Here is a 72,089-nt window from a genome sequence, read left to right as displayed (position 1 = left end):
CTGAACCGGGATCTTGGGTTCATGTCACGCTACATGTAACCGCACCTGACGTAGGGTCATCCAGACTCAAGTCGTCGTTGGCTTGTTCTCTCCACACAGATGCGGCCGGACCTGCTGTGATTTCCAGCAAAAAAAATGTTTTTTGTCTGTTTTTTTGTTTTTCATACAGACCCCAGCATCTGCAACATTTGACCCCTTGTGACCCCACCTCATTGCTCCTTGATGTAATGTTTTCTGGACTGACCTGTTTGGACACCATTTACGCCTTTGATTGCTGTGATTATCTCTCTGCCAAGGTGTGATAAATGGCAGTTAGAAAGATTACCTGTAAACATCTGACATTATTCTCTGACTATATAAGCTGTGTTTTTATGCATCTCTCCACTTCACCTGATGAAGGAGCAGGGCTCCGAAAGCTTGTGATTTCAAATAAAGCTGTTGGACTATAACCTGGTGTTGAGTGATTTCTTACATTTGTCCACCCCAGTCCAACACCGGCATCTCCACACCAAGGCTGTTGCTTGACTAGTCTGTGGGACAGCTTTCCCAATTTTGGCATAAGTCCCCAGATGTTAGTGAGGCAGACATTGCAGAGTCGACTGGGCTGAATGTGCCGTTGTCATGCTGGAAGCCGGTGCCGAGGTCGATGCCGGGTGGCCCGTCCGGTTTCATTCTTATTACTTTTTGTACTGGTTTGTTACAACTTGGTGGCTTGCTGGGCCATTTCAGAGGACAGTCAAGAGTCAACGGCTGGAATTTTCCCCTAAAAAAACGGTGGGTTTGGAGTGTGGGGGCAGTTAAAGTGTTTCAAATGGGATTCCCGACCTGTGAATCTGAAACCCAGCAGTTAAACCGAGGCGGGGATGCTGGATCATGGAGGTAAGTGACGTTATACTTACTTCCTGAATCCAGGGTCCTGCCTAACGCCACCCCACCCCCCCGCGATTGGAGACCCCCTCACCAGGCCTCCCCTCCCACCCCCCAACGATGATGATGAGACTGGCCACAATCCTATACTGGCCGGCCTCGATCCTCTCTCCCCCCCTGCCGATCCCCGGCACCCCCCGCGATTCCTGGCTGACACCCCCCACCCCCAGCCAATCCTCCTGGCCGATTGCCGACCACCTCCCCCCCCCGCCCCCGCAATCCCGCAATCCTGCAATCCCTCCCTCGGACCGATCCCTTCGCTTCTGAGGCAATCTGGCTGGCTGCGGGTCAGAAACCCAACCTCCCGCTCGGAGGCCCCCTGCCCCCAACCCGCCTCCCTTGAGAAAATTCCAGTCAACCACATAGCTGTGGGTCTGGAGTCACATATAGGCCAGACCAGGTAAGGACGGCAGATTCCCTTCTCTAAAGGACATTAGTGACCCAGATAGTTTTTACGACAATCCGATAGTTTCATGGTCACCATTACTGATCCTAGCTTTTTAATCCAGATTTATTTAATTATCATACCTAGTACAAAGGAAGATGGTTGTGGTTGTTGGAGGCCAATCATCTCAGCCCCAGGACATCGCTGCAGGAGTTCCTCAGGGCAGTGTCCTAGGCCCAACCATCTTCAGCTGCTTCATCAATGACCTTCCCTCCATCATAAGGTCAGAAGTGGGGATGTTCGCTGATGATTGCACAGTGTTCAGTTCCATTCGTAATTCCTCAGATAATGAAACAGTCCATGCCCGCATGCAGCAAGACCTGGACAACATTCAGGCTTGGGCTGATATGTGGCAAGTAACATTCGTGCCACACAAATACCAGGCAATGACCATCTCCAACAAGAGAGAGTCTAGCCACCTCCCCATGACATTCAACAGCATTACCATCACCGAATCTCCCACCATCATCATCTTGGGGGTCACCATTGACCAGATACTTAACTTAACTGGACCAGCCACATAAATACTGTTCGGGGCAAGTAAAAGAAGCTTTACTGAGCTTCTGGGAGTTGGAGTGCTTCATGCTGACATTGGGTGGGAAAAAGGAAGTCCTATTGTTTAGCATTGACATATTTCACCCTGAGCAGCACAATATTCAGCCCTCTGTAATGTATGTAATGTATATATACCTTAAGGGAGAGAACTACTTTTTACAGCTCCTGTATACTGTAGTACCGGCAGTGACCACACCTGTATATAAACCCTGAGTAGTGATCTGTACAATTAGTTCTAAAGTAACCCTCATTCAGTAAACACCTGTTGAATCATTCCCTGCAGTCTGTTGTCTGATTATTGAAGGACACAACATTAAGATACACGGACATAACATTGGCGACGACGCAGATTCGAACCTACCTGCAACTCTGCACCACCTCCCAGGGATTCGCTCCTGGAGAACAGTGGAAGAAGGTCGAGTCCAGAAGCACGGGCGTCGACCACGGGCAACCGCCCAGTCATCCAGCGGAGATTTGAGCATTGCAGGGGAGGCTGTCGAGAGCCAGGCTTGGCTTTCCAGTCACGGTGGTCCAGCGAAACGGGCTGGCAACAGGCACTGCGCAGACCCTTCCCGGACAGCAGCGGGCTAGAACCTGACCGAGCGGCACAGAAAAAGGCCGAGCAGCATCGACGGGGGAGAGAGAGAGGGCAGAGCGCACAGGGCGCAGCCGGTGTTCAGGGCCGAGTGGCGTCAACGGGGGAGAGAGACGAGAGAGAGCAGAGCGCAGCCGGTGTTCAAGGGCCGAGCAGCGTCAACGGGGAGAGAGGCGCGCAGGAAAACGCGAGGCACTGCCATTGCCACGAGGACCGCAGAGAGCGGCGTTGGCAGCAGCACAGGAGCAGCGCATGAAACCCACAGGGCGTCGCCATTTGACACGAGGACCGCCGAGAGTGGCGTTGGCAGCAGTGCGGGTGACGCCATTTTAAGCCGCAGCGGGGAAGAAAGGAAAGTGCGGGAGATGCCATTTTAAGCCAGTCTAACCACAACCAAAAATGCAGAAGAGTGGCAGTATCACAGCGTTCGACAATGAAGTCGAAGATTGGACGACATATGTCGAACGCATAGAAGTATACTGCAAGGCGAATGAAGTGCCAGATGACAAGAAAGCGCTGGTATTGTTGAATTCAATGGGTGCAAAAACGTATGGCTTGGTACGAAACCTAGTAACCCCAGAGAAGCCAGCAGAAAAGGATTTTGAAAACAACCACTTAAACCCCACACCGCTGCTGATAGCAGAAAGATTTAAGTTTCACAAAAGGAACCAGCATAAAGACGAAAGTAATGCTGAGTATTTAACGGAACTGCGCAAGCTATCGAAACACTGCCAGTTTGGAACGGGACGAGCAGATACTTTAAGGGACAAGTTTGTGTGTGGGCTTCAAAGTGAAGGAACCCAGAAACGGCTTCTATCAGAAAAGGATCTTACACTGGACAAGGCTTTCAGCATTGCAGTATCACATGAAGCAGCAGCACGGGGCGCTGCAGAGATACAACAGAGACCGCAAGAATATAGCACAAATGAAATGTCATACGGAACAGTGAAGTGCTATCGCTGCGGCAGAACAACACACGACCATAATGATTGCTGGTTCAAGGACAAAGTGTGCAGACAGTGTAGAAAAGTAGGTCACATAGCAAGAGTCTGCAAGTCGGGAAAGAAAACCAGCAGCAAGAAATCTCCACAGGAGAAGTACAAGAAGGTACATAAGGTGATGGAGAGTAGTTCAGATGAACAGAAGAGTGATACAGGCTCTGGAAGCAAGGAGCTGGGTTGTCTGAAACTACATAATGTGATCAAAATGGAGGATCACCAAACTATCTGGGTCACGCTCAAGATAGCAGGAGTCCAAGTGAAAATGGAATTGGACACAGGATCAGCCCTAACAGTCATAAACCGAAGGGACTACAAGCGGCTATTCTCACATATACCCTTGAGAGATACAAAGATTATCTTGAAGACATACACATAGAAACATAGAAACATAGAAACATAGAAGATAGGAGCAGGAGTAGGCCATTCGGCCCTTCGAGCCTGCTCCGCCATTCAATGAGATCATGGCTGATCATCCAAATTCAGTACCCGGTCCCTGCCTTCTCCCCATATCCCTTGATCCCTTTAGCCTTAAGAAATATATCCAATTCTTTCTTCAATATACTTAATGAACTGGCCTCCACCGCCCTCTGTGGCAGAGAATTCCACAGGCTCACCACTCTCTGGGTGAAGAAATTCCTCCTCATTTCAGCCCTAAATGGCTTACCCCTTATCCTTAGACTATGACCCCTGGTTCTGGACACCCCGGCCATCAGAAACATCCTTCCTGCATCTAGTCTGTCAAAGCCTGACAGAATTTTATAGGTTTCGATGAGATCCCCTCTCAATCTTCTAAACTCCATTGAGTATAAGCCCAATCGACCAAATCTCTCCTCATACGTCATTCCTGCCATCCCAGGTATCAGCCTGGTGAATCTTCGCTGCACTCCTTCCATGGCAAGAACGTCCTTCCTCAGGTAAGGCGACCAAAACTGCACACAATACTCAAGGTGTGGTCTCATCAAGGCCCTGTACAACTGCAGCAAGACATCCTTGTTCTTGTACTCGAACCCTCTTGCTACGAAGGCCAACATACCATTTGCCTTCTTAACCGCCTGCTGCACCTGCATGCTTACCTTCAGCGACTGGTGTACAAGAACACCCAGGTCTCTTTGCACTTCCCCTCCTCCCAATCTATTACCATTCAAATAATAATCTGCCTTCCTGTTTTTGCCACCAAAGTGGATAACCTCACATTTATCCACATTATAGTGCATTTGCCATGTTTCTGCCCAATCACCCAACATGTCCAAATCGTGCTGGAGTTTCACGACATCCTCCTCACAGCATACCCTCCCACCCAGCTTTGTGTTGTCTGCAAATTTGGAGATATTACATCCAATTCCCTCGTCCAGATCATTAATATATATTGTGAACAGCTGGGGTCCTAGGACTGATACTTGCGGTACCCGACTAGTCACTGCCTGCCACTCGGAAAACGACCCGTTTATTCCAACTCTTTGCTTTCTGTCCGCCAACCAGTGCTCTATCCAAGTCAATACCTTGCCCCAATCCCATGTGCCTTAATTTTGCACGCTAATCTCTTATGCGGGACCTTATCGAAAGCCTTCTGAAAGTCCAAATACACCACATCCACTGGTTCTCCCTTATCTATTTTACCAGTTACATCCTCAAAAAATTCCAGTAAATTAGTCAAGCATGATTTACCTTTTGTAAATCCATGTTGACTTTGTCCGATCCAGTCACTGCTTTCCACGTGCTCTGCTATTACATCTTTTATAATGGACTCTAGCATTTTCCCCACTACCGATGTCAAGCTTACCGGTCTATAATTCCCCGCCTTTTCTCTACCACCTTTTTTGAATAGTGGGGTGACATTAGCTACCCGCCAATCCATGGGTACCGTTCCAGAGTCTATCGAGTTCTGGAAGATGACCAGCAATGCATCTACTATTTCTAGGGCCACTTCCTTAAGTACCCTGGGATGTAGATTATCAGGCCCTGGGGATTTATCGGCCTTCAGTCCCATCAATTTTCCTAACACCATTTCCCTACAAATACTGATTTCTTTCAGTTCCACCCTTTCATCAGACCCTATGTTCCCCGGCATCTCTGGGAGGTTATTTGTGTCCTCCTTTGTGAAGACAGAACCAAAATATGTATTTAGTTGGTCGGCCATTTCTTTGTTCCCCATTATAAATTCCCCCGATTCTGACTGCAAGGGACCTACGCTTGACTTCACCAATCTTTTTCTCTTCACATATCTATAAAAGCTTTTACAGTCAGTTTTTATGTTCTCTGCAAGCTTACTCTCATATTCTATTTTCCCTTTCTTAATTAATTCCTTTGTCCTCCTTTGTTGAATCCTAAACTGCTCCCAATCCTCAGGATTATTGCTTTTTCTGACCAATTTATATGCCCTCTCCTTGGACCTTATGCTATCCCTAATTTCCCTTGTTAGCCACGGTTGGGTCACCTTTTTTGTTTTATTTTTATGCCAAACTGGGATGAACAAATTCTGTAGTTCATCCATTCGGTCTTTGAATGTTTGCCATTGCCTAGCCACCGTCAATCCTTTGAGTGCCATTCCCCAATCAATCCTACCCGACTCGCTCCTCAGACCATCGTAGTTTCCTTTATTTAAATTGAGGACCTCAGTCTCCGAGTCAACTACTTCATTCTCCATCTTAATGAAGAATTCGATCATATTATGATCGCTCCGACCCAAGGGGCCTCTTACAACAAGATTGCTAATTAATCCTTTCTCGTTACACGGGGCAAAAAGTCTACCCCAAAGGAAAAATAAGGGTGAACGTTATATATAACGGCAAGGAAACACCAACAATGGACCTATATGTATTGCCAGATGGACGACCACCACTACTAGGACGTGAATGGATCCGGATGATACAGCTAGATTGGCATTCCATACAAGCACTGACTGTAGATGCCAAAAAGGATGACGACGTCACACCTGGATGACTGTCAAAAATGCTAACTGACGCACAAGAAGTGTTCCAGCAGGGACTCGGAACACTAAAAGGCACAACAGCGACGATCAAAATAGAGGAAAATGCAAGCCCAAAGTTTTGTAAGGCCAGACCGGTACCTTATGCGATCCGCCCAGCCGTCGAAGCAGAGCTGGAAGGTTTGGAACGTTCAGGAGTACTATCCAAAGTGGACTGGAGCGAGTGGGCTACACCCATCGTTCCTGTAATGAAGGGGTCGTTGAGTAATACGCCTGGGGAACCAAAGAAGGTTCGCATCTGTGGGGACTTTAAGGTGACAGTGAACCCAGTCCTTCACACTGTACAATATCCGCTTCCGCGGATTGAAGATATTTTCGCCTCGCTATCTGGAGGGAAACGCTCACTAAGATTGATCTGGCCCAGGCGCACCTGCAAATGGAGGTAGAAGAAGCCTCGAAACAGTACCTCATGATCAACACTCATAAAGGTCTCTACCAATACAATCGGCTGGGGTTCGGGGTAGCATCAGCTCCGGCTATTTGGCAAAGGGCAATGGAACAAGTCCTGCAAGGGATTCCAGGGACCCAGTGTTATTTGGACGACATCCTGGTCATGGGCGAAAATGACAGTGATCACCTCGCCAACCTGGAGCAGGTGCTCACTAGATTGAAGGAATATGGGCTCCGAGCTAATCGCCACAAATGCGAGTTTTTCCAGAAGCAGATCTCGTATTGTGGCCACGTTATTGATAAAGAGGGGTTACATAAGTCCCCTGAAAAGATTGAGGCAGTAGTCAAAGCTCCAACACCGGAAAATGTGTCACAACTGAGGTCGTTCCTCGGGCTGGTGAACTACTACCATAAGTTCTTGCCGAATTTGTCTACCGTACTACACCCACTGAACACCCTACTGCAAACGGGGGTACCATGGAAGTGGAGTGACGAATGTAAATGAGCTTTCCAGAAGAGAAAAGCATTGATCACATCAAAAGAGGTGTTGGCTCATTTCAACCCAGCACTACCAATTCGGTTGGTGTGTGATGCATCACCCTATGGCATTGGAGCAGTGCTGTCGCACAAATTCCCGGACGGCTCGGAGAGGCCAGTAGCCTTTACGTCTCGGTCACTAACCTCAGCCGAGCGTAACTACGCCCAGATTGACAGGGAGGCCCTCAGCCTAGTGTGGGGAGTGAAAAAGTTCAATCACTATCTGCACGGGCAGAAGTTCACCTTGCTGACTGACCACCAACCACTTGTCTCCATCTTTAATCCAAAGAAGGGCGTTCCGGTGATGACTGCGCAACGGCTACAAAGATGGTCACTTTTTCTAGGGGCGCACCAATATGAAATCGTGTATAAGGGCACGAAACAGCATGGAAATGCTGATGGGCTATCACGCCTGCCACTGCCTACTGCGGAGGAAGCACCAGCAGTGGATCATGTCGAAATATTTCATTCGACTATAATTGAATGCTTGCCAGTAACTAACGCTGGTATAGAGAAAGAGACCCGAAATGACCCGACACTGTCTCGGGTATATGATTTGACGGTGAAGGGATGGCCAGCACATGGCGACTCACTGTTGCCAGCATTCTCATCCAGAAGAGAACAGCTGTCAGTATGCCAAGGGACCTTGATGTGTGGATCCCGAGTGGTAATTCCACCCAAGTTAAGGGAGAGAGTGCTCAATGAGCTTCACGAAGGTCATCTGGAAGGGGTGAAAATGAAAAGCCTTGCTAGGGCTTATGTGTGGTGGCCGGGGATCGATCAGCAAATCGAGGACCTGACAAAGAGCTGCTCAGGATGCCAGAAGGTCCAAAATGCACCACCACATGCCCCTCTACACCCATGGGAGTGGCCCTCATATCCATGGCAATGGGTGCATATTGATTTTGCTGGTCCATTCATGGACTCAATGTTTTTAATAGCCGTGGATGCGCACTCAAAATGGCCTGAGGTGATCAAAATGTCCTCCACCACCACGGAGAAAACTATTGCAGTCCTACGGACCATTTTTGCCAGGAACGGCTTGCCAGAGCAGATTTGCTCTGATAACGGACCACAGTTTGTGTCCGAAGAGTTTCGAAGATTTATGAAAAGGAATGGGGTAAGGCATTACACATCCGCCCCGTATCATCCAGCCACAAATGGATTGGCTGAGACGTTCGTACAAACCTTTAAAAAAGCAGTAAAGGCCATGTGCGATGACGACATTCCACTGCAGCATAAGGTGGACAATTTCCTGTTAGCCTACAGAAATGCGACACATGCAGTCACCAACCAGGCCCCGGCCATGATGTTCTTTAACTGAAGGTTGAGATCTCGTCTGGATTTGCTCAGACCAAATGTACGAAGAGATGTTGAGAGTAAGCAATTCCAGCACATCAATGAGAAGCCGACAAGGAGCTTCAATGTAGGCCAACCAGTCTTGGCCCGCGACTACCGAACAGAGAAATGGCAACCAGTAACGATATGCACACGGCAGGGGCCACTAATGTACACAGTGGATGTTGGGGAGAACATTGTGAGACGCCATGCTGACCAGATCCGAGAGCCACAGGAACGAGTCAACCCCATGTCTCTGCCATATGTACCTGGTGAGGAACCCGACGTACAGGTCGCATCTACCTCAGAAACAATAGCATTGGAAGCTGATGAATCAACTGACGACAGGGTGCTAGAATCGCCTCCGCACCAAGAGCAAGACACTCGGGAAAGGCGTTATCCAGAAGGAATCAGGAAGCCTCCCCAGAGACTGAATATATGAATGGACTATTTTCATATAACATTGTATATTAAAAATGTTAATTGTTAAATGAGTATTATGGTACTTGTTGAGTCTGTGTTTACAAGTGCAGTTATACTGAATAACAGGACCCAGACTACAGAAGTAAGTAAACAGGTCTTTAGTGATTGAGGGTCAGGGCGGAACTGAGGTATGCTTTGCTCCGCAGGGTTTATATACCGGTGTGGTCACCACCGGCACTACAATGTACAGGAGCCGTTAAAAAGTAGTCCATCACCTTAAGGTATCCTCTTAAGGTAGTACAGGTTACATACACTACAATTCCTCCCCTTTTATCTTAACAGTGGACACCCCCAATTAATACACTACATGGATAACATATATACAATTTACACACAAGAACTGTTCAAAGATTCAGTCTCTGAGGAGGCCTCCTGATCCGGCCCGGATAACGCCTTTCAGGGATCTCTGGTTCCCGTTGCTGGGGTGACTCATCCACTTGATCTCCTATGGATTCAACATCATCCAATACGTTCGAGTCTGAGGTAGATGCTACAGGCTCAATAAGTTCTTCAACTGGTGTCTCTGCCGTAGACATGGGGTCGACCCTTGTTCTCGATTCCACAAGTTGGTCAGCATGACGTCATATTACATTCTCTCCAACATCTACCATGTACATCAAGGGTCCCTGTCGTGCACAAATTGTCCCAGGTTGCCATTTATCATCCCTATAGTCCCTGGCCAACACTGGTTGTCCTATTTCAAAACTACGAGTGGCCTTTTTATTTACATGCTGGAATTGCTTGTTTTCGACTTCCCGTCGCACATTGGGTTTTAACAAATCCAACCGGGACCGCAACCTCCTGTTATAGAACATTATGGCAGGGCTTTGATTTGTCACTGCATGCGTGGTGTTTCGATATGCCATTAGGAAATTGTCCACCTTGTGTTGTAGTGGAATATGATCTTCACTCATGGCCTTTATCGCCTTTTTGAACGTCTGTACAAATCTCTCGGCCAACCCATTTGTAGCCGGATGATATGGGGCAGATGTATAGTGTTTCACCCCATTCTTATTCATGAATTTCTGGAATTCTTCTGACATGAACTGTGGTCCGTTGTCTGAACATATTTGCTCTGGCAATCCATTCCTTGCAAATATGGTTCTTAGAACTGCAATCGTCTTCTCAGAGGTAGTGGTCGACATCTTAATCACTTCTGGCCATTTAGAATGTGCGTCTACTGCTATCAAAAACATGGAATCCATGAATGGACCTGCAAAGTCGATATGCACACGTTGCCATGGGGCTGAAGGCCATTCCCACGGATGCAGCGGTGCAATTGGAGGTGCGTTCTGAACGTTTTGGCACCCTGAGCAGCTTTTAGTCAGATCCTCTATTTGTTTGTCGATACCTGGCCACCACACATAAGCCCTAGCAAAGCTTTTCATCTTGACTCCCCCCAGATGACCTTCGTGCAATTCTTTTAGAACTCTCTCCCTTAATTTAGGAGGAATAATCACCCTTGTTCCATACATCAATGTTCCTTGACATACAGACAGCTGTTCTCGTCTGGCTGAGAATGCCGGTAACAGTGGTTCGCCATGTGCTGGCCATCCCTTCACTGTCAAATCGTAGACCCGAGACAGTGTTGGGTCATTTCGGGTCTCTCTCTCAATACCCGCATTGGTGACTGGTAAGCATTCGATGATGGTCGAGTGAAATATCTTGACAGGGTCAACTGCCGGTGCCTCTTCCGCTGTAGGTAGTGGCAGGCGCGACAGCCCATCAGCATTTCCATGTTGCTTTGTACCTTTGAATTCAATATCATATTGATGTGCCCCTCGGAAAAGGGACCATCTCTGAAGCCTCTGCGCCGTCATTACCGAACACCCTTCTTAGGGTTGAAACTGGAAACCAACGGCTGGTGATCTGTCAGCAGCGTAAACTTTTGGCCTTGCAGGTAATGGTTAAATTTCTTAACTCCCCACACGAGGCTGATAGCCTCCCTATCTATCTGAGCATAGTTGCGCTCAGCGGAGGTCAATGATCTGGATGCGAAAGCGACTGGCCTTTCCGAGCCATCTGGAAACTTATGTGAGAGCACTGCCCCGATACCATATGGAGAAGCATCACAAGCTAATCGAATAGGCAGCGTTGGGTTAAAGTGAGCCAACACTTCCTTAGAGGTGATCAGTGCCTTGCTCTTTCAAAAAGCCCACTTACAATCATCGCTCCACTTCCATGGTATTCCCGTTTGCAAAAGAGTGTTTAGCGGGTGTAACACCGTGGATAAATTTGGAAGAAACTTGTGGTAATAGTTAACCAACCCGAGGAACGACCTCAACTGGGATACATTTTCCGGTGCTGGAGCTTTGACAACAGCTTCGATCTTGTCAGGTGACTTATGGAGCCCCTCCTGGTCAATGATGTGGCCGCAGTATGAGATTCGCTTTTGAAAGAACTCACATTTCTGGCGATTAGCTCTTAGCCCATATTCTTTCAATCTGATGAGCACCTGCTCCAAATTCGCGAGGTGATCATTATCGTTATCTCCTGTAATCAGGATGTCATCCAGGTAGCATTGTGTGCCTGGGATTCCCTGCAATACCTGCTCCATGGCGCTTTGCCAAATCGCCGGAGTCGATGCCACTCCAAAAACCAGCCTATTATACCGATATAAGCCCTTATGTGTGTTGATCGTGAGATACGGTCCTGACGCTTCATCAACTTCCATCTGTAGGTACGCCTGCGCCAGGTCTATCTTGGTGAAGTGCTTCTCGCCAGACAGCGAAGCGAAGATATCTTCAATCCGCGGAAGCGGATATTGCACCGTGTGAAGAACTGGATTAACAGTAATCTTGAAATCGCCACAGATGCGAACCATCCCAGGTTCCCCCGGCTTGTTGCTCAACGAACGCTTCATGACAGGAACAATGGGTGTAGCCCATTCGCTCCAGTCCACCTTGGACAGTACCCCTGAACGTTCTAGCCCTTCCAGCTCTGCTTCCACAGCAGGTCGTATCGCATAAGGCACCGGTCTGGCTTTCAAAAATTTTGGGTTTGCATGTTCTTCAACCTTGATGGTTGCCGTAATTCCTTTCAGTGTTCCAAGTCCCTGTTGGAACACCTCCTTAGCATCGTCTAAGATTTTGGACAGTCGTTTAGGTTTGACGTCATCCTCCTTACAGGCATCCACAGTCAGTGCTTGTATGGAATGCCAGTCCAAATTTATTCTCTGGATCCATTCCCGTCCCAGTAGTGGCGGACCTCCATCAGGTAACACATACAAGTCCATTTTCTGACTTTCTTTATCATTGTAGATCACATTTACTTTTACCTTTCCTTTGGGGTATACTATTTGCCCCGTGTATGTTTTCAATACAATCTCCGTATCCCTCAGGGGAATGTGCGAGAATAACCTTTTGTAATCTTGCTTATTCATGACCGTTAATGCCGACCCTGTGTCCAATTCCATCTTCACTTGAACTCCTGCTATCCGGAGCATGACCCAGATAGTTTGGTGGTCTGCTGTGTTACCCACATTATGTATTTTCAGACAGCCCAGTTCCTTACTGCTGGAGTCTGAATCCGTCTTCTGTTCATCCGAACTGTTCTCTGTCACCTTGTGTACTTTTTTGTACTTCTCCTTCGGTGACTTTTTGCTGCTGGTCTTCTTTCCTGACTGGCATACTCTCGCTATTTGACCAAGTTTGCCACATTGCCTGCATTCTTTGTCTTTGAACCAGCACTGGTTCTGGTCATGCGTTGTCCTTCCGCAACGATAGCACTTTACGGCGTCCAATGCCATTTCATTGGTGCTGAATTCCAGTGGCCTTTGCTGTATCTCTGCAGTGCCCCGTGCTGCTGCCTTGTGGGATGCTGCAATGCTGAAAGCTTTGTCCAGCATAAGATCCTTTTCCTCTAGTGGTCGCTTCTGGGTTCCTTCCCTTAGGAGCCCACACACAAACTTATCTCTCAGTGCGTCTGCTAGTCCTGTTCCGAACTGGCAGTACTTTGATAACTTGTGCAGTTCTGTTAGGAATTCAGCGTTGCTTTCTTCTTTAAGTTGAATTCTTTTGTAGAATTTAAATCGTTCCTCTATCAGCAGCGGCGTGGGGTTTAAATGCTCTTGCAGGATAGTAACAATATCCGTGAAACTCTTCCCTACCGGTTTGTCTGGGGTTACCAGGTTCCTTAATAACCCGTACATCTTCGCACCCATCGAGTTTAATAGGGTTAGTGCTTTCTTATCATCTGGTACATCATTCGTTGTACAGTAAACTTCGATGCGTTCCACATAAGTGGCCCAATCTTCCACATCGTTATCAAAAGCAGTGATGTTACCCATTTTTGGCATCCTTGCTGAGTTTCTCCTTTCCCTTCGAATATTATTTAATATGATGACTTTTTTTAAATTTAAGATGGCGGCTTTTCCCGCACTTGGCGGCTTTTCCCGCGCTTGTCTTCTTTCCCCGCCGACTCAAGATGGCGATTCCCACGCTGTTGCCGTCCACGCCTCCCAGCGGTCCTTCCTGCCTTTATTTTCCTTGCGCTGCTGCTCTTGTTGCCCCGCCGCTCCCGCGGTCCTTGTGGCCATAAAACGCTTTTCTGGCTGCTGCGCGTCTCTGCCCCGATTGCAGTCCGGCCCCTGACACCGGCTGCGGTCGTGTTCTCCGCCCTTTTCTTCGTTTTCCCTCCCCTTCTCCCACTGACAACTCGGCCAACTTCCCCCCGTGCCGCTCGATCGGGCTTACCCGCCGCTGTCGTAGAAGGGATGATCACTGCCTGTTGCTGATGTTGGGCTTCGTGGCCAGAAAACCAACCTGGGTTCCCGATGGCCTCCCGTGTGATGCAGTGCTCAGCAGGATGTTGAGGGCGGATGCCCTTTTTCGACGCCCGTTTCTGAGGACGAAGCTTCCTTGGATGCAAAACTGCCGCTAGGTACGATCAGACTCGTCGCCACTGTTGAGTTTGTGTTTACAAATGCAGTTATACTGAATAACAGGACACAGACTACAGAAGTAAGTAAACAGGTCTTTAGTGATTGAGGGTCAGGGCGGAACTGAGGTACACTTTGCTCCGCAGGGTTTATATACCGGTGTGGTCACCACCGGTACTACAATGTACAGGAGCCGTTAAAAAGTAGTCCATCACCTTAAGGTATCCTCTTAAGGTAGTACAGGTTACATACACTACAGTACTGTTAATCTAAAAGGGGAGGAATTTTAATGTATGTAATGTATACATACCTTAAGGGAGAGAACTACTTTTTACAGCTCCTGTATATTGTAGTACCGGCAGTGACCACACCTGTATATAAACCCTGAGTAGTGATCTGTACAGTTAGTTCTAGAGTAACCCTCATTCAGTAAACACCTGTTGAATCGTTCCCTGCAGTCTGTTGTCTGATTATTGAAGGACACAACATTAAGATACATGGATATAACACCCTCCATCAAATTACTTATTATGAAACACAAAATAATCTAAATAACAACTTAAATAATATTATAGTCAGGAGGGTAATGAGATGCAGCTTATAAAGTCTTTGCCCTTTAACGTGAGAATGCCAAGAAAATACTTCAAATTTTAAAATGGCATCCTTGACTAATCAAGAAATGTAATAGGGTACATGGGAATATATTGATGGTACATTGTAAACTATGTCTCTCAGGGGCATACAATGTGTTCCAGCTGTTACAGCCCAGTCGCAGTCTGATCTTCCTTTATTCAATTTTGTGCTTTGCTGTTGTATACCTTCAAATTCATGCTGGGCTACTGGGAGATGTCTTTCAGCCAAACACACACAAACATACCCAAGACAGACAGGCACACGACATGCACACGACACGCACACAACACGCACACGACACGCACACGACACACACATGACACACACACGACACGCACACGACACGCACACGACACGCACATGACACACACACGACACGCACACGACACACACACGACACACACACGACACGCACATGACACACACATGACACGCACACGACACACACACGACACACACACGACACACACACGACATACACATGACACACACACGACACGCACACAACACGCACACGACACACACATGACACGCACACGACGCGCACACGACACACACACGACACACACGACACACACACGACACGCACACAACACACACACAACACGCACACGACATGCACACAACACGCACACGACACACACACGACACGCACACAACACGCACACGGCACGCACACGACACGCACACGACACACACACGACACGCACACGACACGCACACGACACGCACATGACACACACACGACACGCACACGACACACACACAACACGCACACGACACACACACGACACACACACGACACGCACACGACACGCACACGACACACACACAACACACACACGACACACACACGACACGCACACGACACGCACACGACACACACACGACACGCACACGACACGCACACGACACACACACGACACACACACGACACACACGACACGCACACGACACGCACACAACACGCATACAACACGCACACGACACACACACGACACGCACACGACACACACACGACACACACACGACACACACACGACACACACACGACACACACACGACACACACACGACACGCACACGACACACACACGACACACACACGACACGCACACGACACACACACGGCACGCACACGACACGCACACGACACACACACGACACGCACACGACACGCACACGACACACACACGACACACACACGACACACACACGACACGCACACGACACACACACGACACGCACACAACACGCACACAACACGCACACAACACGCACATGACACACACACGACACGCACACGACACACACACGACACGCACACGACACACACACGACACACACACGACACACACATGACACACACACGACACGCACACGACACACACACGACACACACACGACACGCACACAACACGCACATGACACGCACATGACACGCACACAACACACACACGACACACACGACACACACACGACACACACACGACACGCACACGACATGCACACGACACGCACACGACACACATATGTAAGTATATTCAAGGCTGACATAGATAGATTTTTGGACTCTAGGGGAAATCAAGAGATATGGAAATTGGGTGGGATTGAATGGTGGAGCAGGCTCGAGGGGACGTATGGTCTACTCCTGCTCCTATTTCTCATGTTCTTATGTTCTTATTCTTCTTAGTTAGTCCCTCGGAACCGAGGATGACTTGTTTCCACACTAAAAATTAGTTCTCAAGTGACTGATGAGTCCAATGCGGGACCTACAGTCTCGGTCACAGGTGGGGCAGACGGTGGTTGAAGGGGCGGGTGGGTGGGGTGCTTGGGTTGACGTGCGCTCCTTCCGCTGTTTGCGCTTGGCTTCCGCTTGCTCCCGGCGAAGAGACTTGAGGTGTTCAGCGCCTTCCCAGATGCTTCTCCTCCACTTTGTGCGGTCTTGGGCCAGGGATTTCCAGGTGTCGGTGGGGATGTTGCACTTTTTCATGGAGGCTTTGAGGGTGTCCTTGAAGCGTTTCCCCTGCCCACCTGGGGCTCTCTTGCCGTGTCGGAGCTCCGAGTAGCGCGCTTGTTTTGGGAGTCTCGTATCGGGCATGTGAACGATGTGGCCCGTCCATCAGAGCTGATCGAGCATGGTCAAAGCTTCGATGCTGGGGATGTTGGCCTGAGCGAGAACACTGACGTTGGTGTGCCTATCCTGCCAATGGGTTTGCAGGATCTTGCGGAGGCAGCGGTAGTGGTACCTCTCCAGTGCTTTGAGGTGCCTGCTGTACATGGTCCATGTCTCTGAAGCATACAAGAGGGCAGGTATCACTACTGCTCTGTAGACCATGAGCTTGGTGCTGGGTTTGAGGCCCTGGTCTTCAAACAATCTCTTCCTCAGGTGACCGAAGGCTGCACTGACACACTGAAGGCAATGTTGGACTTCGTCATCAATGTTTGCCCTTGTTGACAGTAGGCTCCCGAGGTATGGAAAGTGGTCCACGTTGTCCAAGGCCTTGTCGTGGATTTTGATAATTGGGGAGCAGTACTGTGCGGCAGGGGCAGGCTGGTAGAGGACCTTTGTCTTACAGATGTTTAGTGTAAAGCCCATGCTCGCGTACGCTTCGGTGAAGGTGTTGACAATGGTTTGGAGTTCGGCCTCGGAGTGTGCGCAGATGTAAGCATCGTCTCCACACTGTAATTCAATGACAGAGGATGGGACGACCTTGGATCTGGACTGGAGGCGACAGGGGTTGAACGGTTTCCCGTTTGTTCTGTAGATTAGCTCCACTCCAGCGGGGAGCTTACTGGGAGTGAGATGGAGCATTGCAGCCAGGAAGATCGAGAAGAGTGTTGGTGCAGTGACACAGCCTTGCTTGACCCCGGTCCGTATGTGAATTGGATCTGTGGTGGATCCGTTGGTCAGGATCACGGCTTGCATGTCGTCGTGAAGCAGGCGGAGGATGGTGACAAACTTTTGAGGGCAGCCGAATTTGAGGAGGACACTCCATAATCCCTCACGGTGGACGGTGTCGAAGGCCTTTGTGAGGTCAAAGAAGGCCATGTACAGCAGTTGGTGCTGTTCCCTGCATTTCTCTTGTAATTGGCGTGCGGTGAAGATCATGCCCATTGTGCCCCTTAGTGGGCGGAATCTGCATTGCGACTCTGGGAGGAACTCTTCAGCCACTGGGAGAAGGCAATTGAGGAGGATTCTTGTGATGACTTTCCCTGTGGCAGACAGCAGGGAAACTCCTCTGTAATTACTGCAATCGGACTTGTCACCTTTCTTGAAGATGGTCACGATTACGGCGTCTCTGAGATCCCCTGGCATGCTCTCCTCCTTCCAAATAAGAGAAATGAGTTCATGTATTCGCGCCAATAGTGCTTCTCCGCCATGTTTTAGCGCCTCGGCGGGGATTCCATCTCGTCCTGAGGCCTTGTTGTTCTTCCGTTGTCGGATGGTCTTTTCAACCTCATGCCAGGCTGGGATTATGCTGAGGTGGTGGCGGGTAGCATGCTGCGGGATGGAGTTGAGGGCACTCGCGTCGAAGACAGAGTCTCGGTTAAGGGGATCTTCGAAGTGCTCCTTCCAGCGGGCACTGACTGCCTCTCTGTCCTTGACGAGTACCTCTCCGTTCTTGGCCTGCAGTGGGGTAGGACCTTGGGTGCTTCGGCTGTAGATGGTCTTGACTGCGCTAAAGAATCCACGCATGTTGTGGTTGTCGGCTAGCTGCTGGATCTCCTGCGCTTTCTCCACCCACCATCTGTTCTTTAGGTCACAAGTTTTTTGTTGGACCTCGGCCTTCAGGCTTCTGTAGAGCTGCTTTCTTGCTCTCGGGTTCTGTTGCTGTTTCCAGATCAGGAATGCCTTGCGCTTGCGGCTTATTAGCTCCTGGATCTTCTGGTCGTTCTCGTCGAACCAGTCTTGGTGTTTCCTGGTCGAGTGACCGAGCGTCTCTTCACAGGTGCTGATTATGGAGGCCTTGAGTGCAGACCAGGCGCTGTGGACACTCTGTGTCACTGAATCACCGGGAGTCGTCAGGTTGTTTGTTAGGCGCTGGCTGAATAGGGCTTTCTTAGCGGGGTCTTTGAGTGCTCCAGCGTTGATTTTCCTGCGGCATTGCTTCTGTTGCTGCCACTGTTTTGGGGCTACATTGATGGAGATGACAGAACGGATTAGGCGGTAGTCTGTCCAGCAGTCGTCAGCTCCTGTCATGGCGCGGGTGATGCGTACGTCCTTGCGGTCCCTCGCTCGGATGACGACGTAGTTCAGCAGATGCCAGTGCTTGGAGTGAGGGTGTTGCCATGAAGCCTTGTACTTGTCTCTCTGACGGAACAAGGTGTTGGTTATGACAAGGCCATGTTCTAAGCATTTCGTCAGGAGGAGGGTACAGTTGGAGTTGGCTTTCCCTACCCCCTCTCTGCCAATCACACCTCCCCTGGGGTCTGTGTTCTTTCCAACTCTGGCGTTGAAGTCGCCAAGGAGGATCAGCTTGTTGCCCATTGGGACTTGGGACAGGGATTGTTCGAGGCTGGAGTGGAATTCCTCTTTGGTCTCGTTCTGTGGCTTCCAGTGTTGGGACGTACGCACTGATGACCATAGCACACTGGTTCCAGGCTAGTGTGAGCCGTAGAATCATGAAACGTTCATTTGTTCCACAACGGGAGCCTCTGAGATGTTCAACTAGCTCATTTTTTATGAGGAAGCCGACCCCATGGAGGCGGCATTCTTCTTCAGGTTTGCCTTTCCAGAAGAAGGTGTAACCACTGCCTTGCTCCTTGAGCTGGCCTTCCCCTGCCCACCAGGTCTCACTTAGGGTGGCGATGTGTATGTCGAAAAGTCTGAGCTCCCGGGCAACGATAGCAGTACAGCTGTTGGGGTTGTCCATGAGGGTCCTGACGTTCCAGGTCCCGAACTTCATTTTAAAGGATGGAAGATGCGTGAATTCTTTTAACGTGGGGTGGCCGTTGCACACCAGCTACCACACGGCTTGACAGAGCAAGTCTTGGTCCAATGGCAAGGGATTCCAAGATGATTGGAGACCAGGCTCTGCTACATCGGCCTAGCACACACACAGAAACATACTCTTATATTCTAAGCATATACAGACTCACATAGGTAGAAACATACACAAGTGTATACACAAACGCAAATACACACACCACACAAACACACAGGGGGCGATTTTGCCAGCCCTGGGGAGGCAGGTTTGGAGGTGGGACTGCTGGGAAAATGGCAGAATCTGGGGCGGGTACCCAACCCACCTCCCAACCCGCCTCTGTGCCGTCTTCCCAGGAGGTGGGTACCCGACCTGCGCCGGGTCCTGGGCAGTTTTTTCGAGAATTCCCATCTTGAGACCTGAAGTGTGGGCTTCCCGACGGCTCCGAACCTCGCCAGTGCCAGCGAGGCTGCGGGGGTCGGAGGGGCCGAGATGTCCGGTGTTCAGGAGAGCGATGGGTGCATGTGTGCAGAGGTAAGTGTGTGAGGTGTGTGTAAACTGTTTTAATAAGTTTTACTTACCTTTACTTCTTCCTGCAGGCTTCCTCCCTTCAGGTCCCGGGAGTCCCTCTGCTCACCAGCACAGAAAACAGAATGGCCGCTGAACTGTCAAAAGCTGCAACCTTCTGCTTTCTGCTCAGGAAGGCTCTCTAACTGAGTCTGAGTAGAGGAACTCAACTGAGAGGACAGATTGTCAGTGTTTGACAGATTCACAGAGCCGTCAAACGATGACATTTCATCTGTCAAAGGCTCTTGACAGATAAAACGTCACTCGCTGACATCACCTGAAACCGGCTTTCCCTTAATTCGCCTGCTAAACCCGCTGGGCTGCTTAAGAACATCAATCATAGAAACATAGAAGATAGGAGCAGGAGTAGGCCATTCGGCCCCTCGAGCCTGCTCCGCCATTCAATGCGATCATGGCTGATCATCCAAACTCAGTACCCTGTCCCTGCTTTCTCCCCATATCCCTTGATCCCTTTAGCCTTAAGAAATATATCTAACTCCTTCTTGAATATATTTAATGAATTTGCCTCAACTGTCTTCTGTGGTAGAGAATTCCACAGTTTCACCACTCTCTGGGTGAAGAAATTCCTCCTCATCTCAGTCCTAAATAGCTTACTCCTTACCCTTAGACTGTGACTCCTGGTTCTGGACTCCCCTGCCATCGGGAACAGCCTTCCTGCATCTAGTCTGTCTAGTCCTGTTAGAATTTTATAAGTTTCAATGAGATCCCCTCTCATTCTTCTAAACTCTAGTGAATATAAGCCCAATCGACGCAATCTCTCCTCATACATCATTCCTGCCATCCCAGGTATCAGCCTGGTGAATCTTCGCTGCACTCCCTCCATGGCAAGAACATCCTTCCTCAGATAAGGTGACCAAAACGGCACACAATACTCAAGGTGTGGTCTCACCAAGGCCCTGTACAACTACAGCAAGACATCATTGCTCCTGTACTCGAATCCTCTCGCTATGAAGACCAGCATACCATTTGCCTTCTTAACCGCCTGCTGCACCGGCATGCTTACCTTCAGCGACTGGTGCACAAGGACACCCAGGTCTCGTTGCATTTCCCCTTTTCCCAATCTATCGCCATTCAGAAAATAATCTGCCTTCCTGTTTTTGCCACCAAAGTGGATAACCTCGCATTTCTCCACATTATACTGCATCTGCCATGCATCTGCCCAATCACCCAACCTGTCTAAATCGTACTGGAGTTTCTCTGCATCCTCCTCACAGCACACATGCCCACCCAGCTTTGTGTCGTCTGCAAACTTGGAGATATTGGCCTAGAAATTCACTAGCCTTAGCGCCGCTTTTGAGGCGCTAGAGGGACTAGCGGCAGAGTTATGGCCATTTGAAAAATTGAGTGGGGCCCTAAAGCGGCGTTGCACCGGTAGCGCTGCGCCGGCACCGATGACGTCATCGGTGTGCGCAGCGTCCCGGTTGCCGAGGTAACCCGCCCGAACTCCAAAATTGAGTTGCGGCCGCCTCGCCCGTGGCAGCCGCAAGCAACGTTCTGTAAAAGGTGCCTTGCTGAAGTTAGCGCCGGTGCATTAAGGTCGCGCGGCGGCCGGCCGCTTCCCCGGCGGCCGCCTGCCCGCAACTCCCTCCCCGGACTCCTCCAAGACCCCCCCGCGGCACAGATGCATGTGGGCCGCGAGCCCGGCACTTCTCCGAGGTGCCGGGCTCATTTTTATTCAGCCGTCAACGGCCAGCGGTCGGGTGCAGGCAGCTCCTCCTTAACGGAAGGAGGAGGCCTGCACTTCCCCAGCCTGCCGCACCGCATCGGGCGCCGCAGCGCCGGAACAGCGCCGCAATGGGGCAGGTAGCGCCCATTGGGAGGCGCTGAAACCCTCCAGTAGCGCCGGCAGCCGTTTGGGCGTGGCGCTACTGAATTTTTGGCGCGCGCAGGGGGACTTAGCGCCGGCACTAACTTCCGGCGCTAAAGCCCTGGCTGCGCCAAAACCCAATTTCTAGGCCATTACATCTAGTTTTCTCTTCTAGATCATTAATATATATTGTGAATAACTGGGGTCCTAGCACCGATCCCTGCGGTACCCCACTAGTCACTGCCTTCCACTCGGAAAAAGACCCGTTTATTCCAACTCTTTGCTTCCTGTCTGCCAACCAGTTTTCTATCCAAGTCAGTACCTTACCCCCAATCCCATGTGCTTTAACTTTGCATGTTAGTCTCTTATGCGGGACCTTATCGAAAGCCTTCTAAAAGTCCAAATTCACCACATCCACTGGTTCTCCCTTACCTATTCTATCAGTTACATCCTCAAAAAATTCCAGTAGATTAGTCAAGCATGGTTTACCTTTTGTAAATCCATGTTGACTTTGTCTGATCCTGTCACTGTTTTCCAAGTGCTCTGCTATTACATCTTTTATAATGGACTCTCGCATTTTCCCCACTACCAATGTCAGGCTTACTGGTCTATAATTCCCCATTTTTTCTCGACCGCCTTTTTTGAATAGTGGGGTAACATTAGCTACCCTCCAATCCATGGGAACTGTTCCAGAGTCTATAGAATTTTGGAAGATGACCAGCAATGCATCTACTATTTCTAGGGCCACTTCCTTACGTACCCTAGGGTGTAGATTATCAGGCCCTAGGGATTTATCGGCCTTCAATCCTGTCAATTTCCCTAACACCATTTCCCTACAAATACTGATTTCATTCAGTTCCTCCCTCTCATTAGACCCTATGTTCCCCGACAGAACCAAAGTATGTATTTAATTGGTCTGCCATGTCTTTGTTCCCCATTATAAATTCCCCTGATTCTGACTGCAAGGGACCTACGCTTGACTTTACCAATCTTTTTCTCTTCACATATCTATAGAAGCTTTTACAATCAGTTTTTATGTTCCCTGAAAACTTACTCTCATACTTTCTTTTCCCCCTCTTAATTAATCCCTTTGTCCTCCTTTGCTGAATCCTAAACTGCTTCCACCCCTCAGGTTTGCTGCTTTTTCTGGCCAATTTATATGTCCTCTCCTTGGATCTTATGTTATCCCTAATTTCCCTTGTTGGCCAATGTTGAGTCACCTTTTTTGTTTTATTTTTATGCCAAGCGGGGATGAACAAATTCTGTAGTTCATCCATGCGATCTTTAAATGTTTGCCATTGCCTATTCACCATCAACCCTTTAAGTAACATTCCCCCAATCCATCCGAGCCAACTCGCGCCTCATACCATCATAGTTTCCTTTATTTAAATTCAGTACCCAAGTCTCTGAATCAACTACTTCACTCTCCATCTTAATGAAAAATTCTATCATATTATGATTGCTCCTCCCCAAGGGGCCTCGCACAACAAGATTGTTAATTAACCCTTTCTCATTACATAATACCCAGTCTAAGCTGGCCTGATCTCTAGTTGGTTCCTCGAAATATTTGGTCCAGGAAACCATCCCGTATACACTCTAGGAATTCCTCTTCCACAATATTGTTACTAATTTGGTTAGACCAATCTAAATGTAGATTAAAGTCACCCATGATAACTGCTGTGCCCTTATTGCACACATCTCTAATTTCCCATTTAATGCCATCCCCAACCTCAGCATTACTGTTTGGGGGTCTGTATACAACTCCAACTAACGTTTTCTGCCCCTTGGTATTTCTCAGCTCTACCCATACAGATTCCACATCATCAGAGCTAATATCCTTCCTTACTATTGTGTTAATCTCCTCTTTAACCAGCATTTCTACCCCACCACCTTTTCATTTTTGCCTGTCCTTCCTGAATATTGAATACCCCTGGATGTTGAATTCCCAGCCTTGGTCACCTTGGAGCCATGTCGCCGTAATCCCAATTATATCATATCCGTTTACATCTATTTGTGCAGTTAATTCATCCACCTTATTACGAATGCTCCTCGCATTAAGACACAAAGCCTTCAGGCTTGTTTTTTTAACACTCTTAGACCTTTTAGAATTATTGTTTACTGCGGCCATGTTTGATTTACACCCTTGATTTCTCTGACTTCCACATTTGCTTTTCTCCTTCCTGTCTTTTGCTTCTATCCTTGCTTCCCTTTCCTCTGTCTCCCTGCACAGGTTCCCAACCCCCTACCATTTTAGTTTAAACCTTCCCCAACAGTGCTAGCAAACACTCCCCCTAGGACATCCGTCCTGGTCCTGCCCAGGTGCAAACCGTCCAGTTTGTACTGGTCCCACCTCCCCCAGAACCGGTTCCAATGTCCCAGGAATTTGAATCCCTCCCCCTTGCACCATTCTTCTAGCCACGTATTCATCTGAAATATCCTTCTATTTCTAATCTGACTAGCACATGGCACTGGTAGCAATCCTGAGATTACTACATTTGAGATCCTAATTTTTAATTTACCTCCTAACTCCCTATATTCAGCTTTTAGGACCTCATCCCGGTTTTTACCTATATTGTTGGTACCTATATGCACCACAACAATTGGCTGTTCACCCTCCCCCTCCAGAATGCCCTGCAGCCACTCTGAGACATCCTTGACCCTTGCACCAGTGAGGCAACATACCATCCTGGAGTCTCGTTTGCGGCCGTAGAAATGCCTATCTATTTCCCTTACAATAGAATCCCCTATCACTATAGCTCACCTGCTCTTTTTCTTCCGTCCCGTGCAGCAGAACCACCCATGGTGCCAGGAAGTTGGCTGCTGCTCTCTTCCCCAGATAAGCCATCCTCCCCAACAATATCCAATGTGGTATATCTGTTTGGGAGGGGGGTGGCCACAGGGGACCCCTGCACTACCTGCCTGCGCCTACTACTCTGCCTGGCAGTCACCCATTCCTTTCCTGCCTGTGCAGCCTTTACCTGCGGTGTGACCAACTGATTAAACGTGATATCCATGATGTCCTCAGCATCACAAATGCTCCAGTATGTATCCATTCGCAGCTCCAGCGCCGCAATGCCGTCTGCCAGTAGCTGCAGCTGATACACTTCCCGCACACATGGTCGGCAGGGACACAGGAAGAGTCCCTGATTTCCCACATAGTGCAGGAGGAGCATGCTACGGGGCCGAGCTTTGCTGCCATGACTTACCCTTTAATTAATTTAAATTAAATCAATACCAACAATTATACTACAATTAAATGATATACTCAAGGGCCCTTGTTTCCTAGCACTCCCCGCTATACAACGGAGACCTTAGAAACTATAACCACAAAATTAAGACCTTCTAGACTTTATAAACTATGGGCTGAAAATTCAGTAGGGTTAGCGCCCCATTTGAGGCGCTAGAGGGCCTAGCACCGGAGTTATGGCCGGTTTGTAAATTCAGTGGGGCCCTGCCATCGGCGTTAGACCGGTTGCACTGCGCCGGCACCGATGACGTCATCGGTGTGCGCAGTGTCCCGGTTGCCGTGGTGACGGGCCCCAACGCCGAAATTGAGTTGCGGCTGCCTCGCCCGTGGCAGCCGCAACTAACGATGTTTCAGCAGAGTCCTACGCGAGTTAGCGCCGGCGCATTAAGGTCGCGCGGCGGCCGGCCACTTTCCCGCCGGCCGCCTGCCCGCACCTCCCTCCCCGGACTCCTCCACCCCCCCCCCCCGCGGAACAGATGCGTCTGGCCTGCGAGCCCGGCACTTCTCCGAGGTGCCGGTCTCATTTTTTTCAAGATTTCAACGGCCAGCGGGCGGGTGCAGGCAGCTCCTCCTTAACTGAAGGAGGAGGCCTGCACTTCCCCAGCCTGCCGCACCGCCTCGGGTGCCGCAGTGCCGGAATTGCGCCGCAATGCGGCAGTCAGCGCCCATTTCGAGGCGCTGACACCCTCCTGTAGCGCCGGCAGCCGTTTGGGCGCGGCGCTACTGAATTTTTGGCGCGCGCAGGGGGACTTAGCGCCGGCGCTAAATTTCCGGCGCTAAAGCCCTGGCGCGGCGCCAACTGAATTTCTAGGCCTATGATCCTTAACTGTCAAACTATAGAGTAGTATAGGTACTCACCCAATCAGCTGCTTCCTCCTGCCCGCGCCACGTTTTGAATCGTGACCTGGCTCTGGAACGCCGCCACTGGTCTGTGAGATTGGTAAGCCTCTGTAAAAAAGCCCACAAAAGTGAGTTTAAATACTCACTGAAACTCCGCTCTCACTGCTCCCGACAATGGCCTCTGTAAAAAAGCCCGCAAAAGTGAGTTTAAATACTCACTGAACCTTTGCTCTCACCGCTGCCGACAATGGCCTGTGAAAAAAAGCCCGCGAAAGTGAGTTTAAATACTCACTGAAACTCCGCTCTCACCGCTCCCAACAATGGCCTGGGAAAATAGCATGGGTTGGCCACAAGTCGATGCAGGCGGGACTAAAACCCGGCAAGTGGGAGTCCCGCCTCCAAAAGCTCCCCATTGACAAAATCCAGCCCACGGGTTCAAAGATAAGTACAGCAATGTAGAATCATAGAATTATACAGCACAGGAGGCCATTCGTCCCATCATGCCTGTGCTGGCTCTTTGAAAGAGCCGTTCAATTAATTCCACTGTTCCTATGTGTTTCTGTATATGCGTACCTCCTTAACCAATCAGATTGCAGGATTGAGAAATAAACAGTGGAAAGACTCAGAAGAAGGGTGAATTAGAGTGGGTGAATTCAATGAAATCAGGTACAGAAAGAGAAATAAAGAGAGGGAAAGAAAGACTGGATTAAGGGAGAGAGATAAAAGAGACAGAAAGGGAAAGTGTTTTTGTGTGTGTTTGATTGAGGGACATCTCCCAGTAGCCCAGCATGCAGAGGGGCTATGCAATAATAAAGAGTAAATTTCAGGAAAAGAACATCAGACTCTGTGATTGATTCTTACAGCTGGGACACATTGGCCCAGATTCTGCATTGGCGCAGCAGCTAACGGAGTCTGCCATTAGTTACAGTCGTTCATGCAGGTTTGTGTTTTAACATTTTTACAAGTTGCTTGAAGTGCGAGCTGATAACGGCGGGGCGCGGGGAAACAGGACGTCTGGGACCTTGGGGAACAGGGAGACCAACTGTGTAACTCCTTAACCAATTTGAATGAAGGATTGAGAAATAAACTTCCTGAGAAGGAAGTGTAAGTTAGAGAGGGTGAATTCAATGCCAAATCAGGTACAGAAAGAGAAATAAACAGAGGGAAAGAAAGACTGGATTAACAGAGAGAGACAAAGAGACAGAAAGGAAAAGTATTTATCTTTTTAAAGTTAACATTCTTAAAATCTCCAACAACAATTAATACCTTTTACCTTTTATTTCTATTCATTCATGGGATGTGGGCGTCGCTGGGAAAACCAGCTTTTATTACCCTTTCCAAGTTGCCCCTCGAGAAGGTGGTGGTGAGCCGCCTTCTTGACAATGGAGTGACTTTCTAGGCCATTACAGAGGGCAGTTAAGAGTCAACCACATTGCTGTGGGTCTGGAGTCACATATAGGGGAAGGACGGCAGACTTCCTTCCCTAAAGGACATTAGTGAACCAGATGGGTTTTTACGACAGTCCGATAGTTACATGGTCACCATTAATGGTAATACCCGAAGGAATGAGACGGCACACTTGTACTAGTTAATTTTCAGTGCCAGGGAGGTTGACTGGCAATAATTACCACTTTGTTAAATGGATACTTACGCTTTTAATGACCAAACTTAACTTTCTGTGGCAAGTTTACTTTGGCCTCAATTTTAACTGAGCCGTGGAGGCGGGCTTGGAGGCGTGCGGGGGGTTAAAATCGCAAAAACTGGCGGGCGTGACCCCCCCTGTCTGGTTCCCGACTCCGAGCCATTTTTACTCAGGCGTGTCTGATGGTCCCGAATCCGTCCCGCATCCAACAGGCGGGATTGGTCTTTAAGGCCCTTAATCACCACTAAATGGCCTCTATAATGCCATTTTAACAGTCCCTTGCACTTTTAATCCTTTTCCCATGTAAAACAAGCCTGGTGGGAATCACGACTGTGAAACCTGGCGGGAGCACAATTGGATTGCTGACTATCAGCTGCAGGTCAACCATTAAAGAGGAGATTTGATCAGCCATCATTTGTGGGTAGCAGGATTTTTTGTCTCAGGCCTGGGGCTACTTTTACCAGGCTTAACCACACCTGTGGAAGATTGGAGCCTCATACACATCTCCAGTGTGAACTCCTGGGAAACCCCTCTCACCACCTTTACTCAGCGCTTCCTCAACAGAGGCATATGCCAGAAGCATGGGAGCCATTTTTTCCCTTCCCATCTGGGCATTAGAGCAGCTCGAGCACCAGCCGCAGCAGCAGCAGAACCAGGAACAACAGCAGCACCAGCAACAGCAGCAACAACAACACCCACCTGAGGCAGCACAGGCCAGAAGGGGCCAGCGCATGGAAGACCGTCGGCGCAGGAGATACCCCCCAAACAGGGTCTACAGGCACAGGGTCAGCTACCTCAACATGACTGAGCAGCAGTGCCAAAGGCGGCTCCGACTTTCACGAGAGGTAGTGACTGACATCTGCGCAATGCTACAGCAAGACCTGCTGCCCAGAGGACCAGGTGGACACTCCTTACCAGTGGCCATCAAAGTTACCACCGCACTCAACTTTTTTGCCTCAGGCTCATGCCAGGGATCATCAGCAGACATCAGTGGCATTTCCCAGGCGGCCGCACACACTTGCATCATGCAGGTAACCGATGCCCTCTTTGCCCTCACTCACAATCACATCCATTTCACCAAGGATCGCGCAAGTGTGACGGCGCGAGCGGTTAGATTAGCTCATCTGGCAGACTTTCCAAGGGTGCAGGGCGTCGTTGACTGCACACATGTGGCCCTTAGGGCACCCCATCGCAATCCAGGTATTTTTGGCAACTGCAAGGGCTTCCACTCCCTTAATGTTCAGCTGGTGTGTGAACACAGAAGGAGATTTTGCATGTTTGTGCAGTTGCCATGACTCCTTCATACTGCACCAGTCTAGTGTGCCTCCGCTATTCAGGCTGCCAGACCAACTTCACGGATGGCTACTTGGAGACAAGGGCTATCCCCTGAGGACTTGGCTAATGACGCCGTTGAGGAGGTCAGCCAATGAAGCTGAGGAGCGCTACAACTTCAGCCACATTTCCACCAGATCCATTATCGAGCAAACCATCGGTTTGCTGAAGATGCGCTTCAGATACCTGGATAGATCAGGTGGAGCCCTACAGTGCTCAGCAGCCAGGGTCTCCAGAATCATCGTGGTTTGCTGTGCACTTCACAACATGGCACAGCGTCGTGGCTTGCAGATTCCTGAGGATCAAGTGGCTCCTCACATACCCTCCTCAGATGATGATGAGGAGGAGGAGGAGGAGGAGGGTGAAAACGACCATCCTGCAGAGGACCAACAACCAGCGGCAGCATTATGCCAGAACATTGCTGCCCGGGATGCAAGGAACGCACTCCTCCTGGCCAGATTTGCTTAGCCTAGCCAATCAAGCACTTTTGCCTCGCAGCTTCTTACCTGAGCATCAACAATGGCCAAGACCCTGCGGATTCCTAGCTATTTGACCAGCATACTGACAATTGCAAGTAATCCTAAGCCCTCAATGTGAAAGTCCCATTCGTGAAATGACACACGCCACAAGTACAGCAGTCGCCATCAGACTATTTATTGACAGAATTCATCTGATGGATTTTTTTAATAATGCATAACATTTCACCCACGTGACGACCCTTGTGACCACTTGTGCTTTATTTTCCTCTTAGGCATGTTCCTACGTCGTGGTTCCCCTGTGGCTTCAGCAGATGTGGAGGCCCCTTGCTCACTTTCCTGCTGCTCCTGTCTCGACACCTTTGGCGGGCGTCCTCTGGGGTGGCGAGCCTGCGAGGGCTCGTCAACAGTCTGCTGCTCCTGCGGCTGTGCAGGGGTTGAGACGTCTATCTCACTTGGGTGTGGACTCCGGTGGGGCTCTGACCGAGGGCTCTGCAGTGGCATGGATGTGTGAGCGCTTGGAGAGGAGCCCCCACTAACCCTAACCCTAGCCCTTGAGGTCTGCCACCAACCTCCCTCTCATGGGTCAGCTCCCCCTCCGCGCCTGCAAGTGGCTTGAGAGCACCTTACTGCACCTCAGGGGGGCCATGGGGACCCGTATCTGCAATGGCAGTCCTACTCAGATGGACTTCCATGAAGGTCTGGTTTCTATGTTCAATAGTTGCCCATCACTCCTCAAGAGATGTCATTCTATTCTGAACACTCACCATGTTTTCCATACCCTGGCGACTAACCTCCTCCATGGCCGTAGCCCTCCTCTCCTCTACCGTAGCCAGCCTTACCACGGAGGCAACAATCATTTCCACGTAGGTAGCCATCCTTTCCGTGTTGATGCGTTCATGCGCCAATGACTCCGCAAAGGCTCTGCTCATGTTCGCTATGGACTCCTCCATTCGCTCCACACTCGCAGCGACCCTAGAGACAAAACCTGCCAGAGACTCCTGCATCTGTGCAAGGAGTTCCATCACCTCTGACCTTATGGATGCACCCAGAGGCAGAGGGTCGACATGCAGCTGAGCCGAGCTGGCAGAGTCCTGCGCCCTCCGACGAGGACTCTCCACTGCTGTCCCTGTCTCCACAATCTGCTGATGCCCACTTGTGAGCTGTGATACACCAGGTGACAACTCTACTCTATGTCCCGAAGGTCCCACCGAGGTGTGAGTGTCTGCGCTGGTGCTGGGTGCGCTTATTTCTGCTGATGTTGCGCCCTCAGAGGTTGCAGATTCCTCTGAGGAGTCTGGAAGCTCAGGCTCTTCCTCCTGCACAGTGGGGACGGGGGCTCTCGATGGTCCCGTGGGGGAGTCAAGGAAAGAGTCTATCTGCACTGTGGGGTTTCTGTGATTTCTGTGATCTGTGATGTGAGGTCAAGGTTACATGCACATTGAATATTGCAGATGATCATAAGTCCATCTGTTATAGCTTCAGAATCATTATCAGCGACTCATGCAATGTCAATGAGAGGGATGGAAAACTATTCTGTCACCAGCTTGCTGTGATGCACCCGTCTGTCCATCCCCTACTTGCGCCTCATCCTCCAGTCCTACAATCTCCAGGACAGCCTCCTCCCAGGGGGAGAGGTGGGCTACTGATGATGGGCCTCCTCCTGTCTTCACTCTTTCCCTTTTATTGTGAGCTCTCTTTTCCTGCAATGAGGGAGACAAGTGGAGGTTGAGTGAGAATGAAGGAGTGAGTGTACAGATTGCATAGCATAGATACTTAGAAGGAGACACAGATGGAGTGAGGTTGCAAGACCAAGGGCCCTCCCTGTGTGTTGTCAGTTGTGTTCAAAGCATCAGAGTGATAGGGAGTGTGAGGGCTGCATGGTGGAATAGTTATGTGATTGTGAGCATAGAGAGAGAGGGAATGGGTAAGGGTGCATGGATGTGAGTGTCAAGTGGGATGTGGAGGAAGAGATTGCTAAAGCTGAGTGCTGGTGAGGAAAGGCAATGGGGATCAGATTGAGGGTGATGGGAACTTCGTACTTACTTTTCCAGTGTAAGAAGTCACACAACACCAGGTTATAGTGGACTATAACCTGGTGTTGTGTGACTTCTTACATTTGTCCACCCCAGTCCAACACCGGCATCTCCACACCATGGCTACTTTTCCAGTGCGTTGAAGGTCATGGAATCTTTTTCTGCACTGTATCCAGGTTCGCCATGTGACCCCCAAGGAGTTGACCTCCCCAGCCACCTGTATCCACACAGCCTTGGTCTGACTGGGAGGCCTCTTCCCCCCTGGTGAAGGAAACAGGACCTTCCTGTGGGCCCTAGCCCCATCCACCAATGCCTGTAGTGCGGCCTCGTCAAACTTAGGAGCTGCTCTTGGCCTCCCGCTGGCCATTGTTCCTGCAGGTTCCTGTGCCATCAAATGGAGAAAGCTTGGCAGTCTGCAGAAGAAACAAGGCTTGCTGTGGACCTTAAATGCAGCAGCAATGTTGACGTCATCGGAGGGGACTTTCAGTCATGAAAAACCAATTTGCAAAGGCTTCCCACACGTTGGAAATCAATTGGCCAATTGAGTTAAAGTTGCATCAATCTCCCACATCCATTTAGACTCGTGTGGGAAACACGGAATTCGGGGAACACGCCAATAGCCCGCAGCCGAGTTAGAATCGAGGCCTTCGTATCTACAGCGCAAATACAGCAACTTCACGCCATTCTGTACATTTCAATGGGGAGGCAGACAGCGGAATGGTGTTTTCGCGAAGTTATCGGCGGAGCGGCACAACTCAGGCAGCAACTTTTGGATATTGCCGTTTAACTACGCGTCTGACCCTCGCCTGAAGTTGCCATAGCATTTACACATAAATAAAGGCGAGCGCCATTAGCCTCACCTTTAGTACATTCCCACACGTGCACTCCTGCACATACAAATGCAAAGACAGAGACGAATGCAAGATTTAAGTCTGGCAGGTCTACAAGGCTGTGCACTGAGCTCAGAGCCTGGTGGAAAGCTCGGTGATTGCTGATACAGGCTGCCTCTAGTGGCAGCTGACCAGATTACAGAAGACTGTTCCAAACCAGCCCCCCTCTGCTCTCACTCCAACAGGCCTGCCAAAAGGAGCAGTCACACGAGGAACAAAACATAACAAGCGCTAGCTACTGTGACCATAAGCCAAGATCCGCACATCGTGTGTTGAGACATATATAAGTACTGGGAAACGGGAACTTAAAACCATTTTTAGGAGCCTGTTGTAACTCAAAGAGTGGATATTGTTTAGCATAATCTGTCAGAAGGGTTAGTAGAGATCTCAGGCTTGCTCATAATGGAGCTGGATGCTATAATGGGTGAGGCAGGGCACCAGAGCGATGAGTTTCATGGCAAATGGTCTCTTCTCATCCCAACTTTTCTTATATAAAATAGCTTTAAAACTTATTTTCTCCAATTGCTCAATCTCCCCGGCCAGAGGGCCTGCCCAGACAAATATAGATGAGGAAGCCATTTCCCCCCCACCTTATTAGATATTTAGAAATAATCAAAGAATCTAACTGTTTCTCAAATGATGCCAGGGTTTCTGCCTTAACTGCCCTACCCGAATGTCTGTTCCATGTGTTGGTCATTCCATGTGTGAAGTACTTCCTGGCATCAGTCCTACAGTTTAGCCTGTAGTCCCTTGTCCCATTGTCATGTTTCAATTTGAAGTAGTGTTCTGGATTTACTACATGATATACCTGCATTAGCTTCTCTCCGTTCAAAAGCCAAAATCTTTCTTCATAACCCAGTGCTCTGGTGTGAGGACCAGCCTGGTGGATCTTCTCCATACTGCACCCAAGGTTTGAATGCCTCCCTTGTGACTCAATGGGGGAAAAATTCAGTTGTTTGCGCCTCTCGTTAGCACCTTAAGAGGGCGCTAATGGGGCGCAAAGCAACTAGCGCCCGGGCGTGGCGATGTTTGCGCCGCTCGCGAAATTAACTAGACATTTTGTAGTGGCGCTAAACACTACCGCCACGATCTCCTGCGCCGGCAGATCGTGACGTCAGTCGAGTGCGCAACGCCCCGGTAGCGCCCCGGACCAGATATTGAGTGGCGCCCCCTGCCTTACCGCCTACCGCTAGCAACGACAGGTTGAGGGGAGCGTTATGCTGTAAGAAAGGGACTGGGGGAGCGCTATTAAAGGCGACCGCTTCCTGCCTTTTTTTGTTGGTGACATTTTTGCACCACGCATTCTGAGAGAGAGAGACTTCTGGAGAGATTCAACGCTGTGTGAAGGAGTTTTGAGTACTGAGCAGCACTTTGCAGGTTTATTTTGATTTGACCTTCCTTGCTTCGCCAGCGCTCTGAGGTAGCGCCTCGCTCCTCGGCCTTTGCGCCTTAAGACAGGTGTGAAGCACCTGATTTAGTGCTCCAATCACCTGCAGGGGCGATAAAAGCCAAGTTTGCTGTCGGAGGCGATAATTAGCGCCAGGCGCTAAACTTTGCGCACGGCCGATAATGGCGCCCCAAACGGGGCGATACTGAATTTTTCCCCCAATGACTCAAGCTGGACACAGGACTCACAAACTCACACTGCAGACGCTGGCAATCTGAAATAAAATCAGCAAATGTGAGAGGAATACTCAGCAGACCAGGCAGCATCTGTGGAGAGAGAAACAAGAGTTAATATTTCAGGTTGATGACCTAGTTCTGATGAAAGGTCACCGACTTGAAACGTTACCTCTGTTTCTCTTACCACAGATGCTGCCGTCCGGCTGAGCGTTTCCAGTATTTACTGTTTTTATTAACACAGCACTTACGTTGTGGTTTGACTAGAATATTAGGGCATAACTGCTCTTTACGAGGTGTGTGAGTGTTTCTGAGAGCAATGCCCTTTATCTCCCTGTGCCAAAGTGGCTGGCCTGCACTTGCATCTCCATGTGATGGCGAGCCAGGGACTTATTGACGTAATAAAACTCACTATGCATTTGGTTCGAGTATAAAGCAAGGCTTTAACCAACTTGTTTCAGAACATGGAGGTCTAGTTGTACTTCACTAGTTTCTGTCTTACAAAATGTCCCTGGGCAAGCTGGGCCCACGCCCGAGTATTTATACTCCTTGGACGGCGCCAGCAGCTGGCCATCCAGTGTTATTTCATGAGTTGTTTCTTCATGATGATGAGTTTTATAGCATTTATAAACTCCTCCAGACCTACAACGCTCCGGGTTCTCTGCGCTTCTCCAATTCTGGCCTCTTACGCATCCCCAATTTTCATCGCTCCGCCATTAACGGCCGTGTCTTCAGCTGCCTAGGCCCTAAGCTCCGGAATTCCCTCCCTAAACCTCTCTCTCCTCCTTTAAGACGCTCCTTAAAACCCACCTGTCCTAATATGGCTTGGTGTTTAATTGTGTTTGATAATCGCTCCTGTGAAGCTCCTTGGGACGTTTTACTACGTTAAAGGCGCTATATAACTACAAGTTGTTGTTGTAAAGTCACAGGAAGTCCATCGGCAGTTTTTGAGGGTATTTTGTTGCTCTTCCTGCAGATGAATGGTAGAACTGCAGCCCCACAGTGCCAAGAATAGCGGGCATGAACCCACACGTCCTATCACTCTGTGGGTGCTGTACACTGGACCCACAAAGTGCTTCGACAGCAGAGAATTAGATAAATTGATGTAGGGCATGGAATCTCTGTGGAATAAAACCCAGAGTTTCACCTGAAAGAACCAGCAATTCTCAGGACTAGAATCCACACCGCAAGAAGAAAAAACTTCATTTGCTATAAGTTGCTAAAAATATTTAAAGCACATGCTGCTTCAATTTAAATATAGTTCCTTTTGGTAATTATACATATTTCCACATGTTTTACCTGCCAGGAGCTTATCTGGTGCAAAAAAAAACATTTTGTGCTATTTATAGCACATTTTCTTAATAAAAATTCCTTTTGAAAGAAAACTGCAGCTTTAGAAGTCAGGCGACATTAAGCACAGTTTCTCTTTCCTTTGACCTTAAAGCTCAAAAACTTCAGAAGTCACATCTGTGGAATATTCTGTTTTGTGTAGAGGTGGCACAGGGCAGTTGAATGTGACCATTCACCATAGAATAGGTACAGCACAGAAGGAGGCCATTCGGCCCATTTGAGCCTGTGCTGGCTCTCTGCAAGAGCACTTCAGCTAGTCCCACTCCCCCGCCCTTTCCCCGTAGACCTACAATTTTTTTTCCTTCAGATACTTATCCAACTCCCTTTTGAAAGCCGCAATTGAATCTGCCTCCTCCACCCTTTCAGGCAGTGCATTCCAGATCCTAACCACTCGCTGTGTAAAAAAGCTTTCCCTCATGTCGCCTTTGGTTCTTTTGCCAGTCACCTTAAACCTGTGTCCTCTGGTTCTCGACCCTTCCGCCAGTGGGAACAGTTTCTCTCTATCTATTCTCTCTCGACCCTTCATGATTTTGAATACCTCTATCATAGCAATCAACCACTTATTATACGTGCATTGAGTTCCCTATCTTGGTATTGCTTTTGTGGGGAGATAATTACACTCACTGTCACGGATCACACATGAAGAATGACCAGTTGGGCGAATTAGATGGACCTTAGTCTTTTTCTGCCCAGCATCTGAGGGAACATAGGAATTGCTAGACATAAAATGACCAAGGCCCATCTAGCTCATCTTCTACTATCCTGGTAGTCACATGATGCACCGATAATAGAGTTGTTGACTAATCACAGCGATCAATCTCTATCAGTGAGTCTACAACAGACCCAGACATGAGGTGAGGAAAACCCCCAGTGGTGGAGAGCTTTGGGAACCACAGGTCCAAAGTCACCTGTTCCTCCCAAGCCCGCTACACTCACCACACATCATGTCTCAAATTACTCAGATACTGTATCCCAAAATGTTATCTACTGAAACAAATCTATCTCATTTGCATTTCATAGAATCATAGGAATTTACGGCACAGAAGGAGACCATTCGGCCCATCATGTCTTTGAATGAATCAATACTAACTGCTTCCACCGTCTCCCGAGGGAGCCTGTTCCAGAGACTGCGTGCTCACTCACCAAAATATTGCTACCTCATATTAGTTTTGAATTTACCCCCTTCAAGCGCAGACTGTGAGCTCTGGTTCTACTGATCTGGACAGTAGACCTTGCCATGATCTACATTATCCAGTCCCTTTAGAATCCAAAAACAGCAATCCTATCACCCCTCAACCATCTCTTTTCTGGTGAGAACATGTCCAATTTACTAATCGCTCCTTGTAATACAATGCTTCCCTCCCCTCAATCATTGCTTGTGCCAATAGGAGTCGCCAGTGCCTGTACAAACATACCCTAGTGTTACAACTTTGGCTGTAAGCAGGTCAAGCAGCTCATCTTTATGGGAGGGAGTTGACTTCCACTGTCCCATATCTACTTGTACAATACCATAACCTGGGGATGTAGCAATAGCATCCACTTCTAATCTGAACCGGATACTCATACCTTTCACATGTGCACTTTTTCAATCAATTTGAAAGCAGACATTTTGTTTTAAAAACAATGCCAAAAGTAATTACGAACATACAAATTAGGAGCAGGAGTAGGCCACTCGGCCCCTCGAGCCTGCTCCGCCATTCAATAAGATCATGGCTGATCTGATTATTCCACATTCCCGCCTACCCCCGATAATCTTTCACCCCCTTGCTTATCAAGACTCTATCTAACTCTGCCTTAAAAATATTCAAAGACTCAGCTTCCACCGCCCTCTGAGGAAGAGAGTTCCAAAGACTCACGACCCTCTGTGAGAAAAAATGTCTCCTCATCTGTCTTAAATGGGTGACCCCTAGTTCTAGATTCTCCCACAAGAGGAAACATCCTCTCCACATCCACCCTGTCCAGATTCCTCAGGATCTTATATGTTTCAATCAAGTCACCTCTTACTCTTCTAAACTCCAGCGGATACAAGCCTAGCCTGTCCAACCTTTCCTCATAAGACAGCCCGCCCATTCCAGGTATTAGTCTAGTAAACCTTCTCTGAACTGCTTCCAACGCATTTACACCCTTACTTAAATAAGGAGACCGATACTGTACACAGTACTCCAGATGTGGTCTCACCAATGCCCTGTATAACTGAAGCTTAACCTCTCTACTTTTGTATTAAATTCCCTTCGCAATAAACGATAACATTCTATTAGCTTTCCTAATTATTTGCTGCATCTGCATACTAACCTTTTGCGATTCATGCACTAGGACACCCAGATCCCTCTGCATCTCAGAGCTCTGCAATTTCTCACCATTTAGATAATATGCTTCTTTTTTATTCTTCCTGCCAAAATGGACAACTCTTGTTCCAATTGTGATGATGATGAAGATCATGAAGATGTTACTGAGCTTGCAGAAAGAAAGATTTGCATTTACATAACGCAGCTGAGGACATCCCAAAGTGCTTTACAACCAATGAAGTACATTTGAAGTGTATTCACTGTTATAATGTAGGAAATGTACTGTATCCCAAAATGTTATTTACTGAAATAAATCTATCTCATTTGCATTTCATACAATCATAGAATCATAGGAATTTACGGCACAGAAGGAGACCATTCGGCCTGTCATGTCTTTGAATGAATCAATATTAATTGCTTCCACTGTCTCCCAAGGGAGCCTGTTCCAGAGATTGAGGACAAACAACACATGCAAATGTAGATGGCTATCTATTTTTATGTATTTGTTGCTGTAAATCGCAAGCTTAATGATAAAAGAAAAAGGACTGTCACTTGAGATGCAGTAGTCCACAAAGAATCCTTACTCATACAGATATAACACTGGCTGTGCTTTCTTGCATAGAAACATAGAAGGTAGGAGCAGGAGTAGGCCATTCGGCCCCTCGAGCCTGCTCCGCCATTTAATGAGATCATGGCTGATCATTCAAATTCAGTACCCTGTCCCTGCTTTCTCCCCATATCCCTTGATCCCTTTAGCCTCAAGAAATATATCTAACTCCTTCTTGAATATATTTAATGAATTGACCTCCACTACCTTCTGTGGTAGAGAATTCCACAGGTTCACCACTCTCTGGGTGAAGAAATTCCTCCTCATCTCAGTCCTAAATTGCTTACCCCTTATCTTTAGACTGTGACCCCTGGTTCTGGACTCCCCCGCCATCGGGAACATCCTTCCTGCATCTAGTCTGTCTAGTCCTGTTAGAATTTTATAAGTTTCAATGAGATCCCCTCTCATTCTTCTAAACTCTAGTGAATATAAGCCTAATCGACCCAATCTCTCCTCATACGTCATTCCTGCTATCCCAGGTATCAGTCTGGTGAATTGCAGTAAAGTATCATGCTGAGTTTAAGACTTGATCGCTAAATGTTATAGTGACCCATTACAGACAGGAACAGGCACTTTTGTTTCCAATCATTTGTGTAACAGAGTACTTCCCTCAGATTCCTGCAGTGTTTGAAGGGCAGAAAGGCTTCCTGATGCCCAGGGTCGAGAAACAACAGCCAAAAAAAAGAGAAATGAATCTGTTTTTTTCCTTAGGTTCATAAAGACGCCTGCAAGCACTTTGATATTCCACTGGGAGGACTGTCCAGGAGCAAATTAGTTTAATAAATCTACCCAAATGACCAACAACTAGAACCAAAGCAGAAGGGTGTTGAAGGATTCCAACTGGCTTTTAACTGCAAGATCTCCTTTCCTCTCTTGAAGACATTGGCTCATGTTGGGCACACCCAGTTCCATCAGGCACCTCACCCAACGGACTATTTTTCATATGTGAGTTTAGACAGTTAAGTGCCAGCAACTATTTAACTGTAGCATTGCAGCCACACTTGTGGGTTATTTTGGCCAAAGGGTGAAAACAGGCACTAAATAGGCACTGTGCTAATAGACAGGCTTGTTTGAAAGTCTGGTTTTAGCACACAATTTTGGACCTAATCGCTGATTACCATAATTTGAACTTGCCTGGGGGTTCTAAAACAGAGCTACCTTCTCTCAAGTGCTGATTAGATGCAATTTTGGTGGTGCAGTATGTGTGGGCTCCATGCACCCACTTCCACTGAAGGTGTGGAATGGGCTGGCTGGCACACAGCGGCACGTTGTAGGATGGCTCAGGGACCAAGGGGAGGGGTGCACAGGTTCTCGGATGTGGAACTGGAGGTCCTGGTGGAGGTGGTCCAGAGGACCAGTGGAGGACGGCTGTCCTGTACCCGCAGGGGGGAAGGAGTTCACCTCGCCCTCCTGTCCCTCTCTTCTCCAGCAGCTGGTGCTACTCTGCCTGGCCTCATGTCCTCCTCCCATTCCTCATCCAGACCAAAAGGGACCCCTAGCAAGATGCGCATGACCAAGCACTCACTTTTTCCTGTAAGGTGTCCAATAATGTAGAGTAGCACAGCACTTACTCTCTTTTGGTGAAGTCCTTAGAGAATTTCTGCAATAAATGTTGATAGAGTGTTGGTAAAGTCTTGACAAAATGCCCCAGAAAGTCTCCCGATCTGTTTCAGAAGTCCTCTTCAAAGCTCCAGCAGCAAGTGAATGGTGAACGCTACCTTTAAGTAGCTCTTGAAATCCTCTGAAACGACTTGTTTACTCCCAAGCAGCTGGTCGCTATTAGGAGAGGGCGCTAGGATACGCGCTAATCACCAGGATGCTGTGCAGCCTCTTTAGTGAGTGCGAGCAGGCAATTTAAGTATCAATCAGCCCCTTAACGAGCCTCAGGGCGGCCGTTCCTAGCGCACGCTTCAACTTCTTTACCAAGATGGCGTTTTACGCTAAACACGGGCTAATGCTTCGGTTCAGTGCAAGACCCCATCTTGGCCACCTTGGAGGCTCCCTAGCACCTGAATGCGCCATCGAAAATCGCCCCCTGATGAGTATACATGCACACACAGGGGTCACTGACTAGTCATCAGGAACAGGAACATTGGTGACTTTTTTTCTCCCCTTCCTTGTCCCAGAGGGCTGTGACCAATTGTAATACTCCTCCTGTCATCCTCGTCACTCACCAATAGAGCCACCAAGAGAAGCCTTAGTTGTGTTTTGAGATCTTCAGATTGAAACCGTGCCAACATATCATGGCTCAAGTCTCACTCTGTGCTGGTGGCAGACATATAATCCAGACTCTAGCCTCATTCTTTAAAATTCCAATGGTTATCCTCTCAATTGCATCCGCTCTGTCCTCTCTAGCCTTACCACACCACACACTATTCTCCAGGCCATGCCATCTACCATTCCCCAGGCCTCAGAGCGTGGTCAATGCCAATATGTCTCTTGAAGTGATTGCTTGGAGGATCATGTGATCAGTTCATGGTACTTCGATCTTCCCTCCCTTCCATCCTCTGGTGAAGTGCCTGATGCTTCACTCTAACAGCAGGGCCATAGATTAGGAACCCACCTTTAGGTAAATTACAGGTGTAATATATGCGGGTAGAACAAGCGAAGGGCAGAGACAGGATGAGTTGTTAGTTCGTGAGCTTGCTTTATTAGGCCAGAGCGAACTGAGCATGCTCATACTAAACCATGTGACAAACCATGTGATAATACATTACACTGCTTTCCCCTTAAAATGAAATGTCCATATTCCCCTCTCAAATACAACAAAACTATGGCCCCACCTTTCCCAGCATTAGATGGACCACATAACAAAAACTCCTGGCTTTTTTTCTTTTAAATGAACTACAAATCCGACAAATGAACTACAAATCCAGTTTAATAACAGGTTTGCAGAGCCTTCCTGATCTCCTTACAGAAGGTTTTGGTGTTGAACCAATTTTCGGGCAGTTCTGTCTTGGCTCCGAGCTCAAAGATCATGTGTCTATCCCATTCCTGTCGCCAAAATGTAATATATGTGGGTGGAACAAATGAAGGACAGAGACACGATGAGTTGCTAGTCCATGTGCTTGCTTTATTCGGCCAGAGTGAACTGAGCATGCTCATGCCAAACCATGTGCTAATACATTACAGTAGCAAGGCCGGAAAGGCTCTATGTCCTACCGACCTGCGGTACAACTCATTGTAATGCCAACATACCACAACAACACCTTTATTTTATATTTAAAAACATTTTCTGCCTCTTTCCCTTGCATTCAACAGCCAGATAAAAAATATTGGAATACAAAAAGAGAAAGGAAGACTTGTGATTGACATTTTTTAGTAGATGATGCCAGATAAGTAACTGATGAAAAGGATATCGAGAATTTGAGCCGCTGTATGTTAGCAAATAGATTTTCTTTGAGTTCTTCAATCTCATCTTTTGGTTCCATTTATTCTCATGCCTCCTTTTTTGATATTTTAATAGAAGTCACACACATCTTGATTTTCGCAGCTACAACACCTCCTTGTCCTTCACAACTGGAACAAAGCACTTGCATTTATATAGCACCTTATCATTCCTCTCATAAACATCCCACGGTGTTTCACACAATGAATTATATTTGTTTTAAAGTGACTGTTGTTATACAGACAACAAGCAAGAGTCTAACCATCGCCCCTTGTCATTCAACGGCATTACCATCGTCGAATCCCCCATCAACATTCTGGGGATCACCATTGACCAGAAACCTAACTGGACCAGTTATACAAATACTGTGGCTACAAGAGCGGGTCAGAGGCTGGGTATTCTGCTGTGAGCATCTCACCTCCTGACTCCCCAAAGCCTTTCCACCATCTACAAGGCACAAGTCAGGAGTGTGATGCAGTACTCTCCACTTGCCTGGATGAGTGCAGCTCCAACAACACTCAAGAAGCTCGACACCATCCAGGACAAAGCAGCCCGTTTGACTGGCACCCCATCCACCACGTTAAACATTCACTCCCTCCACCACCGGCACACCGTGGCTGCAGTGTGTACCATCTACAAGATGCACTGCAGCAACTCGCCAAGGCTTCTTTGGCAGCACCTCCCAAACCCACAACCTCTACCACCTAGGAGGACAAGGGCAGCCGGCGCATGGGAACACCACCACCTCCAAGTTCCCCTCCAATTTACACACCTGACTTGGAAATATATCGCCATTCCTTCATTGTCGCTGGGTCGAAATCATGGAACTCCCTCCCTAACAGCACTGTGGGAGTATCTTCACCACAAGGACTGCAGTGGTTCAAGAAGGCGGCGCACCACCACCTTCTCAAAGGCAATTCGGGATGGGCAATAAATGCTGGCCTTGCCAACGACGCCCACATCCCATGAACGAATATAAAATAAAACAGTGCCAGTAGCAAACAGCAATGAGGTAAGCGAAAGTTAATGTGTTTTTTACTGTGTGGTGTATTTTGAGGAAGGAATGTTCACCGGGACACCAGGAGAACCCCTTGCTCTTCTTTTTAACATCCACCTGAGCCAGTAGGCAGGGCCTCAGTTTAATGCCTCACCCAAAAGACAGCACCTCAGATGATACAGCTCTCCCTAAAGTGTCAGACTGGACTATCAACTTTGGTCTTACATAGTATTTACAGAACAGAACCAGGTCGTTCAGCCCAACAGGTCCATGCAGGTGTTTAAGCTCCATACTAGCTGTAGTGTATGTACCTTGAAGAAGGAACTATATTCTGCAGCCCCTGTATACTGCAGTACCAGTAGTGACCACCCCTGTATATAAGCCTGTGCAGTAACTTTGTATAGTAGTTCCAGTTTTGTCTCCATTCAGTAAACACCTGTTATAACCAACTTCTGCAGTCTGTGTCTCAATTACACACGGACATTACACTAGCCTCATTCCACTCTTCTTCATCTCATCCCATCAACATATCGCTCTATTTCTCCCTCATGTGCTTATCTAGTTTCCCCTTGAACACATCTATGCTGGTTGCCTCAACTGGTCCTTACTACTCTTGGTATTGGTCTCAAAAGATATTGAATCTGGCCTTATTAAGATCAGTTAACTCTTTCTTCATCTTCTCTTCACAGCAGCACTGTTATCCAAATCTGCTTAGGAACCTGCTAATCTGTCCCTAGTTATGATAATGCTGATGTGATGATGCTGATACGAGCAGTTTGACTGTTCCACAGGACAGGAGTGCTATCAGCCAAGCCCTATATTGCAGAAGAAGCCTTGAGAGTCTAGACTGAAGGAAAATGGCTCTTGATAGTAATTTATTTTATATGTTAGGAAAAATAAAAAGATTAGAGAAAAGACCGCAAGGCTTTCCTGAATTTGTAGAGCAACAATGAAGTTGCCATGTTGCTATGGCAATCCTACCACAGAGGATTAGCGTGAGGCAGCTGCTTTGGGTTACTGTCTCCGACAACGCAATCTAACTGCCAGCATACTAACACGGCTTTGCTGGGTATAAAATGTTCCAGAAGTCTCTACAATATTGTTTATCGTACATTGTGAATTTTTAATGCTTAAGTCATTGCGAGTTGAAGCGTCTCCATATAATCCCACACGATGCCATGGAAACCCTCAATGGCTTTTTCAAAAGTGTCCAATTACATCGGAGGGATTTTCTCCATTGTTTTCTGATGTTACAAACTTGGGAGAAAGATGAAACTTTTCCTTCGCTGGAGTTTTGTGAGAAAAATTGCACGTTAGATCTCAAGTTATTACTGGGGGGAAATTGATATTTCATCACTATGGTTGACACATTGATAGTGAATCAAACGCTACCACCAACGCTGCCTCCGCAAGATCCTGCAAATCCATTGGCAGAATAGGCGCACCAACGTCAGTGTTCTCGCTCAGGCCAACATCCCCAGCATCAAAGCTTTGATCACGCTCGATCAGCTCCGATGGACAGGCCACATCGTCCGCATGCCCGATACGAGACTCCCAAAACAAGCGCTCTACTCGGAGCTCTGACACAGCAAGAGAGCCCCAGGTGGGCAGAGGAAATGCTTCAAGGACACTCTCAAAGCCTCCTTGAAAAAGTGCAACATCCCCACTGACACCTGGGAATCCCTGGCCCAAGACCGCACAAAGTGGAGGAGAAGCATCCGGGAAGGTGCCGAACACCTTGAGTCTCTTCGCCGGGAACAAGCGGAAGCCAAGCGCAAGTAGCGGAAGGAGCACACGTCTACCCAAGCACCCCACCCACCCGCCCCTTCAACCACCATCTGCCCCACCTGTGACAGAGACTGTAGGTCCCCCATTGGACTCATCAGTCACCTGAGAACTCATTTTTAATGTGGAAGCAAGTCATCCTCGGTTCCGAGGGACTGCCTAAGAAGAAGAATCAAAACAGAAAATGCTAGAGATGCACATCAGCTCAGCCACACTCTGAAAGAGAACAAGAGGGGTTAATGTTTCAGGTGGGACTTTTCTTCACCAGTAGTCAGATATCTGCAACCTCATTGAGGTTTCAACTGGCTAGTGATGCAATGTTTTTCTTTGGTGCTGTTTTCGTTATTCCAGCTGTTTTCTAAATGAGGAATTCCAGGATGTCCAGCCTTTTGGAAATGCTCAATGGTTTTCCTTGGCACTGTCCCCTTCTCTCCCAGTAGACCTCTTGGTCTTCAAACCTACATAGCAACTCTAATGACCTGAGAACACAAAAGCAAGTAAGTGCAGAATAAAAACAGAAAAAGAAAATCCTTCTTATGCTGCTGTACAGTATCTTGGTTTTATTCTTATGGGTGGGTAACGCTCCCTCTATGCTCTCTCCAATCTGACATATAGACGTTATATAGATGTGGTCGTAGAATCACAGGAATTACAGCACAGGAGGAGGCCATTCGGCCCTATGGGCCTGTGCAGGTTCACTCCATGTGGTCGTGTTGTTTCTTTCTGTTGGAAGTTTAATGTTGAATTCCTTCAATATTTCAGATTGACTTACTCTGGGTGTGCGCTCCTCTTGTAGAATGTTTCTTCTGTTATATTCAGGTAACACATAGGCTGAAACGACGTGTGTGCCTGTTCCAGTGGTTCAGGTGGATGTTAAAGATCCCGCGGCACTGTTCGAAGAAGAGCAGGGAGTTCTCCCAATGTCCAGGCCAACAGTACGCTATCAACTAATATCAAGAAATTAAATTAGCTGGCCATTCATCTCCTTGGTGTCTGTGGGGTGTATCTGGTGCAGAATGGCTAGCAATTTAGCACATATAGCAACCGTTACTGCACATCAAAAATCAACTCACTGTACAGATGTTTCAATATGATAAGGCACTACATAACCGCAAATATTGCTGATTGGACGTCACTGATACATTCACATAAGTGGGCTAATTCCATGAGGTTCCACTTGGGTGTGGCTCCTTGTTCAACAGAAGCACAGAGTCATGTGCTCTTCGGCTTCTGCTCATTGAAATTATTCACTGTAAAATTGGGAGTGCAGTGAATGGGGTGTGCGGATTTCCGTGACTCATTATTCAATTCACGGTCTTGTTGAGTAGAGTCATAGAATTATAGAATTTATATAGCGCCTTTCACGACCACCGGACATCTCAAAGCACTTTACAGCCAATGAAGTACTTTTTTTGATGTGGGAAAAATGGCAGCTAATTTGTGCACAGCAAGCTCCCACAAACAGCAATGTGATAATGACCAGATAAACTGTTTTTGTTATGTTGTTTGGGGGATGAATATTGGCCAGGACACCGGGGAGAACTCCCCTGCTCTTCTTCGAAATGGTGCCGTGGGATCTTTTACATCCACCTGAGAGGGCAGACGGGGCCTCGGTTTAACGTCTCACCGGAAAGACGGCACCTCAGACAGCGTAGCACTCCTTCAGCACTGCACTGGACTGGACTGTCAGCCTAGCTTTGTGTGCTCAAGTCCCTGGAGTGGGACTGTGTACTCACAACTTTCTGACTCAGAGGCGAGAGTGCTACCCACTGAGCCACAGCTGACACTGAATGTTGTGAAAAAATGGCAAGCTCCCGTTGACATTTTACTAGCGTGCTGGGAGCCTCAAATTTAACCTTAATGTCATATGACAAGGGCGAATCTGTGACCAGTTCGATCTAACACACACGAGTGGAGTTTGAGGGGAGGGGGTGAGAGGTGGTTTTTATCTATTTTTGTTAATTGATTTGTTCGCTCTGACAATAGATGTCCTGGTAGAAAATAAACAAAAGGCTTGGGGGCTCAAATTATGTGATTTGAATTGAAGTGATAGTGGGTTTTATTTGACTTCATTGCTTACCTTATAATATAGAGTGATAGTATGCAATTTGGCAAAACGGGGGCAGAGGGTGAGTCTTCCAGTCGCTCTCCACCTCACGGCGGCAAGTCTCAGGAATTTCCTAGGCTACCCCGAGAGGTTTACCAAGTTCACATATGTAAGGCCCAAATGAACTCTTGCCAGCTGAGAACTTCCACTGAAGGCCATCCTGAGGCACCCAGCATTTATTGGCCATCTCTGGTTGCCCTTGACAAGGTGGCGGTGATCCTTCTTCTTGAACCGCTGCAGTCCGTGTGGTGAAGGTGCTCCCACAGTGCTGTTAGGGAGCGAGTTCCAGGATTTTCACCCAGCGGCGATGAAGAAACGGAGATATAGTTGAAGTAATTTGAACTGTCAGAAGGTTTAGAAACAAAAAATCGAAGTAAGATTTATGTTATAGCTCTAGACAGGTGTTATCTGTCTACAAAGGGTCAAATCTGTCAGGGAATATGTAAGTGCTCATAGGTCTGCTGGTGGGACGGACTGATTGGAAACTCGGGTGATATCAGATTTCTCAGCACAATCACAACTCTCAAGAGATACACAACCTCAGCTTCCCCGATGGGTTTAGTGCTGTAGGATCGAGTCTCACAGACCAGCAAGTCTCCAGTTTAATCCCTGCTCTGTGTTGAGTTAGCAGATCTCAGCCAAGGCAGCAGTTGGAGGACTGCAGTTGGCCTCAGTACCCATTGGTCTAGGACTGTAGGGAGGGGGAATATAAGCCAGGGATCTTGTTCCTAATCACCATCCAGTGACTTTGCAGATGCCAGGTAAAACAGTATCAGGTTGGATTTTGAAGTCTGCAATGATGGAATAACAAAAGAAAAGACTTACATTTATATCGCGCCTTTCACGACCTCAGGACATCCCTAAGCGCTTTACAGCGCTGGTACTGGATGCTTTTACTTACCCAGTAAGAATGGCAACTCAGGAAAGCAACCAGAGAGTGAGACTGCAGCCCAGAGTCAGAAGTGTGAGGAAGGGGAAAAAACATTTTTTTGCTGTCTGTAATTACAGCATAAAAGATCAAAATTATTTTACGTTAGTCTTGAGAATCAGGGCTGTTGAAATATTGGCATTCCAACAATACCTGGTGTAAGGAATGAGCCACTCCACAAGAGCATAGTTGCAAGGAACCGTTAATGAAAAAGCACCAGTGCGAAAAAAAAACAGTATTTTTTAAGGAAATTCCACCTTTCCCTGTTTGACTGGAATTTCCTATTGCTTCCCCATTGGCCAAAGCCTTTGAAGTTACCTCTAATATCCAGCAACCGATACAGATCTCCGAGACTCACCTGGGAGGAACTGGACTTTTAAGGAAGGAGTTGGGTTTTAAAAACAGAAACACGCACAAATTCCCTTCAAGCATTCCAATCCATTCAGCTACAACATAATGGTCTTTTTACACTGAAGAAAATCTTGCAGTTATATAGCGCCTTTCACGACCACCGGATGTCCCAAAGTGCTTTACAGCCAACGAAGTACTTTGGAGTGGAGTCACCGTTACAATGTGGGAAACGCGGCAGCCAATTTGTGCACAGCAAGCTCCCACAAACAGCAATGTGAAAATGACCAGATAATCTGTTTTTGTTATGTTGGTTGAGGGAGAAATATTGGCCAGGACACCAGGGATAACTCCCCTGCTCTTCTGCGAAATAGTGCCATGGGACTGGACTGTCAGCCTAGCTTTATGTGCTCAAATCCCTAGAGTGGGACTTGAAATCATAACCTTCTGACTCAGAGGCAAGTGTGTTACCAACTGAGCCACAGCTGACACGTGACTAGCTACCCAAGCAGGGCAATTTCAGATTCAGTCTTATGTTCAGTGCCACAACCATCGGGGAAATGCACGGCAACGCATCTGAATTTCAACACACTCAGAGTGGAGGCCGCCAGAACCACCGTTCTTTACCTCAGCAGGGCGATGGCACAAAAAAACTAAATCGGAGTTCAGAAAGAGTCCTTCCTGTCAGCAAATCTGATTCCGAGTTATTAGGTGTCAGCCTTGGCTCAATGGCTGTACTCTTGCCTCAGACCTCGAAGGTCATGGGTTCAAGCCCCACTCCAGGAGCCTTGAGTACACTCCCGTGCAGTGCTGCGAGTGTGCTGTACTACTGGAGGGGCCGTCTTTCAGACGAGTCATTAACCCTTGATCCTGCCTGTCCTCTCAGGTGGTTGTGAAAGATCCATGGCACTAATTGAAGAGGAGCAGGGGAACTGTCCTAGACATCATTTATCCCTCCACTCTGACAGTTTAAGTGGTCATTTATCTCATTGCTAATGTGTGCAAATTGGCTACTGTGTTTAGCTACATTGTAACAGTCATAGTAATTCATTGGCTGTGAAGTGCTTTGGGCTGTCCTGAGGTCATGAAAGGTGCTATATAAATGCAAGTTACAGTATTTCATTCTTTAGCTTTAGGAACGTATCGGAGTAGGTGGGAGCTAGTTGCGTATGCTACAAGCAGCGATGGTCTATTCCTGTCTGAAAATTGTACCACAGGAAGCTATTATTCTGTCTACTGGGAATAGAGGCGTGGCATTGTACAGGAGGTAAACCAGGACGTGCTGAATGTAGATTGGAGCTGGTTATGCATCATTTTACTACGACTGTACAAATTATTTTCCTACAGCTTACACAATATTTTTACACTTTTTTCCTTAGGGAAGTATAGAATCACACCAACAGGCCAGAGCAAGGTCCTCAAGATTAAAAAAAAATGTTTCTATCTGATTATATGCACGAACAAACCAGGCTTTGTTCCCTGTGCTTTAAAGATTCCCTGTTTACAGACTCAAAAATGAAGACTATCAAATGAAGTGTAATAGATCCTGGAATTGATAGCGAGGCAACAGTATGAATTGTTTCAGAGCAAACATGTTCTAACCGCCACCTGAATCCTGAGGCAGCACTGATGGTGGCTACAGCGTTCCATATAGTTGATTCATAAAACCTCATGAATAGGGAATTAATGGCTGTCACAGAGCCATTGAAAGTTTATATGAGCAGTGGTATTTGCATTACACAATCCAGGCTGAGTCTTTAGTACCGTGCTGAGGGAGTGCTGCACTGTTGGAGGTGCCGTCTTTCAGATGGGACGTTAAACCGAGGCCCCGTCTGCTCTCTCAGATGGACGTAAAAAGATCCCATGGCACTATTTCGAAGAACAGCAGGGGAGTTATCCCTGGTGTCCTGGGCCAATATTTACCCCTTAACCAACATCACTAAAACAGATTAGCTGGCCATTATCACTTTGCTGTTCGTGGAACCTTGCTGTGCGCAAACTGACTGCCTCGTTTCCGACATGACAACAGTGACTTCAATTCCAAAGTACTTTGTTGGCTGTAAAGTGCTTTGGGCCGTCCTGAGGTCGAGAAAGGTGCTATAGGTGCAAGTTCTTTCCTTCCTGCTTTCTATACACAGCATCTCATCATACTCCGACGTCTCAAAGCGTTTCACACATTGAATTACATTTTGAAGTGCGGTGAATGTTTTGCAGGTTAAGTAACAATCATTACCACGATGATGCGGAAATAGTTAAAAGTATTACGTCCGTGAATGATTGAGACACGGACAGCAGGAGTTGAACAAAACAAGCCTTTACTGATGGAAGTCCATAGTGAAACTGAAACAACAGAGGCTCTCTAGCGCCTTTTATACAGGGGTGGTCACTGCCGCTACTGCAGTCCGAGACCAGTTATTCTCTTAAAGGTACATACACAACAATTCCTCCCCTTTTAGATAAACAGTACATCACATTCATTTAACAACTAAATGATAACTAATTACAATCACAATTACAGTTGCTAGATACATTGGTTAAGTTTAAGCAATTATAAGTTCAGTCTTTGAGGAGGCTTCCTGATTCTGTCTGGATAACGCCTCTTTGGGGTATCAGGTTCTTCTGGCAATGTTGAGTCGGGATCAATATCGTTGTTTGGTTCATCTGCTTCCAATATTACCAGTTCTGCGGTAGCTGCAATTGGTACGTCGATTTCATTACCAGGTGTATCAGATCGTGGTGTGGAGTTGACGTTTTCCAGTGACTCTAGAATCTGGTCAGCATGGCGTCTTACAATGCTCGCTCCAACGTCCACGGTATACATGAGAGGTCCTTGCTGTGTTCAAATCGTTCCTGGCTGCCATTTCTCAGTGCGGTAGTCCCGGGCCAAAACTGGTTGACCTATCTTAAAACTCCTGGTCGGCCTTTCATTCATATTCTGAAACTGCCTGTTCTCCACATCTCTTCGGACGTTTGGCTTAACCAAATCCAAGCGGCATCGTAGTCTTCGATTGAAGAACATCATGGCTGGAGTTTGGTTGGTAACCGCATGTGTCGCATTCCGGTAGGCAAACAAGAAGTTGTCCACCTTGTGTTGTAGGGGTATATCTTCATTACACATTGCCTTGATAGCCTTCTTGAATGTTTGGACAAACCTCTCGGCCAATCCATTAGTGGCTGGATGATATGGGGCAGATGTGTAATGCTTAACACCATTGTTCTTTAAGAACCTCCGGAACTCTTCAGACACAAACTGTGGTCCATTGTCAGAGCAAATCTGTTCAGGCAGCCCATTCCTGGCGAATATGGTTCGTAAAACTGTGATAGTTTTTTCCATGGTGGTTGAGGACATTTTTATTACCTCTGGCCACTTTGAATGTGCATCCACCGCAATTAAAAACATCGAGTCCATGAAGGGACCAGCAAAATCAATGTGCACCCTTTGCCATGGAGATGAGGGCCACTCCCATGGATGCAGAGGAGCTTGTGGTGGGGCGTTTTGGACTTTCTGGCCTCCTGCACAGCTCTTGGTCATCTCTTCGATTTCTCTATCGATTCCCGGCCACCACACAAACGCTCTGGCTAAGTTCTTCATTTTTACCCCACCCAGATGAACCTCATGAAGCTCATTGAGCACTCTATCCGTCAACTTAGGTGGAATTACTACTCTGGATCCACACATCAAGATTCCTCTGCACACTGACAGCTATTCTCTTCTCGGCGAGAATGCTGGCAGCAGCGGTTCGCCATGTGCTGGCCATCCCTTCACCGTTAAATCATAGACCCGTGATAGTGTCGGGTCATTCCGTGTTTCCTTTTCTATGTTTGCATTCGTCACAGGGAGACATTCGACTATGGTCGAGTGGAATAACTCCATTGGATCCACTGCAAGGTCTTCTTCTTCCACCGTCGGCAACGGTAGGCGTGACAATCCATCAGCATTCCCATGCTGTTTAGTTCCTTTGTACTCGATGTCATATTGGTGTGCCCCTAGGAAAAGGGACCACCTCTGCAGCCGTTGTGCTGTCATTATCGGTACGCCCTTCTGAGGGTTGAAAATGGAGACAAGAAGTTGATGAGCGGTTAGTAGAGTAAATTTTGGACCGTGCAGGTAGTGATTGAACTTCTTCACCCCCCACACTAGGCTGAGGGCCTCTCTGTCAATCTGGGCGTAGTTACGCTCGGCAGAAGTTAACGAGCGTGTCGCAAAAGCTATCGGCCTCTCTAAACCATCAAGGAATTTATGTGACAGTACCGCCCCAATGCCGTAGGGAGACGCATCACACGCCAGTCTGATCGGCAGTGCTCGGTTGTAGTGAGCCAATACTTCCCTTGAAGTGATTAAGTCCTTTCTCTTCTGAAAGGCCCGCTTACAATCATCGCTCCACTTCCATGCTACCCCCGTTCGTAGCAGGGCGTTCAGTGGGTGCAGAATTGTCGACAAATTCGGCAAAAACTTATGGTAGTAATTCACCAATCCGAGGAATGACCTCAGTTGCGACACATTTTCAGGCGCTGGGGCCTTAACAACCGCATCAATTTTGTCAGGGGACTTATGTAACCCCTCTTCATCAATCACGTGGCCACAATACGATATCTGTTTCTTAAAAAATTCGCACTTGGGGCGGTTGGCTCGCAGCCCATGTTCCCGTAGTCTAGTGAGCTTCTGTTCTAGGTTGTTAAGCTGTTCACTGTCATCTTCACCTGTCACAAGGATGTCATTCAAGTAACACTGAGTCCCCGGAATCCCTTGCAGGACTTGTTCCATCGCTCTTTGCCATATCGCCGGAGCCGATGCTACTCCGAATACCAATCGATGATACTGGTAAAGACCTTTGTGAGTGTTTATCGTGAGATACTTCCTAGAGGACTCTTCAACCTCCATCTGCAAATATGCTTGTGCTAGCTCAATTTTTGTAAAACGCTTCCCTCCAGACAGTGAGGCGAAGATGTCTTCCATCCTTGGAAGAGGATATTGTACTGTGTGAAGGACTGGGTTCACCGTCACCTTGAAATCCCCACAGATGCGAATCTTCCTTGGCTCCCCGGACTTATTGCTTAACGTTTTCTTCATGACAGGAACGATGGGTGTCGCCCACTCGCTCCAGTCGACCTTAGACAATATGCCTGCATTCTCCAGATTCTCCAGCTCTGCCTCGATGGCTGGGCGAATTGCTTATGGTACCGGTCTTGCTTTGAAAAACTTGGGAACTGCATTCTCTTCTATTTTTATCGAGGCGGTTACGCCTTTAAGCGTGCCCAGTTCTTGTTAGCTAAGATTGTTGACAATCTTCCAGGAGTGACGTCTTCATCTTTTTTACCGTCCACCGTCATTGCATGAATGGAGTGCCAATCTACGTTTATCTTCCTGATCCATTCCCGTCCCAATAACGGTGATCCACCATTTGGCAGTATGTAGAGATGCAATTTCCGTATTTTCTTGCCGTTGTACTCGACAGGCACCCTTATTTTTCCTCTGGGGTATACTTTTTGCCCCGTATACGTCGTCAAGACGATGGATGTCTCTCTCAAGGGTATGTGTGAAAATAGCTGCTCGTAGTCTCGTCGATTCATGACGGTTAGCGCTGATCCTGTATCCAATTCCATTTTAAATTGGGACCCTGCTATCGTGAGGGGTGACCCAAATGGTTCGGTGATCCTGTTTTGTGATTACATTGTGAAGTTTGAGACAGCTTCGTCTCCTGTTCCCGGATTCACTATCGCTCATCTGATCTTCGGAACTACTGTCCGTCATCTTTTGTACTTTCTTGTACGGTTCCTTAGTAGCCTTTTTGTTGTCGCTGGTCTTCTTCCCAGACCTGCAAACTCGTGCAATGTGTCCCATCTTCCCGCATTGCCTGCATATTTTGTCTTTGGACCAGCAGTCCTTCTGGTCATGGTTAGTTCTGCCGCAGCGATAACATTTTGCAAATCCCTGTGTCATTTCGTGGGTGCCGTATTCCTGTGGTTTTTGTTGAATTTCTGCAGCTCCCCTGGCTGCTGCTTCATACGATACTGCCACGCTGAAAGCCTTATCTAGCATCAGCTCTTTCTCTGAGAGTAACTTCTTCTGTGTTCCTTCACTCAGGAGCCCACAGACAAATTTGTCCCGTAGGGTATCTGCCAGTCCTGCTCCGAACTGGCAGTGCTTTGATAGCTTGCGTAGTTCCGTAAGGTACTCAGCATTGTTCTCATCTTTATGCTGAGTTCTCCTGTGGAATTTAAATCTTTCTGCTACCAACAGCGGTGCAGGGTTTAGGTGTTCCTGTAGGATAGCAACAATTTCGTTAAAACTCTTCGCCTTCGGTTTGGCTGGAGTAATCAGGTCCCGCAATAGGCCGTACGTTCTAGCGCCCATTAAGTTTAGCAATATTGATGCCTTTTTCTCCTCCGCTATTTAGTTTGCCTTGAAATATACCTCGACTCTTTCCACATACGTGGTCCAGTCCTCTATTGTATTATCAAAAGCAGTGATACAGCCAGTCTTCGGCATCTTGCAAATCTAAAATGGCGCCTCCCGCGCTTTGCCTTCTTCCCCGAATTAACAAAATGGCGCCTCCCGCGCTTTGCCTTCTTCCCCGCTGATTAAGATGGCGCCTCCCGCGCTTTGCCTTCTTCCCCACTGTTGCTAGCGCTGCTTTCCGCGGTTCCCGTTGCAACCTGCAGCTCCTCGCGGTTTCTTGCGCATTTAATATTTCTTTTTTTATTATTTTCCCGTCATGGAACAACCCTGTGGGACTCTTGCCTCCCTCTTCGCGGGTCTATACGCAGCCCGGCTTCGTAGCACCGGCCGCGCCCTGTGTGCTCCACCCTCTCTCTCTCTTCTTCCCGACAACGCTGCTCGGCCCCGTTGCAAACCATCCGCTCGAGTTCACGACCGCCGCAGCCCAGGAAGGATCAGTGCACTACCTGCCACCAGCCCGACTAGCTGAAGTACCGTCGACAGGGACCAGGCCCCGCTTCCGACAGGTTCTCCAGCAATCTTCAACTCCGCTAACACAGGGGCGGATGCCCACGGTCGACGCCCGTTTCTACTGCCTCTTACTTTCTTTTCTTTCTGGCCTCGACCTCTGCTCACTTCGCTGTAGGAATGGATCCCAGGAGGTGGTGCAGACTGTAGGTAGGTTCGTATCTGCTCGTCGCCAGTATTACGTCCGTGAATGATTGAGACACGGACAGCAGGAGTTGAACAAAACAAGTCTTTACTGATGGAAGTCCATAGTGAAACTGAAACAACAGAGGCTCACTAGCGCCGTTTATGCAGGGGTGGTCACTGCCGGTACTGCAGTCCGAGACCAGTTATTTTCTTAAAGGTACATACACAACAAAAAGGTTATAAAAACCAGCTTGCATCTAAAAGAACAAAAACAGGTGGCTGTTTCAGGTGGGACATTTGATCAGAACTGGCCTTGTGGCTGAAGGAGGCATTCAATGAGTGTGCACTGGTCAGTGAGGTTACGTACCTGTAGGGTTATTTACTCAAAACTTCCTCTTTAAGGGAGTATCTGCCTCCACAAATTGTCTTTTGTTTCTCATAAGACTCCATGGGTTGTTTTGGTGGTCTCTCTATGACAGGCACAGTGACACACCTTTATACAGGTACTGCTATATCAGTGTGCTGCACATGACAGGCACAGTGACACACCTTTATACTGCGATATCAGTGTGCGGCACATGACAGGCACAGTGACACACCTTTATACTGCGATATCAGTGTGCTGCACATGACAGGCACAGTGACACACCTTTATACTGCGATATCAGTGTGCTGCACATAACAGGCACAGTGACACACCTTTATACTGCGATATCAGTGTGCTGCACATGACAGGCACAGTGACACACCTTTATACTGCGATATCAGTGTGCGGCACATGACAGGCACAGTGACACACCTTTATACTGCGATATCAGTGTGCGGCACATGACAAGTACAGTGACACACCTTTATACTGCGATATCAGTGTGCGGCACATGACAGGCACAGTGACACACCTTTATACTGCGATATCAGTGTGCGGCACATGACAAGTACAGTAACACATCTTTATACTGCGATATCAGTGTGCTGCACATGCATTTTCTCCAATGAAGTAAAAAATCTTTCCTTAAAACTGCAGAACTGTTTTTTACTTTCCTCAGTGTTCCCTTCCTCTTACGGTCTCTATGCTTTTAAACTCAAACTTGGCATCACTGCTTCATTATTTAGCCTATCTTCTCTTCAATTTGGTGTCAGCTATGGCTCAGTGGGTAGCACTCTAACCTCTGACTCAGAATGGTTGTGGGTTCAAGTCCCACTCCAGAGACTTGAGTGATATTTGCATTACATAATCCAAGCTGACACTCCCGTGCAATGCTGAGGGAGTGCTGCTCTGTCGGAAGTGCCGTCTTTTGGGTGAGACGTTAAACCAAGGTCCCGTCTGCTCTCTCAGGTGGATGTAAAAGATCCCATTGTGGCGGAGCCACCAAGGGTCTCAGAACAATTAGTAATAATCCCTTTAACTACAGTGTAGTGCAGCCGCGGACTGCACCTTTAAACTGCCTGTTAACTGTACTGTATTGTGTTTTCCTGCACTCCACGTGATGACGTCAAAAACGCCGATCACGTGACCACCAGTGGCGCGAAGAACACGATGATGTCATGACGTCAGCTTCCCGAATCTTCCAGTAGTCGTCGAGTGCCCAGCAAGCTGATTAGACCTGTGTACCGTTTCTCCTGTAGTTTCCCTGTTAACTTCGTTGTTCATTAAAACCTGTTGATTTGATTCATCGAGTCGAATACCTTATTCAGATAGGAACCTCCGTTCCTACACCATGGGACTATTTCGAAGAAGAGCAGGGGAGTTATCCCCAGTGTCCTGGCCAATATTGATCCCTCAATCGACATCACTAAAACAGATTATCTGGTCATTATTACATTGCTGTTTGTGGGAGCTTGCTGTGTACAAATTGGCTGCCGCATTTCCTACATTACAACAGTGACAACATTTCAAAAGTACTTCATTGGTTGCAAAGCGCTTTGAGATGTCCTGAGGTCATGAAATGCACTATAAGTCTTTCTTTCAATCCTTTTCAACCTTGGTGGTGTCCTGTGCCATGAGCCTGACATCTCCACCCAGGTTCCTCAATCGAAATTTTGACTCCAAGTGTAGAGCCATCTAGAGCACTGGCTGTGCAATTACCTGTACTTATAAGGGTGGAATCTAAGGCCGGGAATTTCCTGGGAACTGCTTCCGCTCCATAACGTCGCAGGAACTTCCCGGCCATACAAATCTGTGCTCCATTTGCACTCTGGTGTTGCGTTGTCAAGGGTTTAGGCGCAAAGGTCAGTGAGCCTTGCAAGATTTTGCATTCAGTGCTATGTACTCCCGACTGGCGAGGCTTTGCCCTGGGAGCACGAGTTTGTAAAAGCCACCCTATAGCACCAGTTGACTGCGGTTGGCAACGCAACGAGTGAGTGAGCAGCACTATTATTGAACATAAAGAGTTTGTCTGCAATTCAGCCTGCCACTTCTCTATATTCCTTTCAAGGAAGTAGAGAGGCAGATCAAGTCCTGTGGAGCAGGCATTGATTGCTACTTTGCATGTGACTGATGTCTTGTTTTGCACACTTTGTACAAAAATAATAAATTGCAGGACAACGGAGTATTACAGTTTAAACTCTTTTAATGAAGCATCAGGTCTGTAAGCTTTCTCAATCAATACAGCACCGTGTGGACAAGATGGAGTCAGGACCCCCTGGGTCTTCTAAACAATAGCAGTCCTTACAGATGCCTGCGGGCCAATGATAAATCAATATGCAAATGTTACATCCCCTTTCTTTTAAAAGAAAAATGTTATGCATTACTTTTAAACCTTTCTTCTACATAACGTTCTCAGTAGCATCAACATATAAGTAAACTCAACATTTAACTAGCACTGAAAACATCTCAATGTTTCAATAACGATGTACATTTTTTTTCTAGGGCAGCGATCCGCCTGCACCATTTGACAGTTCACAAGTCAAGGATAACTCTAGGCTTGACCTCTCGTCGGAATGACGGTGTTGTTCCTTGGTGTTCAGGAGGTGCCTGCGATTGCGGCGGTACACCTGTCCTTCTGGGGTGCGGACGTGATACGATCGCTCAGTGTCAGCTGGCTGGATGACGACTGCTGGCTTCCAGTAGTCATGCTCCTGGATTCTGACGGCTTCTCCATTGTGCAGCGGCGGCAGTAGTCTAGCTGACCTGTCATAGTACCTCTTTTGGTGTTGCTGTCTCTGTACACGTTTTGCATGCACTTGATTGCAGCTGACGACCTGCCAGGGCCTGTCTGGGATACGATGAGGTATCATGGGCTCTTTGACATTTGATGGGCGGCGTTCTAGGCAAATGGAACATTTTCCGACAATGCCCTCAATGTGTTTGCACATTCTGGGCCAAAACATAATGTCACATGCTCTTTGTTTGCATTTTTCCATGCCCATATGTCCAGCATGAATTTTTGTCAACATCTCTTCCCTGAGACTGGTAGGAATGATGATTTTCTCCCCTTTGAAGACGATTCTGTTGATTTGTGACAGTTCGTCTCTGTGGTACCAGAATTCAGATATGCTCTGAGGGCATTTCCTCCTTTCCTCAGGCCATCCTTCACGTATGACTTTGCTCAGCAGTGTGAGTTGTGCATCTTTCTCTGTTCCTGCTCGGATCTCCTTCAGTTTTGATTCACTCACAGGTAAGCTGTTGTACACCATGTGCACCTGCACATCCATGGCTTCACCGAGGCTGCTGTCCTGGTAGCTAAGAGACTTTCTGGAGAGCGTGTCTGCGACAGAAATGTCTTTGTCTGGACGGTGAATGAATGTGAAGTCATACTTCTGCAGCTGAAGGATCATTCTCTGTAGCCTTGGTGGGACTGCGGCTAGTGGTTTCCTCATGATTGACTCGAGGGGCTTGTGGTCGGATTCCACAATGACTTGTCAGCCATAGACGTACTGGTGGAAATGCTTACATCCAAACAGAATTGCATATAACCCTTTCTCGATTTGAGCATAGTTGATTTCACTGTCTGTGAGAGATCTGGAAGCGTAGCCAATGGGCTTTCCTTCTTGCAGTAATACTGCGCCTAGTCCGTACTTTGACGCATCCACTTGTAGTCTGAGCTCTTTGTTGGGGTCAAAGTAGGCAAGAACTGGTCCTGGTGATTAGGTCTTTCATTTTCTGAAATGCTGTGTCATGTTGTTTGTCCCACAGGAACTCATTGGATTGTTTGAGCAACTGACGCATGGGTGCGTTGATTTCGGAGAGGCTCGGGGCAAACTTGGCTAAGTAGTTAACCATGCCTAGTACTGTCTCTAGCTCTGCGCGGTTCTTCGGTGGCTCTATCTTCTTGATGGCAGCAATTTTCTCTGGATCCGGCTTAATGCCATCAGTTGAGAGGCGATGCCCGAAATAACTGATCTCAGTGGATCCGATTATGCTTTTCTCGGGGTTGAGCCAGATATCTTTCTCCCGTGATCTTTGTAGCATCGCATGGAGGTTCCTGTCATGTTCCTCTCTATTCCTGCCATAGATGTGGATGTTGTCTACGATTGCGACTACTCCGTCGAGGCCTTCATAGGTTTCGTCGATCTTCCGCTGGAATTCATCCTTAGCTGAGATAAGACCAAATGGTAAATGCAGAAATTGGTAGCATCCAAATGGTGTGTTGAACGTTGTTAGCTTAGATGACTCTTCCGTGAGCTTGATAGTCCAGTATCCTGATCATGCGTCCATTACACTGAAGTAACGTGCTCCCACTAGCTTGGGTGTGATGTCATCTAGCGTTGGTAGAGGGTAGTGAGGGCGCTTGATAGCCTTGTTCAAATTTCTGGGGTCGAGACAGACTCTGAGCTTGCCTGTACGTGGTTTTTCAACCACTACTAACACGTTGACCCACTCTGTCGGTTCTGTTTCCCGGACGATGATTTTTGTATTCTCCATGCTCTGTAGCTCCTCCTTCAGGCAACTACGTAGAGCAAGGGGTATCCTTCTCGGTGGGCAAACCACAGGGGTTGCTGCTGGGTCAAGGTGAATAGTGCATTCACCTGGGAATAGTCCGATTCCTTTGAAAACATCAGCAAACTCCTCCATGACTGTCTGCTTCTCAACTGGTGCTGTCAATGATAGCACTAGCTTGACGAGGTCCATGTCTAAACATGCCTTTAGACCTAGCACTGGAGGTGCTTGAGTGTCAATAATGTAAAAGTCCAACATCATGTCGCTTTCTTTGTACTTGCATTTCATCACACATGTGCCTTTTACAATGAGCTGCTCACCCCCATAGCCAGTCAGTCTGCATGAGGTGGGCTGTAGCTCACACTCATCCTTCAAGCTGTGATACTCACTCAGAGGAATTACATTAACCTGAGATCCAGTGTGTAGTTTAAACTTAAGCTCTTTGCCCTGTTATCCTACCTCAATATTGGCAAAAGCTTGCTCAGTCTCTGAAATCTGTTTTTTCTGTGACACAGAATCAATAAACAGTTCCTCTGCATTTGGCTCTCTATCTGGCATTTGGCTGTCACTCACTGTGTGTACTGCTTTTCCGAAAACAGTCTTACAAACTTTAGCAAAGTGGTTCCGTTTACCACATTTAGTACATTGCCTTCCTTTGGCAGGGCAGTACTCCTTTTCTCCATGCCAGTTGTTTCCACAATATCCACAGTTTTTGAAGCGTTTTATGTCTGTGTCGCCCATTTTTAGAACTCTCGCTGTTCTTTCTGTTCTGAAACATGCTCTCTGGGCAGCGTTCTTTGCTGTGTATCTATTAACTGCGTACACTGTCTGTTCACTCGAGCTGCTCGTGGCGCCGGTTATGGTTTTCAACTGTGCTTGGGCTATCTCGTGCGATCTAGCTATGTCCATAGCTTTGTCCAGCATTAGCCCGGACCCAACATTCAAAAGTTTTTCTCTCACTTTAGCGGAATTTATTCCAAACAAGATGCGGTCTCTGGCCATCTCATCTTTATCTGCATATGCACAGTCTTTTACCAGCAGTTTTAACTCAGTCACGAACTGTTCAAACGACTCACTAGCTCCTCGTACTTTCTCCTGAAACTTGTACCTAGCGAATATCGTATTTGTCTTGGGCATCACATATGCTTCAAAACGGTCAAAATAACTTTTCAGTACCTTTGCTTCATCTGCGGTGAGAGACCATGTGTTAAAAATGTCTCTCCCTTTTTCTCCGATCCACAAGACTAGGTAGCTGCATCTTCCTTCCTCCCCTTTGCTTTTCAATGGACCCGAGAACATCAATTCCACGTGTTGCTTAAACTTGCACCATTCTCTATGTAAGTTCAAAGATCTCCAATTCATTCAAGGTAAGGGAGCTCCAACGATGTCCATTTCAAATCCCTGTTCTGACACCATGTCTTGTTTTGCACACTTTGTACAAAAATAATAAATTGCAGGACAACGGAGTATTACAGTTTAAACTCTTTTAATGAAGCATCAGATCTGTAAGCTTTCTCAATCAATACAGCACTGTGTGGACAAGATGGAGTCAGGACCCCCTGGGTCTTCTAAACAATAGCAGTCCTTACAGATGCCTGCAGGCCAATGACAACTCAGCATGTGATCACATGTGAACATAATAGGTATTCCTTACAGATGCCTGCGGGCCAATGATAAATCAATATGCAAATGTTACAACTGAAAGAGAAGTATGAGGGCAGAGTCTCCAAGTTTTCACTATCAGCAGGGAGTTTCACCCCCAACCCTCCTAGTCCTAGGGTTGTCAACCCTCCAGGATTGCCCTGGAGTCTCCGGGAATTAAAGATTAACCTCCAGGACCCCACCCTAGCCCTGAACATCTTTCTCCAGTTTCTCTCCGATCTTCCCTCATGACCTCTCTGCGTTCATCTTGTCCATGAGACCCACTTCCTGCTCCCTCTACCCTATTCCCACCAAACTACTGACCACCTAATTTCCTTTTTTACATAAGATTACATAGGATATATGTCACAGAAACAGGCCATTCGGCCCAACCAGTCCATGTCGGTGTTTATGCTGCACTCGAGCCTCCACCTGTCTTTCCTCATCTAAATCTATCAGCATAATCCCCTATTCCCTTTTCCCTCATATGCTTGTCTAGCCTCCCCTTAAATGCATCTATACTATTCGCTTCAACCACTCCCTGTGGTAGCGAGTTCCACATTCTCACCACTCTCTGGGTAAAGAAGTTTCTTCTGAATTCCCCATTGGATGTCATGGTGACTATCTTATATTGATGGCCTCTCATTATGCTCTTCTCCACAAGTGGAAACATTCTTTCTGTATCCACTCTATCAAAGTTTTTCATAATTTTAAAGACCTCTATTAGGTCACCCCTCAGTCTTCTCCTTTCAAGAGAAAAGAGACGCAGCCTGTTCATCCTTTCCTGAGATATATACCCTCACATTTCTGGTATCATTCTTGTAAATCTTCTCTGCACCCTCTCCAGTGCCTCTATATCCTTTTTATAATATGGCGACCAGAACTGTACGCAGTACTCCAAGTGTGGTCTAACCTATGTTCGATACAGGTTTAGCATAACTTCCCTACTTTTCAATTCTATCCCTCTAGAAATAAACCCTAGTGCTTGGTTTGCTTTTTTTATGGCCTTGCTAACCCGTGTCACAACTTTTAGTGATTTGTGTATTTGTACTCCTAGATCCCTTTGTTCCTCTACCACACCTAGACTCGCACCCTCCAAGTGATAAGTGACCTCCCTATTCTTCCTACCAAAATATAATACCTCACATTTATCTGTGTTGAACTTCATTTGCCAATTATATGCTCATTCTGCAAGTTTATTAATGTCCTCCTGTAACTTGTTGCAGTCCTCCTCGGTATTGACTATCCCGCCCAATTTAGTGTCATCCGCAAATTTAGAAATTGTGTTTTTGATTCCTAAGTCTAAATCGTTAATGTAAATTGTGAACAGCAGTGGTCCCAGCACTGATCCTTGTGGAACACCACTACCCACCTTCTGCCACTGTGAATAGCTACCCTTTACTCCCACTCTCTGCTTTCTGTCCTGAAGCCAGCCACCAATCCATTCTGCTACTTGTCCCCTGACTCCACATTCTCTGACCTTGTTCATCAGTCTATTATGGGGTACCTTATCGAAGGTCTTTTGAAAATCCAGATAAATTACATCTACTGCATTACCCTTGTTTACTCTCTCTGTTACCTCTTCAAAAAAATCAATAATGTTGGTCAAGCAAGACTTCCCCTTTTGAAATCCATGTTGACTATTCATTATTATATTTTTGGTTTCTAGATGTTCTTCTATTTTCTCCTTTAGTAAGGATTCCATTATTTTTCCTACCACCGACGTTAAGCTGACTGGTCTATAATTCCCTGGACATGTTCTATCCCCCTTCTTAAATACCGGTATTACGTTAGCTATCCACCAGTCCTCTAGCACTATGCCTTTTTCGAATGAATGATTAAATATGCGTAGTAATGCCTCAGCTATCTCTTCCCTAGATTCTTTTAAAATGCGTGGATGCAATCCATCCGGACCAGGGGTTTTATCCTCTTTGAGTTTGATTAATTTATTTAATATATCCCCTTTTTAAATTTTAAATGCACTTATATCATTACTAATCTCATCATCCAATGTCATGTCCACCTGTTCTATCTCCCTGGTAAATACTGAAGCAAAATAATTATTTAATATTTCTGCCATCTCTCTATCATTACCTGTGGTATTATCCTGACTATCCCTTAATGGCCCTATTCCCATCCCAACCTTCCTTTTTTTTATTGATGTGCCTATAAAATTTTTTACTATTTTGTTTTATGTTCCTTGATAATTTAATTTCATAGTTCCTCTTTGCCTCCCTAATTGTTTTTTTGACTTCTCTCCTGATATTTTCGTATTATTGTGTACACTAATTAGCGCCATGCTCCAACATCCATGTTAGGGGTTGACAACCTGGGACCCCATTTCTTGCTGCTTCCCAACAAGTAGTTTCCATGACTAGCAGATATCGCAAACACAGGGGGGCGAGAATCAGTATCCAAGGAAACCAGTGCACCCAACTCAGCTGACCTCCGCTGCTATAGTAACAAACCTGGTCAACAGAGTGTGTGCTGAAGGCAGATCAATGGGATTGAGATGCTGAAAGGTGACATGTGTGTAATCTGGCTTTTATTGCTGCACGTTTCATTTTCTAAAGGCAAGGTTTAAAATGTAATGTATTCACCATGTATACTTTGTGATATAAAACAGTTGTAGACATGATGGTCAATTGGCCATTTAAAATAGAACGAAATTTTCCTAATGTACACTAAGCACTCAATACTGCAATCAATGAACAGTCAATTCCCAGCAACAATTGAAAATCACATAACTCATTTTAACAATGTGTGTAAACCAATAAGCAGCATCACATCCAGAGCTTCTAAATTATCCTGTACCTAAATGGAGCCTTCACAAGCTGGAGCTTTTCTTTACCATGGCGTGGTGAGTGAGGTGGGTGTAGCTGGTTGGTGGGTGGGGGAAGAAAGATATGAGGCATATTTGGGTTTACCATATGTGACATAAATAGCCTACCTATCCCTTTACATAATAAAGATTCTATATACAGTAGTGTTAGCTTTTGTTCATACTCAGATGACTTTTTATGTATATATTTTATCAGGGAGCAACTGGAGACAACGGTCTCAAAAATTGACCCTGGTGATTGTTGAGTGCACAGAAGATTTGGGGAAATTGTACTGAGCTGATAGACAATGCATTACCTGTATGTAAAACAGAGCCTGCTCCAGAGTTCAGGTCAATCTGGAAGGGTTCTGGCTCCCATGTTAGCTGACATTGTTAACGGTTCTCTCTCCTCAGTTACTGTCCCCCTCTCCCTCAAATCAATCAGAATCTTGTATGTTTCAATGAGATCACCTCTCATTCTTCTAAACTCCAGAGAGTATCGGCCCATTCTACACAATCTCTCATCATAGGACAGCCCTCTCATCCCAGGAATCAATCTAGTGAACCTTTGTTGCACCGTCTCCAAGGCAAGTATATCCTTCCTTAGATAAGGGAGACCAAAACTGTGCACAGTACTCCAGGTGTGGTCTCACCAAGGACCTGTACAATTGGAGCAAGACTTCCTTACTCTTATACTCCAACCCCCTTGCCATAAAGGCCAACATGCCATTTGCCTTCTTTATTGCTTGCTGTACCTGCATGCTAGCTTTCTGTGTTTCTTGCACGAGGACACCCAAATCTCTCTGAACACCAACCTTTGAAAGTTTCTCACCATTTAAAAAATATTCTGTTTTTCTATTCTTCCTACCAAAGTGAATAACCTCACATTTCCCTACATTAAACTCCATCTGCCACCTTACTGTCCACTCTTGTTTATCTATATCCCTTTGCGGACTCTTTGTGTTCTCCTCACTGCTTACTGTTCCACCTAGCTTTGTATCATCAGCAAACTTGGATACATTACACTCGGTCCCTTCATCTAGGTCATTGATATAGATTGTAAATAGCTGAGGCCCCAACACTGATCCTTTCGGCACCCCACTAGTTACAGCCTGCCAACCTGAAAATGACCCGTTTATCCCCACTCTCTGTTTTCTGTCCGTTAATCAATCCTCTATCCATGCTACTATATTACCCCAACCCCATGAGCCCTTATTTTGTGTAATAACCTTTTATGTGGTGCCTTATCTCGACCCCGCCATGGTCTCTAAATTGTCAGATTGCTTGTCCGACAGCCAGTTGTGGATGAGCAGAAATTTTCTTCAATTAAATATTGGGAAGACCAAAGCCATTGTTTTCGGTCCCTGCCACTGACTCCATCCCTCTCCCTAACATCTGTCTAAAGCTGAATCACACTGTTCACAACCTTGGTGTCATATTTGACCCTGAAATGAGCTTCCGAACACAGATCCGTGGCATAACTAAGACCGCCTATTTCTCCCTCCATAACATCGCCCGTCTCCACCCTTGCCTCAGCTCACCCGCTGCTGAAACCCTCATCCATATCTTTGTTACCTCTAGACTTGACTATTCCAACGCACTCCTGGCTGGCCTCCTACATTCTACCCTACGTATACTTGAGGTGATCCAAAACTCGGCTGCCCGTGTCCTAACTCGCACCAAGTCCTGTACACCCATCACCCCTGTGCTCGCTGACCTACATTGGCTCCCGGTTAAGCAGCGCCTCGATTTCAAAATTCTCATCCTTGTTTTCAAATCCCTCCATGGCCTCGCCCCTCCCTATCTCTGTAATCCCTTTCAGCCCCACAACCCCCCCGAGATATCTGCGCTCCTCTAATTCTGCCCTCTTGAGCATCCCTGATTATAATCGCTCAACCATTGGTGGCCGTGCTTTCTGATGCCTCGGCCCTAAGCTCTGGAATTCCCTCCCTAAACCTCCCCGCCTCTCTTTCCTCCTTTAAGATGCTCCTTAAAACCTACCTCTTTGACCAAGCTTTTGGTCACCTGCCCTAATTTCTCCGTATGTGGCTCGGTGTCAAATTTTTTGTCTTATAAATACTCCTGTGAAGCACCTTGGGATGTTTTACTACGTTAAAGGCGCTATATAAATACAAGTTGTTGTTGCAAGCAAAATCCAGGAGAAAAATCACAAGGGGCATCAAAAAGCATTTTTTAAGTTATCTTTGAACACTTTTGTTCATTAGTTATAAAAAATATCGGATATGGGAGAAAAAGGCTGTTTGACAGACAGTCAAGAATCATACAATTGGGTAAAGGAGTCTGTTCGCTTTTCAATTGGCGCGGGAAGGCGATGCGCGTTGGGTGACCAATGGCGGGAGTCAGTGGGCGGGGCGGTTGGAGACAGGAGGTCATGTGATGACACCTCCAGGAATACGTCTAAATCAGAGTTGGCAACCCAACCCGGTCTGTGTACATTGAGAAATCGTCAGCCAAAATGGATGGAGAATTCTGGCCGGTCCGCCTGTAATTGCTCAATATGTGGGTGAGGTCCCCACCTTCAGGGCAAACCTTAAGACTACCTTTGTAGGTGAAGAACCACTTAGTGCCATGATGGACACAGCTTATCACTGAGATTCCATCAAGGCAAGTATTAATACTTGTGAAGGGAAATGAATCAATCGAGAAAATATTCCTGTCTTCAAAAATTAAATGGCACAAATATCTGAGGTGAAATCCGATACTTCAGTTATTAATACAGACTATGACTATCTCAACAGGCATGATTTAATAACCAACATTCCAATCTTCAGACATTCAGGCTCCCTAAGCTGTCCAATTGTTTTTTTATGTTTCAGCCCATGCAACATTATGCTAAGATGAGCCTTAAGATAACCTCCTGTGCATCCTTCTTACCTCTTCCATGGCGCTGCTCTCTGACCCTTCCTGCAGTCATCAGTCATCAGTCTCTGCCCGGCCTATCAAAATCCTGGCACTGACAGAAATCTGGTTTACAGCTGACGATTCCTTCTCACCGAAACCTCCCACCGACGACACATTCAATCCGCATGCAGGTCCCACTTTGGCGTCTCCTGTTACTTTCCTGGTACCTTCTTTGAGCGCCTCACCCTCTTTCATCCCTCCCTCACTGAGATCTACTCCCTTCCACCCTCCCTCAAAGGACAAGCAAAGGACAACTTACCCTCAATTATTTCAGCTTGCACCTAATTATTATTTAAATAGGGAGAGATTACAAAATGCTGAGGTAGAGAGGGATCTGGGGGTCCTTGTACATGAATCACAAAAAGTTAGCATGCAGGTACAGCAAGTAATTAGGAAGGCAAATGGAATGCTGGCCTTTATTGCAAAGGGAATGGAGTATAAAAGTAGGGAAGTCCTGTTCCAACTGTACAGGGCGTTGGTGAGACCACACCTGGAGTACTGCGTACAGTTTTGGTCTCCTTATTTAAGGAGGGATATACTTGCATTGGAGGCAGTTCAGAGAAGGTTCATGAGGTTGATTCCGGAGATGAAGGGGTTGTCTTATGAAGAAAGGTTGAGCAGGTTGGGAATATACTCATTGGAGTTTAGAAGAATGAGAGGTGATCTTATTGAAACATATAAGATTCTGAAGGGGCTTGACAGGGTAGATGCAGAGAGGATGTTTCCCCTCGTGGGGGAATCTAGAACTAGGGGGTATAATTTCAGAATAAGGGGGCACCCTTTTAAATCGGAAATGAGGAGGAATTTTTTCTCTCAGAGGGTCGTGAATCATTGGAATTCTCTTCCCCAGAGAGCTGTGGAGGCTGGGTCATTGAATATATTTAAGGTGGAAATAGACAGATATTTGAAAGGTAAGGGAGTCAAGGATTATGGGAAACGGGATCAGATCAGATCAGTCATGACCTCATGACTGAGGGGACAAATGACCTACTCCTGCTCCTACGTCTTATGTTCTTATGTTCTCATGTAAACCCCCGGTAGCCTCCTCTCCTACAGCTACTCCGCTCTCCCACCCTTGCTCAATCTCACTCTTCACATACAAACTCCCAAACAACCCCCTCAACCTCACAAGCTCTCACAGCATCTCCACTTCCAAGATATTCATCACCGAAAAAGCTATCTCTGACCATTTCCTCCTTTTCCTTATCACACACCTTGTCCCGCCTTCCCTTAACTCTCACTATCCACCTTGTTAAAATCTCCGCCAGCTCCCTCACTAATTCACCTTCAGGCTCCCAGCTCCTGTGGCCCACCACCCTTCATATCTCTGCCCCTCGATTGTTCTCTCGCTTCTGCCTTGCAAATTCCTTCTCAAAACCTAATGGTTCAACCAAGCTTTTGGTCATCTTGCCTACGCGTACCATGGTGGAGCATCGTTCTTTTATTCATTTAGTCTAATTTTGTCCTTCCCCTTTGTAAAGCACCTTGGGCCATTTACGATATTAAGCTGCTACATAAACACAAGGCACTGTTGTTGTAGAGTGCCTGGAATTGGATTTCCAGGAAGATTGTTTGAGGCCAGGACAATGAACTCATTTATGTAACAGCTCAATGCTGTTGTTGGGTTGATATTCTGGGCGGATAAAATCAAATGGGCCGACGAGCGTTCTTCATTTTGTGAGTACAATAGCAAAACTGTTCCGATATCATGGGTATCTTTATTATTGCCATATTAATCTTACACAACTGAAAATGATATAAAAATTTTAATAGTTCAGAAATATTGCCTTCAGCTATCAATCTAACAAAATACAAATTCTTCAAAGTTGGATTTAAACTCTTTGGCTGAATGAACAAGGGGACATAATCTAGAAATAAGAACTAAACCAGTTAAATCTAGAAAAAAAAATCTGCACACAAAGTGAGAATGCAAAATGAACTGTCCCAGCAGGCTATAGAAGTGGGATCAAATGAGGTGTTCAAACAGCCACTTATTTAGGTAGTAATGGTTATTACAGTTCAGACTTTCTCCCAACACTCCTCACTCAGGTTCACAACAAAGAGGCAGTTACCATAAGCAAGCACACCTATGTCTCCTATGATCTGAAATTTGTCACATTGTGCGTGACGTGAAGGGAATAGTGCGCTACAAGACTAGAACAATTAACCTTTTACTGGGGACTTTCACACTGGAGATTGCATGGTATGACCACCACTCCCTCTTGTCTACTTTGAATGGCAAACAATGCCACACAGCCAGATCACTGCATTCAGGCAAAAAGTCAGGTTAAAGCTGAATTTATTTACTTAAATATGGTTATACAGAAGCAGAAGTAAATAGCAAGTAGGCAGCTTATTGACTGTCTGCTGAGTTATTTACTAGGTCAAGGCCTAAAACAAATCATCCTGGAATTTCAACCAGGATGACACGCCTTTGATGGAGTTTTTGGAGTTGATTTTTTGCCTGGGCTATCCTAATTGTCCGAATTAACCCCGGAGAAATGGCATATACGTTATTCATGCCATTTCATAGCACAGCACAGAAGTAAGCCATTCAGCCCATTGCGCCTGTGCGAGCTCTTTGAATTAGTCCCACTCCCCCGCCCTTTCCCCAGAGCCCTACAAATGTTTCCTTTTTAAGTATTTATCCAATTCCCTTTTGAAAGTTACTATTGAATCTGCCTCCACCGCCCTTCTCTGCGGTTTCCGTGGATCTTACGCCAAAGTTACGGCAGACAATGAGGAGAACCCCCCACCCCGTGGAAATACTTGGCATTTGTCTCCTTCCCCTTGCATACATTTCACGTCACAGGCGTGACGTGATTTCTGATGAAACAATTATAACGACTCCCCTCTGGGAACTTGGCGGGTCCAGATAACCCACATAGAAACATGTGAACCCCCAAGCAGTGTTTATGCATGATCCTTTTCTCTATAAAGACAGAAGGGCCCTGAATTTGATGTCTGTTACAAGGATAGCAGATCCTCAGCAGAGCAAGACTACCGCCTGCCCCTTGGTTTGCCCTCTGACCCAGCACACCTCCTGGGGTCAGGGGCAGCTAAATATTTCAGGTGGGTACTGAAGTCTAAATAGACCCCAACACTCCTAGGGAGATGTATGATTTTTGCTTTTAAAATTCTGGTTTTGGTAATGTAGTAAATTGTGCTTCAGTGTTAAATCTGATCTTTTAAATCTACCGGCCTGAGGCCATTAACCATGCTTGTTGCCAAGGACATTCCTTGCACCCAGTGTTGCTGTGGTGCAAATGGTGGGAAGTACGTCAAATGACACATTTCCTTCATGTGTATGGCATCATAATCCCAGTTTTCTGGCCCAGCGATGGAGGGTCTGGAAGTCTTTTAACAGTGCAGCTACCTATAAAGTCAACTGTTTGATTTCACAATACAGGTTGAGCGTCCCAAATCCAGAGTTCCAGAATCCGGAATCCGGACTCCAGGACGATTGGTGGCAGGGTCATTCGGAATCCGGACACCCTGTCAAACCGCAACCTGGGCCCAGGCATTTCCAGACTCGGAACCTGTTTCTTAAGTCCGAGGTCCGGAAACGCCCGAGCCCAGGTTGCGATATCTCCGGACTTCGGACATCAGAAACACGTTCCGAAGTCCGGAAAAACAAGAAAACCGGCTCGGCCTCGTTCCCGAGGTTGCTGGATTCGGGACGCTCAACCTGTATCTTGGTCCATCTAAAGTTTCACATGGAAAAGAAATATGATAGCAATTTTACAATTTGAATCAAGATCCAATTTCACTTCCATCAACAAAGGCATCGAGGGATAATAGCAAAAGGAAGAGGAATTAAAAAGATACGGGTGACGTCCATAACTGCTGGGTGGGGCAGCCTCAATGAGTCAATTGACTTGAACCCAACCCAACTGCACCCCACCACTTCCAGTTCTACTCCCTGAGAGTGTAAGTATAAGGTATTGTCCGACTTTGCTGCTACATTCTATTATGTCCGTGTATAATTGAGACACGGACTGCAGGAGTTGATTATAACAAGCCTTTACTGAATGGAGACAACCTGGAAACTGAAACTACAGAAGCCTGCTAGGGCCTCTTATACAGGGGTGGTCACTGCCGGTACTGCAGTCTGAGACCAGTTATTCCCTTAAAGGTACATACACAACAATTCCTCCCCTTTTAGATAAACAGTACATAACATTCATTTAACAACTAAATAATAACTGATTACAATTACGGTTGCTAGATACATTGGTTGAAGTTAAGCAATTATAAGTTCAGTCTTTGAGGAGGCTTCCTGATTCTGTCTGGATAACGCCTCTTTGGGATATCAGGTTCTTCTGGCAAGGTTGAGTCGGGATCAATGTCGTTGTTTGGTTCATCTGCTTCCAATATCACCGATTCTGCGGTAGATGCAATTGGTACTTCGGTTTCATCGCCAGGTGTATCAGATCGTGGTGTGGAGTTGACGTTTTCCAGTGACTCTAGAATCTGGTCAGCATGGCGTCTTACAATGCTCTCTCCAACGTCCACAGTATACATTAGAGGTCCTTGCCGTGTACAGATCGTTCCTGGCTGCCATTTCTCTGTGCGGTAGTCCCGGGCCAAAACTAGTTGACCTATCTTAAAACTCCTGGTCGGCCTTTCATTCATATTCTGAAACTGCCTGTTCTCCCCATCTCTTCTGACATTTGGCTTAACCAAATCCAAGCGGCATCGTAGTCTTCGATTGAAGAACATCATGGCTGGAGTTTGGTTGGTAACCGCATGTGTCGCATTCCG

The sequence above is a fragment of the Somniosus microcephalus genome, chromosome 14, assembly GCF_052327205.1.
Source record: "Somniosus microcephalus isolate GS21.2 chromosome 14, FLI_Smic_1.0, whole genome shotgun sequence".
Classification (NCBI taxonomy): domain Eukaryota; kingdom Metazoa; phylum Chordata; class Chondrichthyes; order Squaliformes; family Somniosidae; genus Somniosus; species Somniosus microcephalus.
The sequence above is the reverse complement of the archived record's forward strand: the minus strand, read 5'-3'. Positions refer to the sequence as shown.